Source organism: Pelophylax lessonae (assembly GCF_965119305.1).
Source record: "Pelophylax lessonae genome assembly, chromosome: 5".
Classification (NCBI taxonomy): Eukaryota; Metazoa; Chordata; class Amphibia; order Anura; family Ranidae; genus Pelophylax; species Pelophylax lessonae.
In genome coordinates this window covers 33,099,477-33,171,565 of record NC_138772.1, presented here as the reverse complement: position 1 = coordinate 33,171,565, position 72,089 = coordinate 33,099,477, and the positions used below count along the sequence as shown (strand labels likewise).

At 45.3% G+C, this 72,089-nt stretch overlaps 2 protein-coding genes across 2 annotated transcripts in view; both read left to right on the top strand.

The window, feature by feature from the left end:
* Positions 1-11,801: 11,801 nt before the first annotated feature.
* Positions 11,802-34,359, top strand: LOC309555564 (uncharacterized protein; the record flags this gene model as incomplete). The annotated part of the gene is made up of 3 exons (XM_082257627.1): positions 11,802-11,812; positions 19,190-19,731; positions 34,295-34,359. 3 exons carry the CDS (start codon positions 11,802-11,804, stop codon positions 34,357-34,359), a joined length of 618 nt encoding a protein of 205 aa, XP_082113753.1.
* Positions 34,360-59,563: 25,204 nt separating this feature from the next.
* Positions 59,564-72,089, top strand: part of DNAJC19 (DnaJ heat shock protein family (Hsp40) member C19) — a 23,521-nt gene continuing 10,995 nt past the window's right edge. Inside the window, exons 1-2 of the mRNA XM_082259079.1 lie at positions 59,564-59,678; positions 68,208-68,259. Of these exons, the coding sequence (XP_082115205.1) occupies positions 59,676-59,678; positions 68,208-68,259 (55 nt within the window). The 5' untranslated portion in view covers positions 59,564-59,675. The remainder of the gene's footprint in view (positions 59,679-68,207; positions 68,260-72,089) is intronic.

Genomic DNA, 72,089 nt, shown 5'->3' with positions numbered 1-72,089 from the left:
TTTTGAGTGGAATCTATCATGTTAAACCGCTGTATGGTCTTGGCCACCGTGCTGCAGCCCAGTTTCTGGGTCTTGCAAATCTTCTTATAGCCTAGGCCATCTTTATGTAGAGCAACAATTCATTATTTTTAGATCCTCAGAGAGTTCTTTGCCATGAGGTGTCATGTTGAACTTCCAGTGACCAGTATGAGAGAGTGAGAGCGATAACACCAAATTTAACACACCTGCTCCCCATTCACACCTGAGACCTTGTAACACTAATGAGTCACATAACACCAGGGTGGGAAAATGGCTAATTGGGCTTAATTTGGATATTTTCACTTTAGGGTGTACTCACTTTTGTTGCCAGTGGTTTAGACATTAATGGCTGTGTGTTGAGTTATTGTGAGGGGACATCAAATGTTACACTGTTATACAAGCTGTACACTCTCTACTTTACATTGTAGCAAAGTGTCATTTCTTTAGTGTTGTCACATGAAAAGATTTAATAAAATATTTACAAAAATATGTGGGGTGTACTCACTTTGTGAGATACTATATATATATATATATATATATATATATATATATATATATATATATAAATAATGAGCTTAAATCAAAGTTCCCTTGGCGGGGTGCCTATGTCTGGGAATGTTACAATACAACTTGCAGATACTTGCTGGATAAAAGATAACTGGGCTTTTAAACCATACTATCTTTGTTAAAGGAAACCCATTTTGAGAGAACAAAAGGACTGCTGCTGCTAAAGTCACTACTCTCTGAATCACTAACCCAGAGCTAGTATGAAGATTAGAAAGACAAGCTGAAGTTAGATTTCCAGGTATGCAGATTTTTTTTTTATTAAACAAAACTGTCAACATAAAACTGATATTTAGATTTTGCATAGTTAAACCACTTAATGGTTTCAAACATTTTTCTTGTGAGATCTTTGTGTTAAATTCCTGGGGTATGCAATCCTCCTGTGCCCAATATGAGGGGTTCCTACCATTACTGCACTGAGTTCCTGGATCTGAAAACCTACTGTACCCTTTATGAGGGGTTCCCACCATCCCTGTGGCAAGTTCCCTATCTGTGCCCCTTCTGTGTCCATAATGAAGAGTTTCCATCATTCCTGCTCTGAGTTCCCAGGTTCGTACACCTACTGTGCTTATTATGAAAGGCTCCCACCATCCCCCTGCTGAATTTTGTGGTCTGCACACCTGGTGTGCAGATTATGATCGGTTCCTACCATCCCTGAGCTGAGTTTCTGAGTCTGTACACCCGCTGTGCTTGTTACAATGGGTTAATTTTGTTTATTGAAAATTCTTACAAACAACAACTTATATACAATAAAACCATAATAAATTAATTAATAAATAACATATTTACAAAATAATTGACTATAACTATACAAAACAAAAACAAAAACAAACAAGAACATAATAAATAATCCAAATTGCGCACAGCATTAACCCTACGAGAGAGCCAGACTAAGGAACATCACCGTCACCATGCATGTAGCCTTTTATCAAAAATATATTTTACCTGAAAATCTAGGGGAGTGAAGCAAGGACAGAAAGAAAAGCCGCACACCCCGAGATCAACAGGCAGCAACTACAGAGTACAGATATTCCTCCACGCCTTTATCCAGGCCTCCTGCTGCCACCTGTCTTTTTCAAGACCCTGAATCTTCCCAACCTCACCGAGAATGTCCTGCACCCAGTGGCGTCACTAGGGTTGGTGTCACCTGGTGCGGTAAAACATGGTGTCACCCCCCCCCCTCCATATTCGGGCCAGGCAGCAGCTCAGCGTTGGAGTTTTTTGAAGCAGGTTGCGACGGTCAATAAGGCCTACAGGATAGCAGGTTAGGCACTTCCTAATGGCTCAGTCCCTAGGAGCAGTAACGGATAATGGCTGACAGGCCATCCTGCCAAACCCAGCAAAAATGCAGCAGTGATCCCTCCGGTTATACGTTCGCTCCCTCTGGGTTAACCAGGCTGACTTTGGTCAGTAGTGTAGCCCGTCTGTACCCTGGCAGTGACACAGTCTTTCTCTCTCTGGTGGTGCTGGGCAGCAGCATGACCCTCTCTCTGGTGGTGCTGGGCAGTGTGGCCCTCTCTCTGGTGGTGCTGGGCAGTGTGGCCCTCTCTCTGGTGGTGCTGAGCAGTGTGTCTCTCTCTGACTTCCCCCAGCACAGTCCTCTCTTTATGGTGTAGCACTCACTCCCTCAGCTTTTTCCCAGGTTCCCAGTCCTCAATCTTTTCCCCAAGCAGAGTGCATGATGGGGGCTGTGGTCTGCTCCCTGTGGACAACAAGTGGGGCCGCCAATCTTCTGGGACTACATGACCCATGATGCTCCCCTAGTCTCTTCTGATTGGCCCTCCGCAGTGGCCAGCGGGAAGGAAAACAGACCGGGCAGTAAGCTGGGCGGCAATCAGATGAGAGCCGCTCTCTCTTCTCCTGCATGCCCAGAAGCTGTGTATCAGGGAATGACGCGCCTGCCATGGAACTGACGAGCGGGATCAGTGCAGGCGCATTGATTCCTGGGAGCGATGACGTTCAGATCCCAGGAGTCAATGCAAGCATGAAGTGACAGCAGCGGTCGTGTCCGCAGAGGGAGGAAGAGGAAGTAAGGTAAGTATATTTTCTTCAAAATCAAGGTAAGTAAACTAAAAAAAATTGTGATTATCCAATTGTTTTTCAGGTTAAAGAAAGCAAGCGGATGGGCCAAAGTCGTTTTGGAGGGTGGAACTCCGCTTTAAATGCTCCGCTGCTTTCCTTCAGAGAGCTCACCAGCTCTTTCTGCTTCCTCAAAGCTTGCTCTAAGTCCTTCAATTCAGGCCTCAGAGCCGGTCTCTTCCTGCTATAGAGTTTGGCACAAAACAACTTTTTCTTTTTAAATTCAGCTTTCAACGCTGACAATTTCTCCTCCTCTTTCTCAATCTGAGTTAGTTTGTCCACAATCCTAAAGGCAGACAGAGATTCATCTCTCCTTGGGCCAGACCCAATGTCTTCCATAGACTGATGCCTAGTCACAGGCCTACCCAGGGGGCCCCCACCGGGGTCCTCCCCAGGATTCTGCATCCATCCTGGGGCAGAGAAGCAACTCTAGCCCCTGGCTTCTGGAAGCACACGAGCAAAGGAACCAGCAACCTCACTGTCAAGGAGTGGAATGGCAATTCCCCACCATCCCTGTGCTGAGTTCCTGGGTCTGTACACCTGCTGTGCCCTTTATGAGGGGTTCCCACCATCCCTGTGCTGAGTTCCTGGGTCTGTACACCTGCTGTGCCCCTTATGAGGAGTTCCCACCATCCCTGTACTGAGTTCCTGGGTCTGTACACTTGCTGTGCCCATTATGAGCAGTTCCCACCATCTCTGTTCTGAGTTCCTGGGTCTGTACACCTGCTGTGCCCAATATGAGGAGTTCCCACCATCCCTGCTGGATTTTGAATTTATTTTATAATATGGAGAATTAAACAAGTGAGCGGGAAAACCCAAACCTCCCAGGTGAGCCAAGCATTATGTCAGTGTGATCTCGCTGTTTGAATATTCCCAAAGTATAGGAATCCACGGGCTCCCCCTCCCTACCATGTGTTGCCTATAACTAAAGCAATACCTTTGGGTGGACTGACCCTTTAATCATCTATATAAATCAATCATCAATTCAATAGCGTTTTATACGACATCACACTGAAGACGGAGAAGTGATAAATGGGCACCGGAGCCCCGAAGGACCAGCGATGTTTACAAAGAAACTGCACATCTTAATCTAAAATCAACCTTGAATTATGTTGTTTGTTTTTCTCTCAAAGTTGTACAGACGCCAGAATTCTCCATATTGGCCGTGCCAGCCCTCGCAGCCGATAAACAAGAAAGAGATTCATCAAGGCTTATTACATTTAAATATCTGCTGTCATCATTTTCATCCATCACGTTGTTTAACAATGGCGTTGCGGAGTTGGTAAAGAACATTTTTATTCACCGCGGCCTTTGCTGTAATCAGCGCTGTAAGTCAATTTATGTGTAAGCAGAAAAAAAAAAGAAATCCTCCCCGTGTCTTGATGGAGCCCCAGAGAGGAGGGAAAATTGTTTCTCGAAACTCCGTGTTCAGCAAATTCCAAGATGGATCGTCTGGGCAGAATGTAGGTTCAGCATTTTGTATCTACATTAAATACATATATAATTTATAATACTTTATGGACGTAAAATAACATTATTGACATCAAACCCGGTGCTGAACTAGCACAGAAAGACGTGCAAAAATATTCAGATTCCCCTTTCCGTGGCGATGTGCTGGCGTCAGAGTCTTGTATCTCATGTCAGTTTATTTGTACTGTGGGGAGACTGGAGTTTAGGTGCTACTATTAACCAGATGCTGAGTGTAAAATACAGTCTACAAGGTGTAGGGCAGCTCAGTGATGCTGATATTAGTCCAACTCCAGGCAATTAGGAAAAAAATGGTACCCCAGAGGAATAAAACAAAAAACAGCTCTGGATGGAATACTTACTTTTTCTCGTGCTGTTCCCTGTAGTAATTCCTTTCCACCATTAGAGGGCCTCAGTCATGCACACAGAATCATTCAGCCAGGAAGACTGAGGACATCCAGTGAGTGCAGGTTGTCAGAGACCCATACCGTGGTGGGGGAATTCATCACGGCTCACGTCTAAAAAGAAAAGGATAGATGGAATACAAGAAGGATGGAAGGAAAAAAGACAGACAGGAAGGAAAGACAAAAAAAGGAAGGAAAAGGGAAAGTAATGGAGGTAGGGGAAGAAAGGAAGGAAGGAAGGAAAGAAAGAAGGAGGTATGGGCGAAAGAAGGAAGGGAATTAAGAAGGACAGAAGGGGGAAGGAGGAGAAAGGAAAAGGGGAAAAAAAAACTAAGGAGAGGTAGAGGATAAAAGGAAGGTGGGGGGGGGGAGAAAGAAAGAAAGAAAGAAAGAAAGAAAGAAAGAAAGAAAGAAAGAAAGAAAGAAAGAAAGAAAGAAAGAAAGAAAGAAAGAAAGAAAGAAAGAAGTAGATGGGGGGAAAGGGAAAGAAGGGGGAGGGAGGGAGGGAGGGAGGGAGGGAGGGAGGGAGGGAGGAAGGGAGGAAGGAAGGAAGGAAGGAAGGAAGGAAGGAAGGAAGGAAGGAAGACAAAAAGGAAGAAGCAGAAAGAAGGAAGGAAGGATGGGGTAAGGATGGTAGGGGTTGATGGAGAGAAGGGAAACAAGAGGAAGGAAGGAAAGAAGGATGGAGGGAAGGAAGGGGGATTTGGAAGGAAGGAGGAAAGATGGAAAAGAAAGAAGTAAGAAAAGAAGGAGGAAAGGAGGTAAGGAAGGAAAGAAAGAAGGTGAAAGGTGGGAGGAAGGTAGAAGAAAGGAAAGAAGAAAGGAAGGAAGACAGGAATAGAGGAAGGAAGCAGAAAGGTACAAGGAGAGAAGGAAGGACAGAAAGAAAGAAAGAAAGAAAGAAAGAAAGAAAGAAAGAAAGAAAGAAAGAAAGAAAGAAAGAAAGAAAGAAAGAAAGAAAGAAAGAAAGAGAAAGAAAGAGAGGGAGAGAGGGAAAGGTAAGAAAGAAAAAAGGAAGGAAAAGAGAGAGAAGGAAGAAGGGGGGGGGGCGGAAGGAGGGTAAGAAGGACAGAGAAAGGAAGGAGGGAAGGAAGAAAGGAAGATAGGAAAGAAGGAAGATGTAAACCCAGTCAAGATAAGCTTTAAAATGTTTATTTCATTTCAAAAGTCGTTTTCAATATTTTCAAATCTGCAGCTTTCATTTAAACAATACCTGGTGCTCTTTACATGAAGGCCACTTTCTGGTAGCACTGTCCCCATAGGGCTTTCTGTGTGTTGACTTCTTAGGCCTTCCTCTGATTACCTTCAGAAAGTTGCTGGATTTTTTTTCCACATATCCCTCCTTCCTCCAGTTTGCTCGTTACTCAATAAACAGTCCACGGCAGGACGGGACTGGCCATAGGGCAAACCGGGCATGTGTCCGGTGGGCTGGGGCTGTCGGGGGCCGCATGTCATTCTGGCTCCCGACTCCCTAGACAGCGGCTTGGGTCGGTGTAACTCTCCTATCCTCTCTGCAGCAGCCTCCGCAGAGAGGGCTGCATGTCCTTCTGGCAGTCTCACTCCCCACACCAGCTGGGCTGCTCCCTGGTCTGGCGCTACTCACCCGGCTTTACTGTGGCCGGCCTCCTATTCAGTTCAGGCCAGAGCTATCAGAGCCAGGGGGCGGGATATTAAGTGTCAGCAGGTGACCGTGAAGGGGGGAGGGGCTAGAAGAGACCCCTTCAGCCTCATGTCGGGAAAAGTTTCTCTGCACCTGCAGACACCAGGGCCTGGACTGCTGACAAAGTAAGTGCCACTATGCCAGCCTATTTTTCTACAGGATTCATGATAAAAGTATACTTTTACATAATGTGACTAAGGTGTCCTGCATTTAAAGTATATATGATTTTTTTTAACACTGCACTGCATTTACCCAGCCTTTACTACATATAACACAATTACAAACACAAAAAAAATTATATATATATATGTATATATATATATATATATATATATATATATATATATATATATATATACATACACATACAATGGCAGAACTACCAGGGTCACAGTAGCTGCACTTGCGACTGGGTCCTGGAGTTCCCCCACTATGGGGGGGCCCCCGCCTGCCTGTTCCATCACTGTAGGAAGCCGCATGTTCCACCACTGTGGCGGGGGTACCGGCCGTGAAAGGGTCACCCGCCAAAGGGGGAAGGGGGGGGTAGAGTGCCAGGGTGCTCGCCCGTCTGCTGCCTATTGCTGCAGAATCCATCCAGTGATGTCGGGAGGCAAAGCAGAAAGTCAGTTGCCCAGCTAACAGCTAGTAGAATGGCCATCCCTCTGCCTGATCCCACCCCTCCGCCGCCATTCCTCTGCTTGATCCCACCCCTCCACTGCAATTCCTCTGCCTGATCTCATCCCTCCCACCGCCATCCCTCTGCCTGATCTCATCCCCCCCACCGCCATCCCTCTGCCTAATCTCATCCCTCTCACTGCCATCCCTCTGCCTGATCCCATCCCTTCCACTGCAGTCCCTCTGCCTGATCCCATTCCTCTGCTTGATCCCATCCCTCCCACCACCTTCCCTCTGCCTGATCTTATCCCTCCCACCGCCATCCCTCTGCCTGATCCTATCCCTCCCACCGCCATCCCTCTGCCTGATCCCATCCCTCCCATGGCCATCCCTCAGCCTGATCCCATCCCTCCCACGGCCATCCCTCTGCCTGATCCCATCCCTCCCAAGGCCATCCCTCTGCCTGATCCCATCCCTCCCACGGCCATCCAGCTGCCTGATCCCATCCCTCCCACCGCCATCCCTCTGCCTGATCCCATCTCTCCCACGGCCATCCCTCTGATCCCATCCCTCCCACAGCCATCCCTCTGCCTGATCTCATCCCTCCCACGGCCATGCCTCTGCCTAATCCCATCCCTCCCACTGCCATGCCTCTGCCTGATCCTATCCCTCCCACCACCATGCCTCTGCCTGATCCCATCCCTCCCACCGCCATCCCTATGCCTGATCCCATCTCTCCCACGGCCATCCCTCTGATCCCATCCCTCCCACGGCCATCCCTCTGCCTGATACCATCCCTCCCACTGCCATGCCTCTGCCTGATCCTATCCCTCCCACCGCCATCCCTCTGCCTGATCCCATCTCTCCCATGGCCATCCCTCTGATCCCATCCCTCCCACGGCCATCCCTCTGCCTGATCCCATCCCTTCCACCGCCATCCATCTGCCTGATCCCATCCCTCCCACCGCCAGCCCTCTGCCTGATCCCATCTCTCCCACCGCCATCCCTCTGCCTCATCCCATCTCTCCCACCGCCATCCCTCTGTCTGATCCCATCCCTCCCACCGCCATTCCTCTGCCTGATCCCATCCCTCCCACGGCCATGCCTCTGCCTGATCCCATCTCTCCCACTGCCTTCCCTCTGCCTGATCCCATCCCTCCCACCGCCATCCCACCGCCATCCCTCTGCCTGATCCCATCCCTCCCATGGCCATCCCTTTGCCTGATCCCATCCCTCCCACCGCCATCCCTCTGCCTGATCCCATCTCTCCCACCTCCATCCCTCTGCCTGATCCTATCTCTCCCACCGCCATCCCTCTGCCTGATCCCATCCTTCTCACCACCATCCCTCTGCCTGATCCCATTCCTCCCACCGCCATCCCTCTGCCTGATCCCATCCCTCCCACCGCCATCCTTCTGCCTGATCCCATCCCTCCCACCGCCATCCCTCTGTCTGATCTCCACCCCTCCCATGAGGCAGTGGTGATGGGGGGGATAGGGATGACATCAGAAGCAGTGGTGGTGGATAGGTGGGGATAGGGATGACATCAGTTGCAGTGGTGGTGAGGATAGGGATGACATCGGTGGCAGTGAACATTGTCATTCCTATCCCCACCACCACTGCCACTGATGTCATCCTTATCCCCACCACCACTGCCACTGATGTTATCCCTATCCTTACCACTACTCCCACTGATGTCAACCCTATCCTCATCATTCCCGCTGATGTCATCCCTATCCTCAACACCGCCACTGATGTTATCGCTATCCCAACCCCCACTGATGTCATCGCTATCCCCACCACCACCGCCACTGATGTCATCCCTATCCCCACCACTGCCACTGATGCCATCCCAATCCCCACTACCACTGCCACTGATGTCATTCCTATTCCCACTGCCACTGATGTCATCCCTGTCCCCACCACCACTGCCACTGCTGTCACCCCTATCCCCACCACCACTGATGTCATCCCTATCCCCACCACCACTGCCACTGATGTCATCCCTATCCCACCACCACTACTGATGTCATCCCTATCCCCACTACCACCACTGCTACTGATGTCATCCCTATCCCACCACCACCATACGAAACTACATACAAATTTTGGGGGCGCCGCCGCGCCTGTGAACAAAAACCTTGATTTTACTACACGTGTAATATATCACCCTGCACACTGGAATGAGAGCAATAATTATAGGATCATTATTCATGGTTAACTCTGAACTGATGACCTCTATGATCTTTAATAGCTTTGCCTATCGAAAATATAGGGTACTGAAATGTGTTCCTATTTTCGGTCATGCATAGTCTTAAGGTTTGACATGTTGGGTATTTATTTACTTGACACAAACTCATCTTTTATATTTTACCCATAAATTGGGTAATAAATTATTAATGTACCCTAAAATTACCTGTTATCTCTTAGCCAGGGTTCACAATAAATTCGGACTGCATCTAAATAGCAACCTGTCTATGCAAACAGATTGCGGAGTGTATGTTAGGTTAACGACACCCCGCAATCGGTTTTCAAAACGCAGCGCGATTTGCAGAATCTGATCGCATGGGTGTGCAGGCTAAATACATAGAGAAACCCGTAGTGGTTCATCATTGGTCATTTTGTTTAAAAAAAAAAGGGCTGCTCAGCCTAAAATGCCGGGCCTATTTTTTGTCCAAGTCCGGGCCTGGTCCACGGTATTTGGTTTTTGGTATTTCTAGTGGAACTCAGATGGGAGAAGGGAATAGTGGCATATTCCAGATTGAACTATTCACAGTGGATAAGGACATCTCTCACTTGGCCTCATCCGATTATTTGTGGATGCAGACACACTGCATTTACCATACTGCCACTTGTATGGAAGAATTCAGTCTTCTTCTTTCTCTCTCTCTCAGCAGACTTGATGCAACTACTTTATCTTCAGGACACTCTCTAGCATCCCCTGGACTTACACCCATCCACTGACTCTTCTAGCTGAAGGGATGGCCCTCACAGGACAGGCCCCATGACACCGATCTGTACTCACTGTAGGCAGAATCAGATCCTTTCCAGTGTCTCCCTCCTAGTCAGCTCTGCAGGACCTCTGGGTTCAGCTTCTCTCTGACTTTTCAGCCCTCTGGTTGGCTACCCAAGGCCGCATGGCAACTTCTACAGAGGAGGGGCAGCCGCCCCCTCCCTTCGGGACCCTGCTCTCCAGCCGAAGACCCTGAGCACATGTGCCCCTTGCATTTTATACAGTCACCCAGCATAAAATGAGGCACTTTCCTCTGCCAATCGCCAGGGCTGTAACAATGCCTGTACCCTCACTTGTCAGGTTTCCTCCCACTGTCCAATATGCCTCCCTATTGGACTAGTGTGAAACATTCAGACATGCTGCGCTAGATCTGAGCACCATGAGCAGACCCTATCAACTGATCCTGCTCCCTGGTAGGCAGAGAGCACTATAAATTTACCTGGCAATCCTGCTGGTAAGCAGAAAGACCCCAAAACTATACTCTCTTCTAGCACCTACCTAGGAGGGTGATACATAGGTGACAACACTTTGGCCTGTCTTCCATATGACAGGGTTTACATCCACTAGGGAAGGAGAGAAGGACTCCCCCTCCCCGCATGTACCCAACAAAGAAGAGCCTGCGGATGAGCTGACAGCCTCTCCAGTAAAATCTCACATTCACCCTATTAGATAAACAGCTAATTTCTGTAATTACTGATCCGTTGTCACAGTTGGAAGATTTTCTTTTTCCGAGCAGAATTTCCCACCTTGCCGGTTGTGTGTCTCACTCTTGGCTGTCAGTCATAGGAAACATGTTCCTCCGCAATGTAACAAAAGGTCATTTCTGATGGAGGAAGGCGAACTTTCTGCTCATTGACGATGTTTGTGCCACGAAGAACGCCTGCCAATTTACTGGCAAGTTTTCCTAATTGTTGAACAAGTCCTCTCAGTCTAACATTTTATTTGAACACCGAACCAAACTTGAAGAAACTTTTTTAAAAATAGTAAAACTTTTCCCATTGTAAATTGAACAGCAGTAAAAGGTAAGGCAAGGTGGGAACATTGATGCAGAGATCTTGTAGAATCTTGGCCTTAAAGTGATATGATTAAAAAAAACACAAAAACAAACATGTTATACTTACCTGCTCTGTGCAGTTGGTTTTTGCACAGAGCAGCCCCGATCCTCCTCTTCTCAGGTCCACCGCTAGCCATGGGTGTCCGCAGAACATTTTTTTTGGGGGGGGCCTCATTTTAGGTCACCCATGCTCCCCCCATTTTTGCCCCCATAGATTCCCCTTTAGAGTAGGCCAGGGTCCCCATAGATCCATCTTTAGTCTTACCTTTTCCCCTAAATCCCCGTGCTACCCGGTTTTCCTGCACCACCAGGTACTCCAGGCTCTCCCTTCAAAGAAAATATATATATTTAGCCAATATATAAAGAAAATATATATATTTAGCCAATATGACCCCCTTTAGAGCAGGCAAGGATCCCCATAGATTCCCTTTAGAGCAGACCAGGGTCCCCATAGATCGCCCTTTTGAGCAGGCCAGGCCAGGGTCCCCCATAGATCCCCTTTAGAGCAGGGTTCCCATAGATCTCTCTTTTGAGCAGGCCAGGCCAGGGTCCCCCATAGATCCCCTTTAGAGCAGGGTTCCCATAGATCTCCCTTTAGAGTAGGCCAGGCCAGGGTCCCCCATAGATCCCCCTTTAGAGCAGGGTTCCCATAGAATCCCCTTTTAGAGCAGGCCAGGAAATTGTCGTCTCCTTGTGGACACCCATGCCGCCAGCGATCCTGGCTCCTCCCTCCTGTCAAGTGCCCCCAGAGCAAACAGCTTGCTATGGGGGCACCTGAGCCACTGCTCTGTGTGTCTATTTACAAGCAGATCTGTTTGCTGGCTCCGCCCCCTCTCTCTTATCATTGGCTCACTGGCTGCTGTCTCAGCCAATGAGGAGGGAGAGTCCCCGGAGAGCCAAGGCTCTCATGCATATCACTAGATCGCGATGGGGCCAAGGTAAGTATTAGGAGGGGGTTGGGGGGGCTGCTGCACACAAAAGGTTTCTTACCTTCATGCATAGAATGGATGAAGGTAAAAAACCTTGAGCCTTTAGAACTACTTTAACCACTTGCCCACTGGGGCAATTTTTAATTTTTTGCACACATGTTAAAATCTGCATTTTTTTGCTAAAAATTACTGTAACCTCCAAAAATGAGGGACACCAACTAGTAAAAGTATATAGGCATAGGACACACCGCCCTTCCACACCCACTTAAAGGAGAATTATACTAAAAAAATGATTGGTTAAACCCACAAGTGCTTTTTTACCACTACTATTCCTTTATATTGGCTTCTGAAATGTACAAATGCAGCAATTTAGAAATTGGATGAAAGGTTTAGCACTGGGAAACACTTTTTGAAAGATAAAAAGTCCATTTGATATATAACTATATAGATCAGACCAAAATGGGGGACAAATGAGGAGGGACAGAGGGACTTTGTTCAAAATCAGGGACAGTTTCTCGAAATCAGGAACAGTTGGGAGCTATGCTGATGCCCCCTAACAGGGCTCCTAAAAATTTGTAAAAAAAATTATTAAAAAATAAAATAGTAAAAAATAATACAAATAAAAACTACTGACACTATCCACAGCCCTACTGACACCAATCCCTGCCCCACTGACACTGTCAGTATAAATACATACTTGCACACACATATGTGTTTAAGCTTTGAGGTGCATACCCTAATGCAATAGGCTGTGCGCACCTATGATGGTGACAGAACTTGTTGGCAGCGACCCAAACTTAAAATATAATTTGGGAGGAAAGGTGGACTGACTTTTAGGCCTTATGCACACTTGATTTTCAGTAGGGTGACCATGTGTCCCGGATTGCCTGAACAGTCCCGCATTTTGCAGGTCTGTCCCGGGTCCCAGGCATCTTCATTCTGGGACAATGCAGTGTCCCGGAATGTCACTCATACTGCCGGTGCTGCATTGATGCAGAGACTGGCTGCATTGATTGCCGATGACGTCACCCTGTCGCGCCGCGCAGCACCCGGCCTCTCCTGGAGAAACACACCAAGAGGTGGATAAAGCCCCCTCCCCTATCTAGTTGGGCGCTTTCACAAAGGAGGAGCCGTGGGCGTTACCCAGCCCTGTTTTCCCACCTCCTACCCCCAGTGTTCAGCTGTGGGAGCCCCGAGTGTCCCTGTAGGAATACTGGATGCTGCCGTGCTCAGTGCTCCTCCGCAGTGTGTTACAGACATCAGGTACATTAAGTACTAAGAGTTTCGTATGGCTGAATGTAGTTTTGTGCATTCACTGCATTATGCATGGATTTGTACATATCAAGTAGGGGAAACTCATTTTGGATTGGCCTTTAGACTTCCTTTTTTTCCAATTTTTACTCCAGATCCATCATGTCATTTTTATTCCTTTTGTAGTCTAAAATATTATTTTTTTATATGCAACTTTAGTGCCTTAGATATCAAGTGTGTTTGTTTAAAGCGTAACAAGAAGGGGTGCGTAGGGTTAAAGGGGCACCTTGTATATGAAGGGATGTGTAGGGTTAAAGGGAGACAGTGTGTTTATGAAGGGGGGCAGTGTGTATATGAAGGGGGGTGTAGGGTTAAAGGGGGGCAGTGTGTATGTGAAGGGGGGTGTAGGGTTAAAGAGGGCAGTGTGTATATGAAGGGGAGTGTAGGGTTAAAGGGGGGCAGTGTGTATATGAAGGGGAGTGTAGGGTTAAAGGGGGGCAGTGTGTATATGAAGGGGAGTGTAGGGTTTAAGGGGGGCAGTGTGTATGTGAAGGGGATGTAGGGTTTAAGGGGGGCCGTGTGTATGTGAAGGGGGTATAGGGTTAAAAGGGGGCAGTGTGTATATGAAGGGGGGTGTAGGGTTTAAGGGGGGCTGTGTGTATGTGAAGGAGGGTGTAGGGTTAAAGGGGGGCAGTGTGTATATGAAGGGGAGTGTAGGGTTTAAGGGGGGCCATGTGTATATGAAGGGGAGTGTAGGGTTTAAGGGGGGCCGTGTGTATATGAAGGGGAGTGTAGGGTTTAAGGGGGGGCCGTGTGTATGTGAAGGGGATGTAGGGTTTAAGGGGGGCCGTGTGTATGTGAAGGGGGTATAGGGTTAAAAGGGGGTAGTGTGTATATGAAGGGGGGTGTAGGGTTTAAGGGGGGCTGTGTGTATGTGAAGGGGGGTGTAGGGTTAAAGGGGGGCAGTGTGTATATGAAGGGGAGTGTAGGGTTAAGGGGGGCAGTGTGTATATGAAGGGGAGTATAGGGTTTAAGGGGGGCAGTGTGTATATGAAGGTGAGTGTAGGGTTAAAGGGGGGCAGTGTGTGCAGGAAAGGGGGTGTTGCATTAAAGATGGGCAGTGTGTGCAGGAAGGGGGGGCAGTGTGTACAGGAAGGGGGGTGTAGGGTTAAAGGGGGGCGGAGTGATTGAGGGGAGTGTAGGGTTAAGTGGCGCAGTGTGTTTATAAGGGGGAGTGTAGGGTTAAGGGGGGCAGTGTGTATATGAAGAGGAGTTTAGGGTTAAATGGGGGCAGTGTGTATATGAAGGGGATTGTAGGGTTAAAGGGGGGCAGTGTGTGCAGGAAAGGGGGTGCAGCATTGAAGAAGGGCAGTGTGTACAGGAAGGGTGTTGTAGGATTAAAGGGAGCAGTGTATACAGGAAGGGGAGTGTAGGGTTAAAAGGGGGGGGGGGCATTATGTACAGGAGGGGGGGCAATGTGTATAGTTTTGAGGGGGGGGTGCAAGTAGCTAGTCCTGCCTAGGGTGCAAAATAGTCTAGCAAACATTATATATATATATTTTTTAGCAGAGTCTATACAATAAAATAGTGGGTGTTGCAATTTTTTATGTCACACGTTATTTGCACAGCAGTTTTTCAAACGCAATTTTTTTTGGAAAGAAAAAACACTTTCATGATAAAAAAAAAAACAGTATTTTTTTCTATAATGTGAAAGATGATGTTACACTGAGTAAATAGATACCCAACATGTCACACTTTAAAATTGCGTCTGCCCGTGCAATGGCAGCAAACTATGGTGCTTAAAATTCTCCATAGGCGACGCTTTACAGGTTACCAGTTAAGCGTTGCACAGGCGGTCTGGTGCTGGAATTATTGTTCTCGCTTTGACGTTCGCGACAATACCTCACATGTGTGGTGCGATCACCGTTTACATATGCGAGAGGGAGTAACGTATGCGTTCTCGTTTGCGCATAAGCACGGTGGGACGGGGGGCACTTTGAATTTTTTTTTTTTTATTTATTTTTTTTAAAAATTTATTTATTTTTTTTCTTTACACTTTTTTTTTGTACTTACTTTATTGCTTTAAACCAGTTCTGGACCGGAAGGATTTGCCCCCTTAATGACAAGGCCATTTTTTGTTATTTGACTCTGCGTTAATTTAATGGAAAATTGTGCGGTCATGCGACACTGTACCAAAATAAAATTGATGTCCTTTTTTCCCCACAAATAGAGCTTTCTTTTGCTGGGATTTGATCACCTGTGCGTTTTTCATTTTTTGCGCTATAAACAAAAGAAAAAGCGACAATTCCAAAAAAAAAAAAAAAAAAAACAATATTTTTCACATTCTGCTATATAACATTCCCCAAAAAAATGTAAAAACCAAAATTTTTCATCCTTTTAGGCCAATTTGTGTTCTGCTACATATTTTTGGTATCAAAAAAATTGAAAAAAGCATATTTTGATTGGTTTGTGCAAATGTTATCGCGTCTACAAACTAGGGGAAAAAATTAATGTCATTTTTGTTTATTTATTTATTTTTACTAGTAATGGCAACAATCTGAGATTTTTAGCAGGACTGTGATATTGCGGCGGACAGATCGGACCCCTAACTGACATTTTTGACACTTTTGGGGGGGACCAGTGACATTACTACAGTAATCAGTGTTAAATATATGCACTGTTACTGTAATAATGACACTGGCAGGGAAGGGATTAACCTTAGGGTGATCAAAGGGTTAAGTGTGAGCCTAGGGGTTGTTTTCTAACTGTTTGGGTCAGGGACTTGTGAAATGATCATAGAGACCTGTGTTCCTATATAGAAGGATCACAGGAGCTCTGTGATCATTTCAGAGAGAACAATGGTCTGCTGAGTTTACAACAGCAGCCCGTCCTTCTCTCTCAGCGGGGAGCGATCGTGGGTGCCCGGCGGCAATCACGGCCGCCGGTCCCGTGCATCGGCATCCCCGCTGCCTAGTGGGGGCGGGAGTGTGCCGGTGGCGGTGCACGCTCACCCCCAGCACCACACGCGCGATCGACGTAGGGCTACCTCGTTTTGCACAGCCGAGCCAGCCTACTGTAGAGTTTTCTTTTTCTCTTTGTGGTATTTGGTCACCTGTGCGATTTTTATTTTTTGCGTTATAAAAGTAAAAAGAGCGACAATTCTGAAAAAAAAAAAACAATGTTTTTCACATTCTGCTATATGACATTCCCAAAAAAAATGTAAAAATCTAAATTTTTTAACATTTTAGGCCAATTTGTTTTCTGCTACATATTTTTGGTATGTTATCGCGTCTACAAACTAGGGGAAAAAATTAATGTCATTTTTATTTTATTTTATTTTTTTTTTTTATAGTAATGGCGACAATCTGCGATTTTTTGCGGGACTGCGACATTGCGGCTGACAGATCGAACCCCTAACTGACATTTTTGACACTTTTGGGGGGGACCAGTGACATTACTACAGTAATCAGTGCTAGAAATATTCACTGTTACTGTAATAATGACACTGGCAGGGAAGGGGTTAACACTGTGGGTGATCAAGGGGTTAAATGTGACCCTAGGGGAGTGATTCTAACTGTGGGGGGGGGGGGGGCGTGGCTTTTGAAATGACCATAGAGACCTGTGTTCCTATATAGAAGGATCACAGGAGCTCTGTGATCATTCCAGGGAGAAGGACGGCCGGATGTGTTTACAACAGCTGATCGTTCTTCTCTCTCAGCGGGGAACGATCGCGGGTGTCAGGCTCGGTTCACATTTATGCGATGCGGGAAGGCTGCGAATTCGCAGCCTGTTTCCGCATCGCACACGCACCCCCGGCAGTTCACACTGCCATATGTGATACGCTGGGGGTGTCAATGTAATCTTAACGACACCCCCAGTTTGATCGCATATCGCAGTGCGATCGTGCAGTTCGCACAGGAACGGATCGCACAAGTGTGAACCGCTGTGCGATCCGATCCTGATGCGGCTGCAAAAATGCCTCCTGTGCGTGTTTGCTCCGGGTGCGATGCGAATTTAGCCATACAAACTGTATGGCTAAATTCGCACCGCACAGCTGATCGCATGTAATGTCAGAGCAGTGCGCTCCGACATTACATGCGAACCCGGCACTCGCAGAAGTGTGAACCGGGGCTCAGGCAGCAATCGCATCCGCCTGCCCGCTGCATCGGCTTCCCCGCTGACAAGTGGGGGCGGGAGCGCGCTGGCGGCGGTGCGCGCTCGCCCCCTAGACTACTGCGTGCAAACGACGTAAAGTTACGGCGGTTCGCGCAGGAGCGGCTGCCTGCTCCAGTATAACTGCAGGGGGTGGTCGTAAAGTGGTTAATGGCCGAAATTATTTTTTTTTTGAGGCAACATGTTATGATCAATAATTTTTGCAACATTTTATGTTGATGTTTTGTTGTTTTATTTTTTGTGTATGTGTATTATTATTTTTTTGGAAAATTACAATAACAGAGATATTGAAAGAGAAAAACTTTTTGCTGCTACTAAACTCCTGTGGGAGAAAAAATTGTCAAAAGAATACAATGTGCATGAAGCCTTATTCCATCAATTATTATGTTTTTTTTTTTTTTTTTTTTCATGTACTATAGTAATCTTTTTTATTAGATTTATACAGATTTATATTCAGAGTTCCTCAATCACTCCCATTCAAACTCTTTCCATCTTATTCAGCCCCGGCTTACCATTCTCTGTATCACTAACCACAGGAACACCAGGGAATCCAGCTGAAGACTATTTTGGAAATATTGCTCTTGAATTACTCCCATTTTTTTCAGTAATAGTTATTTTTTGTATGTTCATAAATCAAAGACTTTTCTCACATATTGCTTTGAGAAACTTTGAACATTTTGAATAATAGCGAGTCATCCTTTGTATTATTGTTGAGATATTTTGGACTGAAAAAAGAAACAAATTGTTCTAGTACACAGAATTTTTAACAGAAAAGCAAAAAGGTATTCACTTATTTTTTTATTGAGTATATATTTATTGAGCGCTGGAAGGTTTTAGCCCCCCCTTCATGACCAGGGCATGTTTTTGCTATTTAGCACTGCGCTATTTTAGGCTGGGTTTCCACTAGTGCGACTTCAAAGTCGCGCGTCTTCAATAGCGACTTTGTACTTTGATAAACGCGCGACTTGTGTACGAATTTACAACGACTTGTTGCGGCTACGACTTGTTGCGACTTTGATGTATGCGACTTGCACATAAAAGATTCCTTTTCCTGCTAGTGATGTAATTTCCTGTTTTGGAATAGTAGTGTATGTTGCAGGAAACATGTTGGCTATGCAGTATGTTGGAGCAGCAGTAATTATGGCTGCTGTAGCAGCTGTTATTGATGAGGAAGAAGAGGACCGGAGAAGGAGAAGGCATCGCTTCTGGATCCATCCTGTCATCTCCCAAAGGGAAGAGAGAGGCCAGTTCAGGATCCTTTATCATGACCTCCGTGCTCATGAAGACAAATTCTTTAATTACACACGGATGTCAATTAAAAGGTCAGAACATATGTTCATGTCAACTCTTTAACAAATATGTCTCTATGTATGTTATTTTTTACATGGATAATGTTGATAAATGCCATATATGTTTTTTTTTTACAGTTTTGATGAATTGTTGGCTCTGCTCTCCACACATCTAGAGAGACAAAACACTAGATTCAGAAGGAGTATTCCGCCCATAGAAAGACTGATTATCACATTGAGGTAAATTTTCCAACCTACTTACCATTTGGAGAGACACATTATCATGTAATTATCATGTAACATATATGTAGTAGTGGTTGTGATTATGTTTGCCATGTTTTTTTCAACAGTGTCTTTCTCCTGCCTATCTTCTTCCTTCATTTCCTCAGGTACCTTCGTCCAAGCCAGTTTATGCATCATTCTAACATTATTTTTTTATTTTTAGGTACCTGGCAACTGGACATACCTTTACAAGTTTACATTATGAGTTCTTGGTTGGCAAAACTACTGCCAGCTATATTATCCATGATACCTGCAGAGCCATCTGGAATGTTCTTAAGGATTTGGTCCTGAAGAAACCCACTACAGAAGACTGGTGCAAGATAGCAGAATATTTCTGGGACCACTGCAATTTTCCAAATTGTGTTGGTGCAATTGACGGAAAACACATTAGAATATTGAAGCCCATTGGCAGTGGAAGTAAATTCTTCAACTACAAAAAATACTTTTCTTTTGTCTTACTAGCAGTGGCTGATGCCAAATACTGTTTTAGCTATGTAGACATAGGTTCGTATGGAAGCAGCTCAGACTCGAGCATATTTGCGAGATCCACATTCGGAAGAATGTTGAGGGAAGATGGACTTCAGCTGCCACCGGACTGTCCACTACCAGGGACAAACGGACCACCACAGCCATTTGTTTTTGTTGGAGATGAGGCTTTCGCTCTCAGTCATCATCTCTTAAGGCCCTATTCAAATCGGTCTCTGACTGTGGAAAAAAGAGTTTTCAACTACCGCTTAACCAGGGCAAGACGAGTTGTTGAATGCGCCTTTGGAATTTTAGCTAACAAGTGGAGGTTCCTGCACACATCTATCAATTTAAAAATGGATAATGCAATATGTGCAGTCAAAGCAGCATGTGTTCTTCACAACTATGTTGCACTTCGTGATGGGTACAATCATGAAGATTGTGGCATGAATGACATGGAGGGTGCAAGTTTGAGTGCCAGTAGGGGCACAAGCAATGGTGCTACTGTGCGTGAGGGATTCACATCCTTTTTCATGTCTGCTGCTGGTTCTGTCCCCTGGCAGCTGGACGCTATTTCATAATGTATCACACGTTCCAACACAGTCCAATTTTGAATAAAATTCTGTTATGTTTTCCTTATATTTCTGTGCAATTATAACCAAAGTCTGCATATTGTTCCAGTTCTAGCTATAATAAAAATACATTGCTTAACCTTCTGTTTTGCTGTTTTCTACTGTAGATATAATTATATAGCATACACACATTATTGACAGTACTATAGAAGCAAAAATAATCCAAACAAAAACCACACAGAGTAGAGTAACAAGGTAATTTTTTTATTTTTTTTTTTTCAAAATTTAGAAAAAAATAAACTTTTTATAACAACATCACCAATGTTTTGGAGATACCAGCACCAAAACAATGAAAAAATAAATTAACAGGTAAAATGTTAACAACACCAAAAACAAAAAAAATTACAAATCCTGGTATATAATTGGAGATTCAGTGGACCCAGAATGAGAAATATTTGATGGGCCAGATGGGCTTGGGTAATCACTTGCAGATCCCTGACGGTATTGCCTTTCCGGGAAAGGCGTAACCTGCATGGGAGCAGGTTGGTAAGGTCTTGGTGTGCCAAGGGTGGAGGCAATAGGGGGCGGTATTGGGTGCAACATGCGGGGCCTGGAGATATTCGGCATGTTGCCATACTCATCGTAGTATGGGCGATTAACTTGGTGCCCATACTGTGAACTTGGTGGTGGTGGTGGTGGTGGGTACTGGTAATTGGGGGGATATGTGTGGTGGGGGGGGGGGGTTTCCATACATGCTGTAGAGCTTGCCTCCCCAACCACAAAAGATTGGGCGGTTGACATGAGAGCCATCCTTAGTGCATACTTTTTCTCAGGGGGGACCTGCTTGCACATACCCAACAGCACGGTCATGAAAGCAGTGTCATCACACATGCTTTCCTTCATGTGTGCGTTCATTTCCTTCACCACCTTCAGAACCTCCTCCATGGGTTTACCACCCCTAGGATTCGCCCTTGATGAAGACCTTGAGGAAGATCTTCGTGAAGGCCTTTGTTCTGTACTAGGCCCTGGTTCAGCCTCCACCGCAGCAGGAGAATCAATAATGGACAATGGTCTTGATATTACTCCCTCTGATTCCTCACCATCAGGGTCAGGGTCACCAGGGTCTTGGCATCCCTCCTCCTCCTCCTCCTCCTCTGCTGCCGCCTCCTGTGACCCCTCCTGCTGTTCAGAACCAAGTGAGGAGTCTTGCCAGCTTGCTTGGGTTCTGAAATATAATGAATACATTTCAAATTTTAGGAATATTAATATATTTTATATGTCAACTACAGTATCTAAAAAAATGCTGACAACTTACTCTCGCATCTCCAACACCGGCCTTAAAAATTCCAGCTCCTGGGCATGCGCATAAGGGACAATTCTGGAGGACCCAGAACCACTCCTTGCTTCTCGTAATTTTCTGAGATAGCGGTTATAGCAGTCCTTTATGCTTCTCCATCTGGTTTGTAAGGAGTGCACTGAAAAAAAGAAAATAACGGTACTGTACTGTACATATGGGGGCAAGCAGCAATGTGATAAATTGCATATATGAAACACTTACATTTTTCAGTCCGTTCTGTACTTGTAAGACAGTCCCAATTTTCAAAATAGATCCTTGCAATCTCCAGCCATGCTCTCTCCTTCCTCACATGGTCCTTATATAAGGGGTCTCGGGTGTCGTATATTGAGGGGCGAGCTCTGACCAGACGAATGATCTCCTCATTATCATGAGAAGTTCTTTTATTCTTCCTGGATCTTGGCATGCTTGCTGTATATACACTCTCCTCTCCTCTGCTAACTATGGGAAGTGATGTTCTTGGGAGGTGCAGAGATCATGTGATTTGGGGCGGAACATAACAATAAAAAAAATTTACTGTAAACTTCCGTGCAAATCGCAACGAAGTTGAGACGAAGTCGCGTTCAAAACCGTGTACTGCGACTTCGTTGCGACTTACATTACCTTCTATGAGGGACATATCGCACTAAAGTCGGCCCAAAGTAGTGCAAGAAGCAATTTTGAAGACGCTGCGTCTTGAGTCGCAGCAGTGGAAACGGTCCATATTGAAAACAATGGGTTTTGACTTGTCATGCGACTTGACATGTGTCAAGTCGCACCGCAAGTCGCACTAGTGGAAACCGAGCCTTAACTGGTATTTGCGTGGTCATGCAACACTGTACCCAAATTAAATTTATATAATTTATTTTCACACAAATAGAGCTTTCTTTTGGTGATATTTGATCACCGCTTGTTTTTTTTGTTTTTTTATTATATAAATGAAAAGAGACCAAGAATTTTGAAAAGAATGCCCCCATATTCGTCTCCCGGACTTTTCCAGAGCCTCTCCAATCCCATGAAACTCCTTACCCCAATCTGTCCAATTATCTTCTACTCTATTAGCTTTTAGATGATCCCTGAAAGCTCTCCTCTTCAGAGAAGCCTATCCTACCCACACCTAACAACTAAAATTCTATTTTCTCCATCAGCCCATCCCCCACAGTTATTGCCTTTTGTTTCACTTGACCCTCCCTTCTAGATTGTAAGCTCTAATGAGCGGGGCCGTCCAATTCCTCCTGTATTGAATTGTATTGTAACTGTATTGTCTTCCCTCATATTGTAAAGTGCGGCGCAAACTGTCGGCGCTATATAAACCCTGTATAATTATACTAATAGTAAAAAGAAAACACAATATTTTTTACTTTCTGCTATAAAACATATCCAATAAAAAATCTCCATAAATTTAGCTTAAAATATATTCTGCTACATTTCTTTGGTTAATTGGTTTTATTAATTGGTTTGGGTGAAAGTTATAGTGTCTATAAACTATGGGATATGTACTGGAGTTTTTATGTATTTTTTTTTTTTAATATTAGCAATGGCGCCGATCAGCGACTTGTGAGTGTGGCGGCCAATGTGACATTAACTGACACTTTGGGGTTAATTTAATGAAGGCAAATAGGCTGTGCATTTTGCAAAGCGCAGTTGCTCCAGAGCTTAGTAAATGAGGTAAACCTTCACTTTGCAAAGAATAGCCAATCAAATATAAGGACAATTTAAAAATAAACAGCATTTTTGCTTGCCCGTGATTGGATGATGGAAGTCAGCAGAGCTCTCCCTCATTTCCTAAGCTCTGGAACAATTGCGCTTTGCACAGTGCACTGTCTATTTGCCTTTACTAAACCAATCACTTTGCATGATTTGACTAACTGCCCTTGACATTACCAGTGACATTAATACAGTGATCAGTGATAATTCTATACACTGTCACTGTACTAATGTAGAGGTTTCACCAATAGAGAGTCAGGTGTCAGTCTGCCAACATCCCAATGTTAAATAGATAATCGCGTCTGCAAACTACGGGAAAGATTTATGTCATTTTTATTGGTTTTTTTTTAGTTTTTTTTACTAGTAATGGCGGCGATCTGCGATTTTTAGTGGGACTGAGACATTGCGGCGGACAGATCGGACCCCTAACTGACATTTTTGACACTTTTGGGGGGACCAGTGACATTACCACAGTAATCAGTGCTATAAATATGCACTGTAACTGTAATAATGACACTGGCAGGGAAGCGGTTAACACTGTTGGTGATCAAGGGGTAAATGTGTGCCTCATGCTTACTGACGTGTGGGGGGTTCTGTGACAGAGACAGAGATCGCAGTTTCAGCTATGCTGAATCCTGTGATCTCTCACTGTCTGTCACTGAGAAGATCCGCCTGCTTTGTTTACATAAGCAGGCGGGTGTTCTTACCGTTTCCCCGGGGGGAGGGTAGCGGCAATCAGAGCTGCTCCTCCCCCGGCCCGACTCCCGCTATGTCTAAACACAGCAGTCCAGTGATGTAGGTCTATGTCGCTGGAACCAGGGGTGCCACACTGCAGCAGTAATATTACTGTTGGCGGTCGGCAAGCGGTTAAATAGAAGACTTTATAAAAGAGCCGAAGTGTTTTGGGGGGCTAGAATAGCACCCTCTTCATTAGGGCTGCAAATACAAAAAAACAAGAGATAAATCACAAAATCTAGTAGGAATTTCCCGATACAAATTAATTTCAATGTAAAATTTAATTGAAGACTTTGTAAAAGAACCAATGCGTTTCAGAGGCTAAAACCCTCTCCCATCATCAGGGCTACAAATACAGCAAAAGAGATGAATAGACAAATCTAGTAGGACAGTCCAGATACAAATTTATTCCAATGCAGGATTAAATAGAAATCTTTAAAAAATAGCCGATGGGTTTAGAGGCTAGAACTCCGCCCCCTTCATCAGGGCTACTAATACAACATAAAGAGGTAAATTGATGAATCTAGTAGGATAGTTCAGATACAAATTAATTTCAATGTAAAATAAATTGAAGACTTTAAGATTAAATAGAAGTCTTTATAAAAGAGCCAACGTGTCAGGGCTACAAATACAACAAAAAGAGATAAACCTCAAAATCGTGTAGGATTGTCCCGATACAGATTTATTTCAATGAAAAAAATTCAGTTGAAGACTTTATAAAAGAACCAATGCGTTTCAGAGACTAGAACCCGCTCCTATCAGCAGGGCTAAAATTACAACAATAAGAGTTACACTGATAAATCTAGTACAATAGTCCATGTACAAATTCATTCCAATGTAACAGTGTTAATTTTGGCAGCAAATTTCAATTTAATTTTAGTCTTAGTCTTAGGACTAAAATGGCATTTTAGTTTTAGTCCTATTTTAGTCTTCTGCAAGTGTTTTAGTTTTAGTCGTATTTAGTCGACTAAAACTCCAGTATATTTTAGTCGACTAAAACGCCCTACATTTTAGTCGACTAAAACTCATTTTAGTCATCTATAATCAAATGGGTGTAGTTCAATTGTAATTTGTAATGCATTATTTCAGCATTTCTCTACAATTTCTAAACTCATTATATACTACTGCTGGTCCTGGAGTGAAAAATCTAATATGTTATTATTTATGCTTTGAGCATGCACCAGTGTTAATTTTTGGCAGCAAATTTCGATTTAGTTTTAGTTATAGTCTTTTGACTAAAATGCCATTTTAGTTTTAGTCGTATTTTAGTCTTAAGACTAAAATGCCATTTTAGTTTTAGTCGTATTTTAGTCATCTGAATTGTGTTAGTCGACGAAAACGTTTTAGTCGGTTTTAGTCGACGAAATTAACACTGCAATGTAAGAATAATTAGAAGACGTTATTAACCACTCTACAACCGCTCACAGTAATACTACTGCGGCAGAGTGGTTCGTTATCGTCCAGCCACGTAGTATTAACGTGATTGGACACTCCCCCTTCTGGGCGGCGCTTGCGCGCCGCCGGAGGCTCGCTCCCGCTGTTTTCATTCACAGCGGGAGTCGGGCCAGGGGAGGAGCAGCGGCGATCGCCGCTGCTCTTACCCGATCGTCGGGGATCGAGTCTGGAGATCCGCCCGCTGTGTTCTCCATAGTGACAGGGAGTGACAGATCAGACTGTTCAGCATAGCTGGACATCCGATCTGTCCATGACTCACACAGTCACCTCCCCCGCTACACGTCAGTAAGCACCAGGCATACATTAACCCCTCCCTCTCCAATAAAATTAACCCCTTCCCTGCCAGTGTCATTTTTACAGTAACAGTGCATATTTATAGCACTGATTACTGCAGTAATGTCACTGGTACCCCCAAAAGTGTCAAAAATGTCAGTCAGGGGTCCGGTCTGTCCGCCGCAATGTCGCAGTCCCGCAAAAAAAAATCGCAGATCGCCGCCATTACGCGTTAAAAAAAAAACACCAAAAATAACAGAAATCTTTCCCTTTGTTAGTAAACGCAATAACTTTTGCGCAAACCAATCAAAATACGCTTATTGCGATTTTTTTTACCAAACATATGTAGCATAAAACAAATTGGCCAAAATTTTTTAAAAAAATTGGTTTTTACATCTTTTTTGGGGGGAATTTCATATAAAAAAATGTTAAAAATATTGTTATTTTTTCAAAATAAACGCTCTTTTTTTGTTTATAGCGCAAAAAGTAAAAATCGCACAGGTGATCAAATACCACCAAAAGAAAGCTCTGTATGTGGGAAAAAAAGGACGTAAATTTAGTTTGGGTACGGCATCGCACGTCCGCGCAATTGTCAGTTGAAGTCGCACAGCGCCGAATCGCAAAAAGTGGCCTGGACGGAAGACAGCAAAATCCTCCGGTGGTAAAGTGGTTAAAACATGTTTCAGGGGCCAGAGCTCCCCCCCTTTATCAGAGCTGGAAATACAACAAAAATAGTTAAATAGATACAATTAAAAAGAGTTAAATAGATACATCTAGTAGATGGTTTCAAATTGGATACGTGTAAATTCAATCAATCAATCATATAAATGCAATTATACAAGAAAATCAATGTATAAAAGAACTAATATTACTAAGTTTGAAAGTTTAATACAAATAATGAAAAGTCCTACTTGAAAAGAATAAAAAATGGTTAAAAAATAAATAATAACAGAAATATATCTTCAAAATGACAGCAATAATACATATATAATACAAATATAATTTCTGTTATTATTTGCCAATATAATTAGCTATTCCCTTTTTACTATCATTATACTCATCCCACGTGAATGAGAAATAAAAAATTACTGAGGGCTGAGAATTCAGTTATTCCATTTAGAAATAAAAGGAAGGCGCCTGCTGGCGAATTTCATTATGACTCAGTGCCGAGCGGGCCCAGGACGCACCGCAGGACACCTCTAGAGGGACACAATTAAAAATAGAAAACACTCAATAAAAGAGGGGAAATAATTGAAATTTTTCCAAAGCAAACAGCGAAAGGCTTTGTATTCAAAGACAGCTCAGAGGAGACCAAAGTACATGCCGTCAACTTCAAAATTACCTTTTTTTTTTTTTTTTTTTTTTACTTAAAATTATATATTTTGTCAGTTTAAACATTTGATATGTTTTCTATTTTCTATTGTGAACAAAATATGTGTTTATGAGATTTGCAAATCATTGCATTCTGTTTTCATGTAGATTTTACACTGCATCCCAACTTCTGTGGACTGGGGATTGTACACACAGTCACCTTTTATACAGATTACTGATCCAGCACTTTTGTCTGAGAAGGTACACATCTTCCCCTTGTGTAGCCAGTGCCTCTAGCTATGTTTCGCTTACCCCTCACTTCTTTGCTCTGTGAGCAGAGCAGGCTGTTTTCCTCCCATCCCTCACTTCCTTGTTGTGTGAGCAGAGCAGGCTGTGTTCCTCTCTCCCCTCACTTCCCTGCTGTGAGAGCAGAGGGGGGCTGTGTTCCTCTTACCCCTCATTTCCCTGATGTGTGAGCAGAGCAGGCTGTGTTCCTTTTACCCTTCACTTCCCTGTTGTGTGAGCAGAGCAGGCTGTATTCTTCTTACCCCTCACTTCCTTGATGTGTGAGCAGAGCAGGCTGTGTTCCTCTTACCCCTCACTTCCTTTCTGTGTGAGCAGAGCAGGCTGTATTCCTCTCATCCCTCAATTCCTTGCTCTGCGTGCAGAGCAGGCTGTGTTCCTCTCACCCCTTGCTTCTGTGCTGTGTGAGCAGAGTATGCTTTGTTCCTCCCCCCCTTGTTTTTCTGCTACATGAGCAGAGTAGGCTGTGTTCTTCTCATTAATTGCTTCCTTGCTGTGTGAGCATAGCAATCTGTGTTCCTTTGCCCCCCTTGCTTCCCTGCTGTGTGAGCAGAGCAGTTTGTGTTCCTCTCCCCTCTTGTCTCTCTGCTATGTGAGCAGAGCAGGTTGTGTTCCTCCTCCCCCCTCGCTTCTCTGCTACGTGAGCAAAGCAGGCTGTGTTCTTCTCCCCGCTTGCTTCCCTGCTGAGTGAGCAGAGCAAGATTTATTCCTCTCCCCCCTCACTTCCCTGCTGTGAGAGCAGAGGGGGCTACGTTCCTCTCACTCCTCACTTCCTTGATGTGTGAGCTGAGCAGGCTATGTTCCTCTCTCCCCTCGCTTCCCTGCTATGTGAGAAAAGCGGGTTGTGTTCCTCTCAACCCTCACTTCCCTGCTGTGTGAGCAGAGCAGGCTGTGTTCCTTTTACCCCTCACTTCGTTGCGGTGTGAGCAGAGCAGGCTGTGTTCCTTTTACCCCTCACTTCCCTACGGTGTGAGCGGAGCAGGATGTGTTCCTCTTACCCCTCACTTCCTTGCTGTGTGAGCAGAGCAGGCTGTGTTCCTCTTACCCCTCACTTCCTTGCTGCGTGAGCAGAGCAGGCTGTATTCCTCTCATCCAGTGGCAGCCCGTGCATAGGGGGCGCCAGGGCGCCGCCCCCCTACCCCTAAAAAAAGAACAAAAAAAAAGAAAAAAAAAATGACAAAGCGAACAAATAAAGTTTTACAAAAAAAAAATTGGGTTTGCCGGCCTTTGTAATGGAAGTGGTGGCTAGGGGGGGGGGTGGGGTTACGTCCCAGAAGAGGCGCCGATCTGCAGCCTTCTGGGGGCGTAACCCGATCGCAAGTCCTTGCGATTGGACACCCCCACTTTCGGATATCCTGGCTGTGATTGGTCCAGTCTCCAGCCTGGACCAATCATCATCCAGGACATCCGATCCCTGACGTCACAATGGGGGCGGTGCCGGTGCGTGAGTCAGTCACTCACCGTCACCGCCGCTCGGAGGACGAGGGAGAAGCCGCTCTCCTTCCCGCCGCCGCCGCCGCAGAGAGGACGGACTGGATCGAGGAGGGAAGAACCCGCCGCCGCTGCCGCCGCCAGGTAAGTGCATTAAATTGAAGGGAGCACGCACGCTGCACTCTGCATTGATTGGGGGACAATGCTGTGGGCACTCTGCATTTATTGGGGTACATTGCTTTGGCACTCTGCATTTATTGGGCTACATTGCTGTGGCACTCTGCATTTATTGGGGTACAATGCTGTGGGCACTCTGCATTTATTAGGGTACAATGCTGTGGGCACTCTGCATTGATTGGGGGACAATGCTGTGGGCACTCTGCATTTATTGGGGGACAATGCTGTGGACACTCTGCATTTATTGGGGTACAATGCTGTGGGCACTCTGCATTGATTGGGGGACAATGCTGTGGGCACTCTGCATTTATTGGGGGACAATGCTGTGGGCACTCTGAATTTTTTGGGGGACAATGCTGTGGGCACTCTGCATTTATTGGGGTACAATGCTGTGGGCACTCTGCATTTATTGGGGTACAATGCTGTGGCGCTCTGCATTTATTGGGATACAATGCTGTGGTACTCTGCAATCATTGGGGTACAATGCTGTGGGCACTCTGCATTTATTGGGGTACAATGCTGTGGGCACTCTGCATTTATTGGGGTACAATGCTGTGGCGCTCTGCAATCATTGGGGTACAATGCTGTGGCACTCTGCAATCATTGGGGTACAATTCTGTGGCACTCAGAATTGAGCAGGCTGTATTCCTCTCATCCAGTGGCAGCCCGTGCATAGGGGGCGCCAGGGCGCCGCCCCCCTACCCCTAAAAAAAAGAACAAAAAAAAAGAAAAAAAAATGACAAAGCGAACAAATAAAGTTTTACAAAAAAAAATTGGGTTTGCCGGCCTTTGTAATGGAAGTGGTGGCTAGGGGGGGGGGGGTGGGGTTACGTCCCAGAAGAGGCGCCGATCTGCAGCCTTCTGGGGGCGTAACCCGATCGCAAGTCCTTGCGATTGGACACCCCCACTTTCGGATATCCTGGCTGTGATTGGTCCAGTCTCCAGCCTGGACCAATCATCATCCAGGACATCCGATCCCTGACGTCACAATGGGGGCGGTGCCGGTGCGTGAGTCAGTCACTCACCGTCACCGCCGCTCGGAGGACGAGGGAGAAGCCGCTCTCCTTGGGGGACAATGCTGTGGGCACTCTGAATTTTTTGGGGGACAATGCTGTGGGCACTCTGCATTTATTGGGGTACAATGCTGTGGGCACTCTGCATTTATTGGGGTACAATGCTGTGGCGCTCTGCATTTATTGGGATACAATGCTGTGGCACTCTGCAATCATTGGGGTACAATGCTGTGGGCACTCTGCATTTATTGGGGTACAATGCTGTGGGCACTCTGCAATCATTGGGGTACAATGCTGTGGCACTCTGCAATCATTGGGGTACAATTCTGTGGCACTCTGTAATCATTGGGGTACAATTCTGTGGCACTCTGCAATCATTGGGGCACAATGCTGTGGGCACTCTGCAATCATTGGGGTACAAGGCTGTGGGCACTCTGCATTTATTGGGGTACAATGCTGTGGGCACTCTGCAATCATTGGGATACAATTCTGTGGCACTCTGCAATCATTGGGGTACAATGCTGTGGCACTCTGCAATCATTGGGGGACAATGCTGTGGCGCTCTGCAATCATTGGGGACAATGCTGTGGCGCTCTGCAGTGATTGGGGACAATGCTGTGGCGCTCTGAATTGAAAGGGGCATGCATGCTGAACTCTGCATTGTGGGGGCACAGCGCAGTGTTCATTGCATTGAAGGGGGCACAGCACAATGTTCATTGCATTGAAGGGGGCACAGCACAGTGTTCATTGCATTGAAGGGGGCACAGCACAGTGTTCATTGCACAGCTTCAAAGTCACGCAATTTTTTTACTGCGTTTTTTGGCGCGAAGCAATACCTATTACATTTTTCTTTTTGCGCCCCCCCCCAAAAAATTTTGAGCACCAGCCGCCACTGCTCTCATCCCTCACTTCCTTGCTCTGCATGCAGAGCAGGCTGTGTTCCTCTCACCCCTTGCTTCCGTGCTGTGTGAGCAGAGTATGCTTTGTTCCTTTCCCCCTTGTTTTTCTGCTACATAAGCAGAGTAGGCTGTGTTGTTCTCATCAATCGCTTCCCTGCTGTGTGAGCAGAGCAAGCTGTGTTCCTTTGCCCCCCCCTCGCATCCCTGCTGCGTGAGCACAGCAGACTGTGTTCCTCTCCCCCTTGCCTCTCTGCTACGTGAGCAGAGCAGGCTGTGTCCCCCCCCCCCCCTCTCTCTTCTCTGCTACCTGAGCAGAGCAAGCTGTTTTCCTCTCTACCCTTGCTTTCCTACTGCATGAGCAGAGCAGGCTTTGTTCCTCTCTCCCTTTGCTTCCCTGCTGCGTGAGCAGAGCAGGCTTTGTTCCTCTCTCCCCTTGCTTCCCTGGTGCGTGAGCAGAGCAGGCTTTGTTCCTTTTGCTGAGTAGGCTGTGTTCCTCTCACTCCTCGCATCCCTGCTGTCTGAGCCCCAACTCCCTCCTGCTCCCCACTCTCCCAGCACTGCTTCCTCCTTTACTATCTGACAAGCTACACATGGTCCCATTTTATACAGCTTACTGATACATCACTGTCCCTCCTCCACTGTCTGAGAAGACACAAACTGTCATTCTTTTCTTTTGTTTCTATCACTACCTCTAAACTTCACAGTATTTTTTAGTATTAACAGTTTTGTCTTCATAGAAAATAATTTGTGAACATGGAACACTGCATAGCACAAACGATCGTGGTGCATTTTTTACAGAATACTCTATTCTTCACCCTTTCCTTCCATGCACCCCTTCTACCCAGAATCGTGAGGCTGGAAGAGCCTAATCCTTCGTAAAGATCCTCCACACATTCTGCCTCTGAATATCCTTCTTCTGCCTTATTACAAATCAGATATATGCAGTGTGCCCGGCACAAACACGGGGCGTAATTCCACACGTCAGAACATTCCGTATAGTACAGAAGACAGCTGGAAATAATGCATTGATTGCACGTGGCCGCCCTCACTAAGCCGCTTGTATTTCCCATAAGACAGTGACATTTCAACACATTTTAATCCTCCCAGCTTACAAATATTGGACTGGTAGTCAGACAAAAATTAAACTGAGATCAATCAATGACAGTGGAATTTATCCACCAACAAAGAGCATAATGACATTTCAGATGGCTATATGCTATATATATATAGAGAGAGAGTAGCTGCACTGGGGAGGAGAGTGATAGGACAGAAATCTCTTCTCAAAAGAAAATCTATCCATCTTTTATCTTTCTTTTTTCATTCTTTCCTTTTTTCTTTCTTTCTTTCTATTTTGTCGTAGCAGGCAGGGCCATCTTACCGAATGGGCACGCTGGGCAGTTGCCCGGGGGGCCCCACCTGCCCAGCGACCCAGCCAAGCACTAGTCCCAATTCCTGTGTGCATCCCGCCGCCTAACTTAGGAGGTGGCAAGCGCCTGTCGGCCCTGCGCTGCTGTCAGGCCACTTGAGCCATGGAGAGCACAACTGCAGGAATGCCCGTCTGCCTCCACGAGAACAGGCACACATAGGACAGTAGAGTCTGACTCCCGTCCGTGTGTGTGTTCACCGGACCCAGCCGCTGAACTTGGAAGCTGTCATTAGCCTGGCACTGCTGTACCAATAAATATCGCCTTATCGATAATTAGCATTTTTATTCTCGTGGGTGATTGTGTAGGTGGGGCCCCAGTGCACTGCATTGCCTGGGGCCCTTTAATGCTCTTAAGATGGCACTGGTAGCAGGGTATTCCCAGGGATTTCATGGGGTCTCACAAGCATTCGCCTGGCCCCAACAAATTCTATATTATGATTGCTTCTTACTTATGATCATCAGCTCCATCTAGTGGCCATATTATGTTTTTTTTTTTTTTTTTTTAAACTCAATCTGGAAAATACTGCATTATTGCCACTAGATGGAGCTAATGATCATAGGGAATAATCATACTAGACATGATGCTGTTAAAATTCATTATAGCTGGGTGAATGCATGCAACATTCATCCAGCAAATGTTTTATAATTGGACCCCCGAGTGTTCCAGTGGGAGTATCATGACATCACAATGCAGAAGGCCACAAATCTATCTATCTATCTATCTATCTATCTATCTATCTATCTATCTATCTATCTATCTATCTATCTATCTATCTATCTATCTATCTATCTATCTATCTATCTATCTCTGTGTTTCTCTATCTATCTATCTATCTATCTATCTATCTATCTATCTATCTTTAATATTTTTATCTATGTATCCATCATTACTTTAAAGCACATGTGTCAAACACAAGGCCTGTGGGCCAAATCCGGCCCTCCAGGCCATTTCATGAGGCCCTTGCAGCTGCAGGAGATGCTCCAACCCTCTGGTCCTCCTCCAGACCCGGAACTTTTTGCTTTCCAGCAATGTCTACAGCTTCTTCCCATCAGCAGCACAAGATAAGGGGGGTGCACTGTGATGCAAGGAAGGGTGGGGGACTCAATATCTGATGGTGGGGAGGCTCTTGACGTCTAATGTAAGGGTAGGGGATGCTCTGGACATCTAGTCTTATAGATACAACTGGCCCTTTTGAGGGCAATCATAATGCTGATGCGGCCCAAGATTAAATTGAGTTTGACACCCCTGCAAAAGCATCATTTCCCTCAAAAGTGATATTCTAGTTTAAGGTGGACCCTGCTTAGTCAACCCCTGGCTTCTTACATGTGTAGAGAGTAAAGTTATGGGCTCTGTCTGCCTATCAGAGGAGCAGCAGGCAAATCTATATTGTTTTCTGCCTACCAGAGAGCAGGATATGTGAGTTAGGTCTGCTCAGTGTGCTCAGTGTGTTAGTCATTGGGTTTAGATAGTGTTTCACACTGGTCCAATAGGGAGGCATGTTGGACAGTGGGACAGTGGGAGGAAACCTGACCAATGGGTACACAGGCTTTGATACAGTCTCGGTGCATTATGGGACACTGTATAAAAGCCAGGATCTCATGTGCTGCGGGGTCTTTGACTGGAGAGCAGAGTCCCGGAAGGAGGGTGGAGGCTGCCTCCTCCTCTGTAGCAGTGGCATGTGGTCACAGGCATAAAATACAAAAGGTCGGCCTGGGGACCAGAGGAACGGAGCTGAACCCAGAAGTCCAGGAAAGCTGACTGAGTGGGGAGACACTGGAGACCCTAGAAAAACAGTATCGTGAGTACAGGGGATCGTGTCAAGGGGCCTGACCTGAGCGGGGTCACCCCAAAAGTAGAATAGTCAGTGGATGGTTGTCAGCAGTCCAGAAAGGGTATACTGAGGAGAGTGTCCCAAAGATAAATGTACTTCACCAAATCTTCTGCCAAGAGACTTAAACCCAAATCTACCTAAGTGGCAAGGTGAATCAGAAACCTGGCTGCATCATCAGACAGGAGTCCTAGCAACTTGTGAATAGTTAATTTGGAGTATCCCACTATTCACTTCTCCCATCCCTAATTTAAATAAAACACTAAAAACAACTACATACCACTGGACTGATCATTGACTGAGCCAAGGAGTAAAGTGTTAATCTGTGAATGCCAGCATTGCTAACGGTAACCCAGGGGGATCCGAAAGTGTAATATCCAGCAGTCCTCAAGGGGGCAGTGCTACACGTCTTGGATATTTCAACAGTGAGATCTGCCTGATGTAATTTCAGGCTTTATTCTTCCCCTCTGGGAAGTTGTGAGTGTGCCCACCCAAATTTGTGTGCCCTCAGATTCTCTATAATATAAAAAATATGTAAATGTTTGTAAATAATATTGTCTTTTCTAGATGAGTGCTGTGTGGTTTTCATAAGCCCTGAAGAAGCAAATTTGGTGAAATGCGTTGGCGCATGAAGAACTACTGCATCAGCATTCAATCTTTGGTGTTTGACTATATACATTGAACTCTATCAGCACTACTATTGTTTTAACTTACCTAGATACATACATATTGTATAATCTTTTTAACAATTATTACTCAATAATTTTTATGTTTTTACAAATAATAGTGTTTGCTCCTTGTCTGGCCTGTACAGGTCGAAATCCGTTTGCCCTCTTTTCCCTATATACACTTTAATACCAAAAGTATTGGTACACCTGCCTTTACACGCACATTCACTTTAATGGCATCCCAGTCTTAGTCCGTAGGGTTCAATATTGAGTTGGCCCACCCTTTGCAGCTATAACAGCTTCAACTCTTCTGGGAAGGCTGTCCACAAGGTTTAGGAGTGTGTCTATAGGAATGTTTGACCATTCTTCCAGAAGCACATTTGTGAGGTCAGGCACGATTTTGGAGGAGAAGGCCTGGCTCGGAGTCTCCACTCTAATTTTTCTATCGGGTTGAGGTCAGGACTCTGTGCAGACCAGTTAACTTCCTCCACCCCGAACTCGCTCATCCATGTCTTTATGGACCTTGCTTTGTGCACTGGTGTGCAGTCATGTTGGAACAGGAAGGGGCCATCCCCAAACTGTTCTCACAAAGTTGGGAGCATGAAATTGTCCAAAATGTCTTGGTATGCTGACTCCTTAAGAGTTCCCTTCACTGAAGCTCATATGTGAGGTCAGGCATTGATGCTTAACCACTTAAGCCCCGGAGGATTTGGCTGCTCAAAGACCAGGGCCTATTTTGCGATACGGCACTGCGTGACTTTAACAGACAACTGCGCAGTCGTGCGACACTTTACCCAAATGAAATTGATGTCCTTTTTTTCCCACAAACAGAGCTTTCTTTTGGTGGCATTTGATCACCTGTGCGATTTTTACTTTTTGCGCTATAAAAAAAAAAAGAGCGACAAATTTGAAAAAAATAACATTATTTTTCACATTTTTTTATATGAAATTCCCCCAAAAAAATTTAAAAATCAAAATTTTTTTAACATTTTAGGCCAAATTTGTTTTCTGCTACATATGTTTGGTAAACAAAAAATCGCAATAAGCGTATTTTGATTGGTTTACGCAAAAGTTATCGCAGCTATTAACTATTGGAAAGATTTGTCATTTTTATTAACTAGTAATGGCGGCGATCTGCGTTTTTTTTTTGCGGGACTGCGACATTGCAACGGACAGATCAGATCCCTAACTGACATTTTTGACACTTTTGGGGGTACCAGTGACATTACTACAGTAATCAGTGCTATACATATGCACTGTTACTGTAAAAATGACACTGGCAGGGAAGGGGTTAACAGTATGGGTGATCAAGGGGTTAAGTGTGACCCTAGGGGCGTGATTCTAACTGTAAAGGGGCGTGGATAGTGATGTAACCACAGAGACATACGATCCTACATAGCAGGATCGTATGATCTCTGCAATTAGATCAGGGAGAATGACAGGCGGCTTTGTTTACATCCGCCGCCTGCCTTTCTCCCTCTCCACCGGGAGATCGCGAGTGACCGGCGGACATCGGATCCACTGGTCACTCGCGCGGACATGTCAGTCAATGAGCGGAGGCGCGCGCTCGCCCCCTAGAGGCTCGTAGGCAAGCGACGTAGCCCTACGTTGTTTTGCCTGTACGGGGCTGACTGCCGCAGTCGGCAAGCGGATAAAAGAAGGCCTGGCTCACAGTCTCCACTCTAATTCATCCCAAAGGTGTTCCTTGGAGTTGAGGTCAGGACTCTGTGCAGGCCAGTCAAGTTCCTCCACCCCAAACTCACTCATCCATGTCTTTATGGACCTTGCTTTGTGCATCATTTGAAATAATTTTTTGGAGGGGGGATTATGGTGTGGGATTGTTTTTCAGGGGTTAGGCTTGGCCCCTTAGTTCCAGTGAAGAGAACTATTAAGACGTCAGCATACCAAGACATTTTGGACAATTTCATGCTCCCAACTTTGTGGGAACAGTTTGGGGATGGCCCCTTCCTGTTCCAACATGACTGTGCTCCAATGCACAAAGCAAGGTCCATAAAGATATGGATGAGTGAGTTTGGGGTGGAGGAAGTTCCCTGGTTTGCACAGAGTCCTGACCTCAACCAGCTAGAAGAATTAGAGCAGAGACTGCGAGCCAGACCTTCTCTCCAATATCAGTGCCTGACCTCACAATGCTCTTCTGGAAGAATGGTCAAACATTGCCATAGATGCACTCCTAAACCTTGTGGACAGCCTTCCCAGAATAGTTGAAGCTGTTATAGCTGCAAAGGGTGGGCCAACTCAATATTGAACCCTATGGACTAAGACTGGGATGCCATTAAAGTTCATGTGTGTGTAAAGGCAGCCGTCCCAATACTTTTGGTAATATAGTGCATATACAACAACACAGATGATGGCCATGAGGGTAACAACATTTTCTAAAATATAAAAAAAAATGGAAACCCCTTTTAATGGGCAAAGCAGGTGACCCACTAAGTTCTGGGCAGCCTGATCCTTTAATAATTTCAGTATGTGTCTGTCTGTCTATCTATCTATCTATCTATCTATCTATCTATCTATCTATCTATCTATCTATCTATCTATCTATCTATCTATCTATCTATCTATCTATCTATCTATCTATCTATCTATCTATCTATCTATCTATCTATCTATCTGTCTATCTATCGGTCTATCTTTTATCTGTCTATCATGGAAAATACTCAGAATCGGATTGGAAGGTAGAGCGCTGGTCCTGCGGACGTATTCAATAATAGGGGCCCTGGGACAGCCGCAGTCAATGGTAGGTAAATGAAGCCACATTGTTACTGTCCTACATCTTATTTTTTCTTCTCTCCTCAGTGAATTGTGAGACTCATCCGTCAGTCTGTGTTGAACATTTAGCAGGCAGGGTTCAGCCAGAATTGATGCATGTCACAGATTTCAGGCAGTCAGCCTTCCTCGCCCCTCCATCAATCTCCCTGTATGCAAAATCATTCAGAATTGATACATTGTAGCGGAGAGGGGCTTCCACTGACACCACACTGCCATCTACTGGCACAGTCTGCAATGCCACCACCTTCCGCAACTACCCTGCATTCTGCTTATTTCAAATGATTTATATAGAGCCTGCATTTCCCCCCACTGTATAAAAAGCTGGCCAGACAATAGTAAAAGCAACATTTGTTTTTGAAGAAATTTTGAAGAAGCAGGATGGAAAATTTTTCTTGAACAAACAAAATTCTAACAGTGATTTTAGATTTTATTTGGTTACTTTATTTAAAGTGGAATCCACTCCTTTAATCAACATAGACTATGTTTAATCCTTATGCTGCTAGCATTGGTGAATAGATAGGAAAGTATATAATATTCCTGTGTTATAAACTTTTTTTTTTTACATTTCTTTAGTTACTTCCTGCTTTCTTGCCTAGGCAAATGATGCCATACATCCCAGGAGTCTTCAGGAGGAGAGGAGAGGAGGAGAGGGGTTTTCTCGGCTAAGCACACTGTCCTGCATGCATGCTTGAGCTAAGGGGAGGGCAAGAAGGAAGCGCCACCTAAGTGTAGTATATTAGAAATTTTTATTTTCACACATGGGTTAAAAAGACTCACAGGATGCAGGAGTAGACAAGCTCATAAAAATGCTGTATAGTGAGGAGCCGTCCAGGATTGTCCCAAGATCAGAGCGATCCACTGAGCTGTGTGGTGTAGTAAGCCAGGAGTTCAGTTGTCCCGTGGCCACCGGGAAACAACCAGCGTGGACCGACGTCACTGGAACCAAGAGGCTTGTAGAAGGAGCTGCTCCTCCGAGTGCGTAGCCTACTTGTTTGTTGAGCCTGGTCCGATGGTTGTCCCGTGGCCACCGGGAGACAACCAGCGTGGACCGCAAGGAAATGACGTCACCGGAACCGAGAGAAGGAGCTGCTCCTCCGAGCGCGTAGCCTACTTGTTTGTTGAGCCTGGTCCGATGTTTGTCCCGTGGCCACCGGGAGACAACCAGCGTGGACCGCAAGGAAATGACGTCGCCGGAACCGGAAACCGGCGGACCAGGCTCAACAAACAAGTAGGCTGCTGCTCCTTCTACAGGCCTCTCGGTTCCAGTGACGTAAATTTGCTTGCGGTCCACGCTGGTTGTCTCCCGGTGGCCACGGGACAACTAAACTCCTGGCTTACTACACCATACAGCTCAATGGATCGCTCTGATCTTGGGACAATCCGGGACGGCTCCTCACTATACAGCACTATTATGAGCTTGTCTACTCCTGAGTCTTTTTAACCCATGTGTGAAAATAAACATTTCTAATATACTACAATTAGGTGGCACTTCCATCTTGCCCTCCCCTTTTCTTCTTTCAGATATAGAGCCTGCTAGACTCTGAGGATAGCGGCTGCCATCCATAGACTGTATGTACTATGCCTGTCAATGGACAATTTTATATGGACTTGATTTTTCACCGAATTGTTTTACCTTAGCAAATCACCCCTGCACCAGATTTATTGTTTTATTGCACCTGAGCTAAGGGCAGATGGATTCCAGAAAGTAAATGCTACATAATAATTTGCCCTTACCCAAGATGACCATGGCCAGAAATGCTAGGAGGTGTTTTTCTCAACAAAATAAATCATGGAGAAATGATGGATGGTTGGGGGAGTTTACTTTGAGCATTAACCACTTGGCGACCAGTCACTGGGACTGTACTGCGGCAAAGTGGCTCGATTCCGTCCAGCGATGTCCCGGGTGTCGCTGAGTCTTCAGCTGAGCTGTCAGAATGGAGCCAATGTTTCCATTATAGTTCCGGCTCTGTCCTGACAGTCTGAGTGAGTCACAGGAGGAGTGATATCAAATGCACTCCGCCTGTGAGGAGACTGATCAATACAGGAAGCATCATCCTCCAGCGCGGCGCCGCTCCTTAGTCCAGCATTTCCTGCCAGCAGTACCCACAGCAGTACCAGCCAGCACTACCAGCCTGAGCGAGCAATACCAGCCAGCAGTACCCACAGCAGTACCAACCAGCACTACCTGCCTGAGCGAGCAATACCAGCCAGCAGTACCCACAGCAGTACCAGCCAGCACTATCTGCCTGATCCAGCAGTACCCACAGCAGTACCAACCAGCAGTACCCACAGTAGTATCAGCCAGCAGTACCCACCAGCAGTATCAGCCAGCATTTCCCACCAGCAGTATTAGCCAGCTGTACCCACCAGCAGTATCAGCCAGCAGTACCCACCAACAGTAACCGCCAGCAGTACCAGCCAGCATTACCAGCCGGCATTTCCCACCAGCAGTACCAGCCAGCAGTATCAGCCAGCTGTACCCACCAGCAGTACAAGCCAGCAGTACCCACCAACAGTAACCGCCAGCAGTACCAGCCAGCATTACCAGCCGGCATTTCCCACCAGCAGTACCAGCCAGCAGTAACCACAAGGAGTACCAGCCAGCTGTACCCACCAGCTGTACCAACCAGCAGTACCACCTAAAATGAGGCTGCCACCTCCCTGAAATGAATTTTTACGGGTTGGGATGTCTGGAGGAGTCTTAGTGCAGTTGGGGTATGGGGAGCCGGATACCCTACCTTGTGAAGATGTAGTCACCTGCTGCAGGGGCCCTGGACAGGGCTGGAGGACAGGGTGAGATAGTTCTGCACCCAGAAGAGCCAGCTGTAGTCATCCTGTCTCTTGTAGTGGTGGAGGTTAGAGAGGGTTGCAAAAGACCGTTCAGGCTGGGCCAAGTGTTGTTTGAAGTGAGTTTATCCCCCTGGAGGACCTGGGAGAAGGGTACTGGAGCTAGAGGTGACCTACAGTGATCCTGTCTCTGGAACAACTAGCAGGGTTTCTAAGGCCAGCCAGAGCCCTTACTAAGGACCCTGGGAAGGATAATGTTTAAGGGATGATGGATGAAGAGTGAAGTGTTGTGTGCTGCTTTCACATGTGATTGAACTGTGGCCATCAGGAGTAGAAAATCGAAATTCGAGCTAATTGCTCATTATTCGGAAATTCGGATGTATTTGAATTTCTGGACTTCGAAAAATAATGAATTTTAACGAATCCGAAAAAAAAGGAAACAAAATTTGGGACAAAATTCAAATCAGATGCAATCCATTTATGAATTTGATTTAAATAGTTTTCAAATTTGATTCAAAATTCAAATTTCTGAATAGAATAGAATAGTGACATAAAAGAATAGCGTAAAATAGAACAAAATGGAATTGAAAATAAAAAGAACAGAATAAAAAAAAACAGAAAATCAAGGAACAGAATAGACTAAAATAGAATATAAAATAATATAATCCTCTCCTGAAAGTCAAGTTACAAATATAATAAATTTGAGTTGGAATAGAATAAAAAAGAATAGATTAGAATAGTATAGAAAATAAAAAGCATGGATTCAAATAGAAAATAATAGAATAGAAAAGAAAAAAAAACAATAAATACCACTACTACTAATACTGTACAAAAGCATCTGTACCACTAGTGTCCCATCAACATCTGTCTCAGTGTACACCATTGCACAAAACCTCTGTAATACCAGTGTCCCATCAACATCTGTCCCAGTGTACCAGCGCACACCAAAACATCTGTCACACACAAATCCGGCTGAAATGTTTTCAAATGCGATCAAATTCAGAAATTCGAATTTGAATACCAATAAATGAAACAAAACAAATTGCACGAATTTAAGGAATTTAACTAAACAAAATTAGTTAAATATCGAATCGAAATAACTTTTTTCCGTTTTGCACATGTCTACCCAGAATCATTTCCAATAAACAATGCCCCATCTGTGGTGTCAGTGAGCGAAATTGTGCCCCATCATTTGTTTCATTGGAAGCAGTTGTGTCCCATTGTTGGTGTCATTGGTCATTGTGCCCCATCATTGATGTCATTATGCCCCATTGTTGGTATCATTGGTAGGAATTGTGCCCTGTCATTGATGTCATTATGCCCCATTGTTGGTATCATTGGTAGGAATTGTGTTCCATCATTGGTGTCATTGGGCCCCATTGTTGGTATCATTGGTAGGAATTGTGCCCCGTCATTGGTGTCATTGGGCCCTATTGTTGGTGTCATTGGTAGGAATTGTGTCCCGACATTGATGTCATTGGGCCCCATTGTTGATGTCATTGGTAGAAATTGTGCCCCGTCATTGGTGTCATTGGGCCCATTGTTGGTGTCATTTTTAGGAATTGTGCCCCTTCATTGGAGTCATTGGGCCCCATTGTTAATGTCATTGGTAGGAATTGTGCCCCATCATTGGTGTCATTGGGCCCCATTGTTGGTGTCATTGGTAGGAATTGTGCCCCGTCATTGGTGTCATTGGGCCCCATTGTTGGTGTCATTGGTAGGAATTGTGCCCCGTCATTGGTGTCATTGGGCCCCATTGTTGATGTCATTGGTAGAAATTGTGCTCCATCATTGGTGTCATTGGGCCCCATTGTTGGTGTCATTGGTAGGAATTGTGCCCCATCATTGGTGTCATTGGGCCCCATTGTTGGTGTCATTGGTAGGAATTGTGTCCCGACATTTATGTCATTGGGCCCCATTGTTGATGTCATTGGTAGAAATTGTGCCCCGTCATTGGTGTCATTGGGCCCCATTGTTGGTGTCATTGGTAGAAATTGTGCCCCATCATTGGAGTCATTGGGCCCCATTGTTAATGTCATTGGTAGGAATTGTGCCCCGTCATTGGTGTCATTGGGCCCCATTGTTGGTGTCATTGGTAGGAATTGTGCCCCGTCATTGGTGTCATTGGGCCCCGCTGTTGATGTCATTGGTAGGAATTTTGCCCTGTCATTGGTGTCATTGGGCCCAATTGTTGGTATCATTGGTAGGAATTGTGCCCTGTCATTAGTGTCATTGGGCCCCATTGTTGGTGTCATTGGTAGGAATTGTGCTCCATCATTGGTGTCATTGGGCCGCATTGTTGGTGTCATTGGTAGGAATTGTGTCCCGACATTGATGTCATTGGGCCCCATTGTTGGTGTCATTGATAGGAATTGTGCCCCGTCATTGGTGTCATTGGGCCCCATTGTTGGTATCATTGGTAGGAATTGTGCCCCATCATTGGTGTCATTGGGCCCCATTGTCGGTGTCATTGGTAGGAATTGTGCCCCGTCATTGGTGTCATTGGGCCCCGTTGTTGATGTCATTGGTAGGAATTTTTCCCTCTCATTGGTGTCATTGGGCCCCATTGTTGGTATCATAGGTAGGAATTGTGCCCCATCATTGGTGTCATTGGGCCCCATTGTTGGTGTTATTGGTAGGAATTGTGCCCCATCATTGGTGTCATTGGGCCCTGTCATTGGGCCCCGTTGTTGATGTCATTGGTAGGAATTGTGCCCCATCATTGGTGTCATTGGGCCCCATTGTTGTGTCATTGGTAAAAATTGTGCCCCATTGTGCCGCTTGCTATGGGGGCAGTGGTGCATGCTCGCTCCCGAGCCCTGCTCTATGGCTCCATAAGACACATAGAGCCGTGGCTCGGCCCCGCTCCCTGCTTTCTCCTCATTGGCTCACTGCCTGTGGTTGACAGCAGTAGCTCCCGCTGCTGTCTCACTGGATCGAGAGGGAGCTCAGGTTAGTATTGGGGGGGGGGGGGAGCAGCACACAGAAGGTTTTTCACCTTCATGCATGGAATACATGAAGGTGAAAAATCTTGAGCCTTTAAAACTACTTTAATAATGGGGGTCACAAAGAGCCTTCATCGCTGGGCAACACCCTTATTTTGGAGAACCCGTCTCAAAACCTCTCCCTACAATGATTATAGAAAGGAAAGGTATGAATGTGGAAGCGGGATGCATTGGAGATACCAGGCCACATGCTTGTTATGTCTGACTGATGGGGCGCCTTTTTTTAGCTAAAAAAAATACAAAAAAACATTTAAAAAACATAATAAAAATCAAATAAAAAATACATTTACCCGGCTGCCAAATCTAGGAGAGTTTCAGCACTATGGAGAGCTCACTTTTTCTTTTCAACTTACTGCAAGATTGATGCCAGGCTGGTGACACATCGTAGGCAAGGAAAGCGCTTACCCTAATGGAAGCGATCGTCCGAAACACAACAGACTCTGCACCTGAGAGGAAAATACAGCTCACAGATCTGGACAGCAAGAGAGCGGCTCTATAATGACAGGTAAGAGGTCATCGCTCATCTGATATCATCTGCCAAACTAGAGCTGGGAGCAGATACTTTGTATCAGTACAAAGCTTCCTTTCAGGATTACATAATGAAGGTTCTTGGTGCAAAGCCTGCAGCTCTTTGGTACTTTTTGTGAGGTTCCCGGGGCGAGGTTCCCCTGAAGACACTAATTTGTGTTTCCCTATTGCCATGTGATTGTAGTTCTAACAGTCTCATCTAATATGTCTCCATATGTCCCCAGTCTCCAACAACTCCCATTGTGTGCTCACATTCTAAGCAGATGTCTGCAGTCTCTGACCATCTCTTGTATCATGTCTGTAGTCTTTGACCATCTCTTGTATCATTTTGCAGTCTCTGACCATCTCTTGTATCATTTCTGCAGTCTCTGACCATCTCTTGTATCATTTTGCAGTCTCTGACCATCTCCTGTATCATTTCTGCAGTCTCTGACCATCTCTTGTATCATTTTGCAGTCTCTGACCATCTCCTGTATCATGTCTTCAGTCTCTGACCATCTCTTGTATCATGTCTGTAGTCTCTGACCATCTCTTGTATCATGTCTGCAGTCTGAGACATTCTCTTGTATCATGTCTGTAGTCTATGACCATCTCCTGTATCATGTCTGCAGTCTCTGACCATCTCCTGTATCATGTCTGCAGTCTCTGACCATCTTTTGTATCATGTCTGCAGTCTCTGACCATCTCTTGTATAATGTCTGCAAACTCTGACCATCTCCTGTAGTATGTCTGCAGTCTCTCACCATCTCTTGTATCGTGTCTGCAGTCTCTGACCATCTCTTGTATCATGTCTGCAGTCTCTGGCCATCTTTTGTATCATGTCTGCAGTCTCTGACCATCTCCTTTATCATGTCTGCAGTCTCTGACCATCTCCTGTAGTATGTCTGCAGTCTCTGACCATCTTTTGTATCATGTCTGCAGTCTCTGACCATCTCCTGTAGTATGTCTGCAGTCTCTGACCATCTCCTATATCATGTCTGCAGTCTCTGACTATCTCCTGTATCATTTCTGCAGTCTCTGACCATCTTCTGTATCATGTCCACAGTCTCTGACCATCTTCTGTATCATGTCCGCAGTCTCTGGCCATCTTCTGTATCATGTATGCAGTCTCTGACCATCTCCTGTATCATTCTGCAGTCCCTGACCATCTCTTGCATCATGTCTGCAGTCTCTGACCATCTCCTGTACCATGTCTGCAGTCTCTGACCATCTCCTGTTTAATGTCTGTAGTCTTTGGCCATCTTCTGTTTCTATGCAAAAAAAAGGTTAAAAATCTGATGTTGAGCTGATTTGATTGGTCTCCCAGTCACATAATTCTGGGACATTTTTCTAATAGTTTTCAAGCGAACATCTGGACATTCAGATACAATCTGCCGCAGCTCCATATGTGAGACATTCCAACAATTAGTTTAATGGCTACAATTAAAATACTAATTCCTCCAAATGGAAAACCATCATCATCAGAAATATGTAACTTCAACTCCAAGCAAACAGCTAAATAAGATAACATGTCTCATAGGGCTGTGTGAGTTGCTATTTGCCTTTCTGTCCATCCAGTACTGAGATTTACACAGCTCTGCCACACAGCACAGCCCTGCCTAGCAAGGGAAGAGACCTGAGTTTTCTCTGCTACAGTTAAAACTCAACTTCAGGCAATTAAAAACTATCCCTTGCAGTGGGGCTGAAAGGGTTAACTTCTCACTTAATTAAAGGATATCTATGTTTTTGGGGGGTTTTTTTATTCACACTGCAGACATATCAGAAAGTTAGAAGAAGTTACTCCAAAGTGCCTCCTAGACAATTGGCAGCAGAACAAGCGTTTCCATTGGACGGTTTCACCTCTTTTTTTTTTTTTTTTTACACTTTTATATCTGCTTTAGCTTTTTTTTCCATTTATTTTCCACCACTCATCAGTCATGTGTCTCTACTGCCCCCTTGTGTTTATTTGTATTTACTGCATGCTTTGTACAATGCCAATGGCATTGATTTACTAATGGCAAACAGACTGTTCACTTTGCAAGGAATTTGCCCCAGAGCTTAGTAAATGTGGGGACATTTCATTTTGAAAAGGATACTTAATCATGTGCAAGGTAAATGAAACTAAAAACCGCATTTTTGCTTGCACATTAATGGATAATGGAAGTCGGCAGGGCTTTGCAAAGGAAATTCCCCCAGAGTTTAGTGAAGAAGGCAAAGCCCTGCCAACTTCCATTATCCATTAATGTGCAAGCAAAAATGTGTTTTTCTTTAATTTTCCTTGCATGTAATTGGGTATGCTTTGCAAAGTGAAATTTCGCGACATTCACTAAGCTCCGGGGCAAATTTCCTTGCAAAGTGTATCTTCACTTGCAAATAAACAGCTTATTGTTTTAATAAATAAACACTAATTTGGTTGATTTACTAAAGGCAAATAGGCTGCTCACCTTGCAAGGAATGCTGCACTTTGCAAAGGAAATGACCCCAGAGTTTAGTGAAGAAGGCAAAGTGCAATATTCCTTTGCCTTTAGTTTGTCGATTCGTGGTGCCTCAAGTCAGTTATGGGATTTTATTCCTTGGTTGCTAAGCAGCAATAGCACCAAACCTACTAGCTCCAGACAAACATAGCTTGCACTGTGGAATCTACCACAGTTTAAGTCAGAGGCGTAACTAGAACCTTCAGGGCCCCGATGCAAGAAACCATGAAGGGGCCCCCAGACCCCTGGCCAGGGCCCTTCCCTTCAAGCCCGGGGCTCTTCCCACTAATCCTGGGGCTCTTTACTCTCGTTGCAGGGCCTTTTATTACAGTCCCGCAGCAGGATCCCTTCACAAGTTCTGCAGTGGGCCCCCTTCCTGCAATCTTGGGGCCTCCCCACAGTGGTGCAATGCCAGGGCCCGGTCGCAAGTGTGACCTTTGCAATCCTGGAAGTTCACCCACTGGTGTCAGTAGTTTTTATTTTTTGGTATTTTAATTGTATTATTTTTTATCATTTTATTTTATTTTTTTACAATGTCACTGACTATGACTCTGTCCATTTAGAGAAGCAAGGAGCTGGTAAATTACATATTTAACGACCCCTTCCTGGTTCTCTATTGTTACACATCCCCTGCAGCAGCCGGCAGGAAAGGGGAGGCATCACAGTGGGGGGGGGGACCAGGGGAGCACACAGGGGCCCAGAGACAGCAGAAGACAAGTGAACTGGATAGGAGGAGTGGCGGGGGCAGCATACAGAGGATCCAATCTCCTCCATTTTCTTTCTGCAGCTACAGGAGGAAAAAGGAGGACAGTGATTTCTCTACATGCTGCTCCCGCCTCCCCTCCTATCCAATGCTGGGCCCCCTGGAGCATTGGGCCCGGTTGCAATCGCAACCCCTGCAACCCCTGTAGTTACGCCCCTGGTTTAAGTAAAGCCTTGTTGATTGTCTGTCCTTAAAATAACATCCTTCTCCTAGCAAGTAAGGATGACTGAAGAAGAAGGAGAAAAAGATGTGGGAGACCTGGTTGGTGATGAATGGGAGACTCTTATGTCAGGCATCCATACCAGTTTTAAGGTCAAAGAACAAACTGAATCGGACATTTTGGCGCTAATCAGAACACTCCAAAAACATCTGGAGAGGAAGTCGGCACTACACTGGCACATCAAGACATTCGAACGCTATATCAGCGAGAGAATTAACCCTGTTGGACTAAGAATCCAAATTTTTCCCACAATGGAAAATGTTACGACCCAACTCAAAAAAGAATGGGAAAACCAACTTAATGAATGTTCACGGAATCTAATGATCCTTTTACAAGAAGAATACCTGAGACAAATAAAAACCTTAGACCTTGACATCAAAAAGACCTATGAACAACTAGCTCCTCTCAAAAAAGCCCAACTATACAGTGAACAAGAAAACAGACTTAAATCGCACCTAGAAGAATATGGAAAAGACATCCTACGAAAAAAAGAAAGAAAATACTGGCGCGACAAGAATGCCTTTGCTCAAGGCAGAGCCTATAGATGGGCCAATCAACGGACCAACCGCAGAACTCAATATGGTAGATCCTCAGACAAAACAGGACAACCCTATTACTCATCGGACTCATCCTCATATAACTCTGGCCCGGAACAATACAAAAATAGAAGAGGAGCACCTCCAAAACAACATGAACCCCGACGCAGAACAGACGATGAAAACACCCAAGAAACTGAACTTCAAGGAACCAATATGGCAGATGAACAAGCAACACAACCGGGAAACATGGACCAACCCCCTAAACCTTACAACATGTTCACAAGATCAAAGGTTGATCCAAAACAACAGGGTGTCTTTTTAGGGAAAACAAACCCCCCAGAAAACGCCAATCGGAGAAGAAACAGGAGGAAGAAAAACGGTCATAAACCTATCACCCTATACATTAACGGATGACCAAAAAGAAGTGCTATCTTTAGGACTTTCCTTTTGTCCCAACACGTGCCTTGACAGATTTGAAACTATCAAGGACGTCAACTTATTTGCTAGAAATTTGTTACTCAAAACTCTCTACCAAAAACAACCCCAACCACCACAAGCCACACCTACACTTACAGCGGCTGAGTTCAGAGCCATCCAGGAAAGCAACCTAGATGATTGGGACGATCCAAGCGAACCAGACCAAGACTCTGATAATGATGAGCCAGAAACAACTTCAGACAAACCAACCTTCAAAAAGAAATCTAATAAATTTCCCTCCTTGAACACCAATCCGGCAATCGCACTGTTCGTGCGACAAACCACCAAGGATATAGAAGCAATCAAAGAGAAAAAACATTTGTCAAATTTGACAAACAAACAAAAACGAGCGCTTCAAGAACTCAGAAACAATGATATGATCATTATTAAGCCTTCAGACAAAGGAGGAAATGTAGTAGTTATGAGCAAAGAAAAATATAAAAATATGTGCCATACAATACTCTCCAACACCAAGTGCTATAAGCAGATCACCCCAATAATGACCAAATCATACGATCAAATCTTCTACACTAAAGTCGACAACGCATTCAAGGAAGGCACCATCTCTCAAACCTTGTGGGAATATATAAGGACACCACATCCCAAAACACCCACACTGTATGCACTACCTAAACTGCATAAAAATATTGATGACCCACCCGGAAGACCAATTATATCGGGGAACGGAAGCATCTCAGAGTCCATGAGTAAGGTTATAGATAGATACCTACGCCCTCACATTAAAGAATTGCCCTCCTATACTCAAGACACCCTTCATCTTCTCAGAATACTCAATGACATCTCCATACCCGAAGAAACCTATCTAATTACGATCGATGTGGAATCTTTATACAATAACATACCCCATATTAAAGGGATACAGACAGTTGAAAAAACACTTCGCTGTCATAGTGAACGTGACCAAAACTTTAATCATTTCATTATTGACATGCTACAATATATACTCAACTACAATGTCTTCACATTTGGTGGCAACTACTATATCCAAACATGTGGGGTTGCGATGGGAACCAGCTGCGCCCCCTCTTACGCCAATATCTACTTAGGCTCATGGGAACAAGAGTTCCTATCAAACGAAGAAAATACCATCTACACTGACAGGATTCTTATATGGCAAAGATATATCGATGACATATTGATTATATGGAACGGGCCTGAAGACATGATACCAGAACTACTAACCAGGATGAACCAAAACGAACACAATATGTTTTTCACAATGACCTATAACAAACAACAAGTATCCTTCCTTGATACCCTAATATATAAAGACTCCACAGGAAAAATCTCCACCACTCTCTACAGAAAGGATACAGCAGGCAACTCCATTCTTCATGCCTCCAGCTTTCACCCTCAATCCCTCATCCATTCAATACCCTACAGCCAATACCTCAGATTAAAGAGAAACTGTACTGACCCTGCCAACTTTCAACTGGAAGCTGATGCACTAACTTCCCGATTCCTACAGAGAGGTTACACCAAAACATCACTACGCAAAGCATTTAATCGTGCCAACAACAAAGACAGAGAAACACTTCTCTTCAAGAACAAGGAACCAACCAAAACTGGACTTGATACCCGCATTATCATTAGATTCACCAATGAACACCAGGAAATCAGAAATATCTTTACAAAAAATTGGCCGATCCTTATGGAAGAACCGAACACCTCCAAGCTCCTACCACAACATCCACCCATCACCTTTAGAAAGGCAGGTTCCTTACAACAACAACTAGTACGCAGCGAATTTCAGGAAGGATCCAAAAGAGACCCATGTAAGAACAAAGGCACCTTCCCCTGCGGGTGCTGTGCCCAATGTTATGTTATTCGTCAAACAACAAACACTATTTTGCCGAATGGAGACCCATTCCAACCAAAACATTTTTGCAACTGTAAAACCAGGGGAATAGTGTACATGATGACCTGCGAATGTGGGTCTTTCTACATAGGGAAGACCCGACAGGAATTCGGGAAACGGGTCAACCAACATCTCCAGACCATGCACGTTGGCAAATTCTATGTGCCGCTAGGCAGACACGTGAGAGATGACCACAACTATAAAATGACAAAAATCAACTTTATGGCCCTGGACAGGATCCATATCCCGCTACGTGGCGGTGACTGGAATAAAACCTTGCTACAATTAGAAATGCGCTGTATCACACGTCTCAAGGCCACTACCCCACCTGGGCTAAACGAAGCACAAAGCTTCCGTCCATTTCTCCCAGGCTTTTCCTCCGGGAAAAAAGACTAAAACCCTCAAAAATCAAACAACAAACCCCCCCCCCCCCCACAATCTCTCCATATATTCCAAACACAGGAATATACCGACCTTTCCAACAATCATATACTTCACTTGACCCCAATTAGTTGCACAGACCGTCTAAATACAATACCAATTCGTCATCCAATTTCCAATGCATTGCTACACATGAAGTGGTGATGCCTGACTATATTCATCCCTTGACCCAATCCAGACTCTCTCACATTTTTTCTCTTCTTATCATTATATTGCTGCATCGCTTGATATATATAATTGACAACTTATGCTTTGTTTATTCTCTTTCTGTAATTACACAATAGGTGACTACACTTTTTACGTAGTGTACCACCTTAAATATGCCTTTATGATACTGTTCGTCCACTTTTCCTTTTTGCCTCATCCCTGGACTCCAGGAACTCCCGGCACGGAAAGCCCCGAATCCTCTCTGGATCGGGGCACTCTGAAGCCGATCGGTTGGTCCTGTACCTTCCACTATCCCTGCTGGGGATTTCGGTTTTCATTCCGTGTCGGCGGCCGTATGGGCACGTCCGCACGGCTACAAGGGATGCAGCTTCTGCCTCGCGCAGGCGCATCTCTTGCTACACCACGGACCCCGCCCACTGGCGTCACGCAGCGCATCACTGCGCATGCGCGACAGCCTTTAAAAGACTGGGGAACACCTCCAAGTCTTCAGTCTCTCCCGGATCGAGGGAGGACAGGACCTGGAGGCAACATGCTGTAATACCTCACTAAAACTCTCTTTACCAAGCGTAAGTACAGACTTGGAGAAGATTGCGATATATCTCCCCACCAAGTCTAAATCCCTTACTTCCATTTCGTATTATTATATTCCCTACTACTATGTACCTCACCTTTCATGGTGCACTACCTTACAACAGCCCCCTCTTTAATATATACTATATATAATATATTTTATATACTCCAATACCACAGATGATCTCTATCAATGTGGAAATCTACAAACCACAGCCACATTGAACCCTTGGACCAGAAAAGCGTGGCCCAAGAAGTAATTAATATTATAATTTTTTATTATCAATGAGAACCCCTATGTTACTTTGTTTTCAAACTACAGCCAAATCACACCTTTTTCACCCAATACAGCATTGTTCCTGCAGCTCCCGGAGAAACTCTGGGGAAGCAATATTCCAGGAAGTGGACAAAAAATATGTATGTTATACCACAATTTGTGTATATTCAAATCTGAATCATATATATTGCTACTACTGACGATCCATTTTACTTATTCCTAGAGTCGGTAACATATCCTTGATAAAGGCCGCTACAGGCCGAAACATGTCGGAAAACCGATCAGGCCCCTTCTCTGCAATCATCCCCATTCTTTGATATGAGGAACAGCAGAGCAGGACCATCTACTATTTTGTTCAAAGTCACTTATTCCACGTGTAAACACACCTTACTATTTCCTCTTCACTATCACAATGGGACTTTACCCATTAGCTCACTCGAATCCTTGTATATAACTATACATGTAAATAAAATTTTACCTATAATTTGCACTACTATTGCGTATCTGTCTCACTCTTGCCCTTAAAATCCAATAACTGACTTGAGGCACCACAAATCGACAAACTATACTCCTGGGATGGTGGCAGAAACTACTTTTTCTTCCAGCTAAGATCCAAAAAACCTATCTTTTCAACCTTTGCCTTTAGCAAATTAACCAAATTAGTGTTTATCTATTAAAACAATAAGCTGTTTATTTGCAAGTGAAGATACACTTTGCAAGGAAATTTGCCCCGGAGCTTAGTGAATGTCGTGAAATTTCACTTTGCAAAGCATACCCAAGTACAGGCAAGGAAAATTAAAGAAAACAGCATTTTTTTCTTGCACATGATTGGATGATAGAAGTCAGCAGAACTTCACCCCATTCGCTTAGCTCTGTGAAAAAAATGTATTTGCAAAGTGCAACTTCCTTTACAAAGTGAAAAGCCTTTAGTAAATAAAACCCAGTGACAGGCAGCCAATCGGCGTCTCTTCTGGGTCGTAAACCCCACCCCCCCCCCCCCATAACCACCACATAGGCCGGCGAACGCAATTTTTTTTTTTTTTTTTGGGGGGGGGGGGGGGGGCGGCGCCCTGGTGCCCCCTATGCACAGGCCGTCACTTAGTTAGACTGGTCACTTTGCAAAGAATTTGCTCCAGAGCTAAGTGAATAAGGTGAGGTTTCACTTTGTAAAGAATATCAAATCACCTATAAGGAAATTAAAAAAAAAAAAACACATGATTGGATGATGGAGGTCAGCAGAGTTTTCCTAAATTCACTAAGCTCTGGGGAAAATGTTTTCGCAAAGCGCAACTTCCCTTGCAAAGTTAACAGCCTTTAGTAAATAAAACCCAGTGACAATGGTGTCATCCAAAAAATTAAAAAAAAAAAAATATGTGTGCACACAGTCTGCACTTCTACATACAAATGCTCTCGTTTCAGAACAATACACAGGGATCTTTAATCAACGTTTTCACCCAAGATTCACACAATGTTCCCCAAAAATCATACTTGTTTACAATGTGAGTGTGCATTTTGAATGAAAATATTGATACATTGGGGATTGATTTACTAAAGGCAAATAGACTGATTACCTATTCCATTTCTTTTCCAACCACTAATCAGTCATGTGTCTCCACTGCCCTCTTGTGTTTATTTGTATTTACTGCATGCTTTGTACAAGACCATTGGGATTGATTTGCTAAAGGCAATTAGACTGGTCACTTTGCAAAGAATTTGCCCCAGAGCTAAGTGAATAAGGTGAGGTTTCACTTTGCAAAGAATATCCAATCACCTATAAGGAAATAAAAAAAATAAAATAAAAAAACAGCATTTTTGCTTGCACATGATTGGATGATGGACGTCAGCAGAGCTTTCCCAAATTCACTAAGCTCTGAGGAAAATGTTTTCGCAAAGTGCAACTTCACTTGCAAAGTAAACAGCCTTTAGTAAATAAAACCAAGTGACAATGGTGTCATCCATAAAAATAAATTATGTGAGCACACAGTCTGCACTTCTACATACAAATGCTCTCGTTCCAGGAACAATACACAGGGATCTAAAATAAACGTTTTCACCCAAGATTCACACAACGTTCTCCAAAAATCATACATTTTTACAATGTGAATATGCATTTTGAATGAAAATATTAATACATTGGGGATTGATTTACTAAAGGCAAATAGACTGATTACCTATTCCATTTATTTTCCACCACTAAACGGTCATGTATCTCCACTGCCCTCTTGTGTTTATTTGTATTTACTGCAAGCCTTGTTCAAGGCTATTTGGGATTCATTTGCTAAAGACAGTTAGACTGGTCACTTTGCAAAGAATTTGCCTCCGAGCTAAGTGAATAAGTCGAGGTTTCACTTTGCAAAGAATATCCAATCACCTATAAGGAAAAGAAAAAGAAAACAGCATTTTTCCTTGCACATGATTGGATGATAGAAGTCAGCAGAGCTTCGCCCCATTCACTTAGCTCTGTGAAAAAATGTATTTGCAAAGTGCAACTTCCCTTACAAAATGAACAGCCTTTAGTAAATAAAACCCAGAGACAATGGTGTCATCCATAAAAATATGTGTGCACACAGTCTGCACTCCTACATACAAATGCTCTCGTTCCAGGATCAATACACAGGGATCTTTAACAAATGTTTTCACCCAAGATTCACACAATGTTCCCCAAAAATCATAAATTTTTACAATGTGAGGGTGCATTTTGAATGAAAATATTGATACATTGGGGTTGACTTATTAACCACTTGCCGACCAGTCACGTTGACTGTACTGCGGCAAAGTGGTTCGTTATCGTCTGGCGACATAGACCTACGTCACCAGACAATCCCCTCTCTCGGCGGCGGAGGCTCGCTCCCGCTGTATTCAGTTACAGCGGGAGTCGGGCCAGGGGAGGTCACTCGATCATCGGGGATCGAGTGTGGAAATCCGCCCGCTTGTGTAAACAGAGCGGGAGGATCTCCTAAGTGACAGGCAGGGACAGATCACAGGATTCAGCATAGCTGAACCTGCGATCTGTCCCTGTGTCACTCAGTCACCTCCCCCCACACACGTTAGTAAGCACCAGGCATACATTAACCCCTCCCTCTCCAATAAAAATAACCCCTTCCCTGCCAGTGTCATTTTTACAGTAACAGTGCATATTTATAGCACTAATTACTTTAGTAATGTCACTGGTACCCCCAAAAGTGTCAAAAATTTCAGTCAAGGGTCCGATCTGTCCGCCGCAATGTCGCAGTCCCACAAATAAATCGCAGATCGCCGCCATTACTCGTTACAAAAAAAAACACCAAAAATGACAGAAATCTTTCCCGTAGTTAGTAAACGCAATAACTTTTGCGCAAACCAATCAAAATACGCTTATTGTGATTTTATTTTTTTACCAAAATATATTTTGATTTTTACATTTTTTTGGGGGGGAATTTCATATAAAAAAATGTGAAAAATATTGTTATTTTTTCAAAATTGTCGCTCTTTTTTTGTTTATAGCGCAAAAAGTAAGTAATTTGGGTACAGCGTTGCACGACCGCGCAATTGTCCGTTAAAGTAACGCAGTGCCGAATCGCAAAATATGGCCTGGTCAGGAATGGGGTAAAACCTTCCGGTCATAAAGCGGTTAAAAAAAGCTCATTGAGAATTTTTTTGTCAAACACATGTAGCTAAATACATTTTGGCCTAAATATATGACAAAAATTGAATATATTGGATATAACTGTCAAAGTAGAAAAATATTGTTATTTTTTCAAAATTGTCGTTTTTTTTTATTAATATCGCAAAAAATGAAAATCGCACAGGTGATCAAATACCACCAAAAGAAAGCTCTGTTTGTGGGAAAAAAGGGACGTAAATTTAGTTTGGGCACGGCGTTGCATGACCGCGCAATTGTCAGTTAAAGTCGCACAGTGCCGAATCGCAAAAAGTGGCCTGGACGTAAGACAGCAAAATCCTCCGGTGGTAAAGTGGTTAAAGGCAAATAGACTGCCTATTCCATTTATTTTCCACCACTCTTTAGTCATGTGTCTCTACTGCCCTCTTGTGTTTATTTGTATTTACTGCATGCTTTGTACAAGACCATTGGGATTGATTTGCTAAAGGCAATTAGACTGGTCAATTTTATTTATTATTATTATTATTATACAGGACTTATATAGCGCAAACAGTTTGCGCAGCGCTTTACAATTGAAGACAATACAGTTACAGTACAAGGAATCAGAGGGCCCTGCTCGTTAGAGCTTACAATCTAAAATTTGCAAAGGTTGCCCCAGAGCTAAGTGAATAAGGTGAGGTTTCACTTTGTAAAGAATATCCAATCACCAATAAGGAAATAAAAACAAAAAAAAAACAGCATTTTTGCTTGCACATGATTGGATGATGGACGTCAGCAGAGTTTTCCCAAATTCACTAAGCGCTGGGGAAAATGTTTTCGCAAAGTGCAACTTCACTTGCAAAGTAAACAGCCTTTAGTAAATAAAACCCAGTGACAATGGTGTCATCCAAAAAAATTTAAAAAAAAATATGTGTGCACACAGTCTGCACTCCTACATACAAATGCTCTCGTTCCAGAACAATACACAGGGATCTTTAATCAGCGTTTTCACCCAAGATTCACACAATGTTCCCCAAAAATCATACTTGTTTACAATGTGAGTGTGCATTTTGAATGAAAATATTGATACATTGGTGGATTGATTTACTAAAGGCAAATAGACTGATTACCCATTTCATTTATTTTCCAACCACTAATCAGTCATGTGTCTCCACTGCCCTCTTGTGTTTATTTGTATTTACTGCATGCTTTGTACAAGACCATTGGGATTGATTTGCTAAAGGCAATTAGACTGGTCACTTTGCAAAGAATTTGCCCCAGAGCTAAGTGAATAAGGTGAGGTTTCACTTTGCAAAGAATATCCAATCACCTACAAGGAAATAAAAAAAAAAAACAGCATTGTTGATTGCACATGATTGGATGATGGAGGTCAGCAGAGTTTTCCTAAATTCACTAAGCTCTGGGGAAAATTCCCTTGCAAAGTGCAACTTCCCCTGCAAAGTTAACAGTGAACCCTGTTTTTTTTTTTTTTTTTTTTTTTTTTAAATAACAAGCATGTTACACTTACCTCCTCTGTGCAGTTGGTTTTGAACAGAGCACCCTATATCCTTCTCTTCTTCTCGGGTCCCTCACCAGCGTTCCTGTCAGGGATTTGTGCTGGGAGGGGGGGGGATTTGGAGTGGGAGGGAGAGGATACGTGGTAGGAGGGGAACGTTTTTTATGGGGGGGGGGATTTGTTCTGGGGGAATATGGGGAGAGAGACGATTTGAGCTGGGAGGGGATGGGGGAAAAGATTTTAGCATGGGGCTGGATTTGTACTGGGAGGAAGAGGGGATTTATGCTTAGGGGTAAGCATGCAGTTTAGTGCTCGATTTTATTTTTTTTATTTTTTTTTGGGGGGGGTGGAGGATTTTTGCTGACTCATAATCAAAAATGTTACACTTACCTGCTCTGTGTAATTGTTTTGCACAGAGCAGCCTGGACCCTCCTCTTCTCTGGTCCCCCACCGGGGCTCCTGGCTCCACCCTCCTGCCAAGTGCCCCCATAGCAAACATGTGTCCATTCAGACATGGAGCTGTGGCTCGGCCCCACCCTCTCTCTCTTCTCATTGGTTCACTGGCTGTTTCCCAGCCATTGTGGAGGGAGAGTCCTCGGAGAGCTGAGACTCTCGTACACATCGCTGGATCATGATGGGGTTCAGGCACAGCCGGGACAAGGGGTGGGGAGGAGGGGGGCGGCTACCCTGGGTGCTGCTGTATCATGTGAGATGGGGGCGGGGGGGGGGGAGACACCACAAAGAGATTGGGGGAGGGAATCTTTGTTTTGGGAGGGGCAATTTGGGGAGAAGCAGGAGGTAAGAATTTTTCTAGGAGGGGAAATTTGGGGAGGTGTGCTAGGAGTGGTGATTTGGGGTGTACTTGTGTAGAGAAGGGGGATGGGGGAAGAGGGTCTTTGCTAGAAGGGGGGATTTGTGCTAGAAAAAATAATGCAGTAGGGGGATATCTGCTAAGAGGGGAAACTTTTTTTGGGTAGGGAATTTATGCTAGCAGAGATTATTGGGGGTATTAGTACTAGGAGGAGCAAACTGGGGGTGGGGGTGTCAGGAATTTGTGCTGGGAAGCAGGATTTGGAGTGGGGGGGGGAGGGTTTATGCTCAGAGGGGAAATTTGAGGGGTTGAGGATTTGTGCTAGGAGGGGAAAGTTTTTTTCTTGGGGGGGATTTGTACTGGGGGCATATAGGGAGAGAGAGGATTTTAGCTGGGGGGGGGGCAAAGATTTGTGCCGGGGGGGATTTTAGCAGAGGGGCGGATTTTTACTGAGAGGAAGGGGGGATTTATGCTTAGGGGGCAAGCATGCAGTTTAGTGCTCCATTTTTTTTTTGCTGACATAATCATACATCTTTGGGGGGTAAAATACCTTGAGCCTTTAGAACCACTTTTGCACCAGCCACCGCAGTTGTACAGCGATAGGCTGGCGCTCCCAGGCAAAGAGTTGTACAAGTACGGCGCTCACCTGGGTGGAGCTAGGGGTCGATCTCATGCCGCCGGAGGCACGCTCCCGCCTCCGCTCGTTACCTGGGGAGCCAGTGCGTGTGCCCGACGGCTCCAATGGCCGCCTCCCACTCCCAATCTCCCGCAGCTGAGGGAGAAAGACAGACAGCTGATGTAAACACAACCGTCTGTCATTCTCCCTGCAGTGATCAGAGGCTATGCGATCCTGCTATATAGGATTGCATGTCTCTGTGATGACTTCACAAGCCACGCCCCCTGACAGTTAGAATCACGCCCCTAGGAACACATTTAACCCACTGATCACCAGTAATGTTAACCTCTTCCCTGCCAGTGTCATTTTTACAGTAACAGTGCAACATATTTTTAGCACTGATTACTGTAGTAATGTCACTGGTCCCCCCAAAAGTGTCAAAAATGTCAGTTAGGGGTCCGATCTGTCCGCCGCAATGTCGCAGTCCCGCAAAAAAAAAAAAAAAAAATCGCAGATCGCCGCCATTACTAGTTAAAAAAAAAACAATAAAAATGACATAAATCTTTCCCGTAGTTAGTAAACGCAAACCAATCAAAATACGCTTATTGCGATTTTTTTTTACCAAAAATATGTAGCAGAAAACAAATTGGCCTAAAATGTTAAAAAAAATTTGATTTTTACTTTTTTTTTTTTTTTTTTGAGAATTTCATATAAGAGAATGTGAAAAATATTGTAATTTTTTCAAAATGGTCGCTCTTTTATTGTTTATAGCACAAAAAGTAAAAATCGCACGGAGGATCGAATACCACTAAAAGAAAGCTCTGTTTGTGGGGAAAAAAGGACGTCAATTTCATTTGGGTACAGCGTCGCACGACCGCGCAATTGTCAGTTAAAGTCACGCAGTGCCGAATCGCAAAATAGGGCGATTTGAAAGGGGGAGGGGTGGGGTCCAGGCAGTGTTAGCAAACCTTGAATTTTACTGCAAAGTCTACTTTACTATCACTAATTATAATTAAATTGCTTCCAGGTCTTCCTATTATTGTGCTCTGCTGCCATCTTGTGGCTAAGTCACCATATAACATGATAAATAATAAAAGTCTAAGGACACCTTATTTGTCTTACTGCCAGAGTCACTTTAAAAGTTGTTCTCTGTAGTTCTGTATATTTGTCAGTTTCTTAGTCAAATAAAGTTAGAACGAAAGAATCTAAAAAAAAAAAAAAGCCAGCGCTTGACACGCCCCGCTGAACTTCACGTGTAGAAGGCGAGCTGTGTAGTGGGCGGAGTTTACGTCGCTGAAGGGGAAGAAATTACATGATTGGCCAGAACGGAACGAGGCACGCAGCTCGGCCTCGTGTGAGGTGTACTGGGCGGGGTTACGCCGCAGAAGGGGAAGAAACTACGTGATTGGTCAGGACAGAACGTCATGCGCAGATTTGCCTTATGTGAGGTGTACTGGGCGGGGTTTACGCCGCTAAAGGGGAAGAAACTACGTGATTGGCTAGGACAGAACGTCGTGCGCAGGTGTGCCTTATGTGAGGTGTACTGGGCGGGGTTTACGCTGCTGAAGGGGATGATCTACATGATTGGCCCAGATAGAGCGGCGCGCGCAGCTTCGCCTCAGATATGAAGTGTAGTGGGCGGGGTTTACGCCACTAAAGGGGAAGAAGTGACATGAATGGAATCGCGCGTGCGCGCACACCGAAAAGTAAACCCTAATTGGGTGTAGAAGGCGGGGTTAGGGAGGGGCGGAAGTGACATCAGCTGTGGGCGGAACGGTTTCAGATTCCAGGCTGGGGGGTACAGGTGGAGAGTCGTTCATGAGGGTCACACTGTAGAGCTCCCCTCACAGAGCCGACATTATGGTGAGTGCGGGGGTCACGTGTTCTATGACAATAAAGGGCACTTGTCACCTGAACATTGGAGGCTGCTCCTTTTATTGTGGGCGGGGCCAACAGTTTACTGAGCTGACAACAGAGGCCCCTGTGTGCCTCATACCTCAGTCCTGTCCTTGTCATCTCATCCTTTGTTTTGTTTGGATAAAGTAGTGAAGGATTACATCTGTCTGTCCTAGAGGACAGGAAATGGCCAAGTGACACCGGTGTCCCCATTTGAAGATTTACCCCCACTTCCTGTTCTGGTGACAACCATACATTTTTTTAATCCCCCCTCACTTCCTGTCTCCGTGATAATAGTTTCCCGGTGTTCGAGTTTCTGCTGAGCTTGGTCAGGAGCTGTCTGTGCCTGGCCAATCGGCTGCAGCCAAGCCATTCCCCGCCCCTTTGCCTTCACCTATATATGGGGGGGGAATCACGTTGGTGACATCATTGTCCTAAAAAGTGACAGAAAATCAGATTTTGAGTTGTCCTCAGAACAGGAATAGCGGGGAAATCTTCCAATGAGGACATTAGTTCTGGATTCCCTCCCTTTGGGGGGGGGGGGGGGGGGATTTCATCTCGCTTCCTGTTTTGGATATGGGACAGGAAGTGACGGGAAAATCTCAGCGGGGGACACAGATGGCAAAAAAAAAAAGCCTTCCCCTACGTACGCTATTGAAAATGAAAAAACAAGTGTTTTTTTTTTTTTTTTTTGCATTTTTATATTTTTAAAAATATGGGGAGGATTTGGGGTACCTCTCCTCCTAGAATTGGTCTGCAGGTGTTGCAGGAGCCCTGGGGTCAGGGGGGATTGGCTTTACCTGATCTTTATAAATATTTCCTGGCTGGGCAGGGAGTGGTGGCGCGACGCTGGCTTGCAGGGGACGATGGGGACTCCGCCACGGTGCTGGAGGCGGCTGTTTTGGGCTCCTACGAGAGTCTCCGCCTTTTACTGCATCGAGGGTCCAGGGCTACATTTCAGCTGACAGGAACGATGCGTTCTACCATCAAAGCCTGGGAACAGATGCAGGTGCTGGTGGAGCCAGGAGCCACTGGTGTTTCCCCGGCCTCCCCATTGTGGTGGAACCCCAAGTTTCCGCATTTTGCCTCGATCCCTGATCCTACCATCTGGGCCGTTAAGGGGTTGAAGTTGCTGGGGGATATTGTCTCTGGTGGGGAGCTGTGCTCCTTTGATGCCCTGAAGGCGCGTTATGATCTTCCAAATGGGTATTTTTTTCGCTATCTCCAACTTCGCCATGCGTTTGTGGCACAATTCGGTTCCTCTCGGGTTGTGATTAAAACTTCAGCTCTTGAAACAGCGATACAAGCGGCGGGTATGCGGAAGCCTCTCTCAGAATTGTACAGGGAATTGTTCACTGTCACTCCGCCTGCTGTACGTAGATGTCGGGAACGCTGGGTGGAGGAGGTGCCTGACCTGGATGGTGATGACTGGGATGATATGTGGAGTTCACCCTTCGCCTACCTGGTCTCTGCGAGGGACCGTCTGATTCACTTTAAATTTCTGCATCGGATTTATTACACGCCGGCGAGGCTGGCACGTATTTATCAGACAGCCTCGGCGGAGTGCTGGCGTTGTTCCCATTCACCGGCAGACTTCGGTCACATCAAGGACTATTGGGCATCCGTCTTAGCTTGTATTGTGGAGGTGGTTAAGATTCCGGTCCCCAGCTCCGTGGAGGTTTGCCTCTTGGGGTTGGTGGATGGCTTGGCCCCTGCGAGGGCCGTTCGTACTCTGGTCAGCTTGCTGCTTTTCTATGCGCGCAAGGCTTTGCTCTTACACTGGAAGAGTCCCTTGGCTCCCTCGATCCTTTTCTGGAAGGGCTTGGTTAATAAAGTGACTCCGCTCTATAAGGCCACGTATCTCAGTAGGGGATGCCCCCGCAAGTTTGATAAAGTATGGAAAACATGGATTGACTCTCCGGCCTCGACCTCCGTAGATCAGCTTTAGTGTTCTATGTGCTACTGTTCGGGACTGTCTGGGGGGGGGGGGGGGGGATGGCCATGCCGGTCGGTGATATATTCCTGTTCATTGTGCTCTTACTGCATGTATAGAAGTCTCTCTAGTTTTTTCTTTTTTTTTTTATTGACTAAGCCATGGGGTTGCTGCTAATGGGCTCTGTGCTGGACTAATCTAGAATGTTCTATGACCTTGCTACTGGATAATTGGAGCAGTCTTGAGGGGTATCTCTATTACTGATGGATATTTTGTTTTTCCACTGGACGTGCTGGATGGAGCCTGGGGTGGGGGGGGGGGGTGGGTGGGGGGTGGTGTGGAAGGGGTTTGACCTGTTGTCACTGTTTATGGTTGTTGCCCTGCGTGGCATTGTCTTGTCTGTTTTTTTGTGCAAAAATTTAATAAAAACAAATTTTCAAAAAAAAAATATGGGGAGGAACATTTGTGTTGGTATTTATTATCCTCTTCCGGGCCCGCATTGTACCGGTGCGTCACTAGACTTCAAGTGGTTGTAGCGGGATGTGATTCAGCTGCGGGCGTCACCCCCGGTACCGTTCCAACAGTTGGCTTTCTTGTATGGCAATCCTAGCAACTAACTAGCAGCTGGATTGCTATCAGGACCAGCAGGAGAGGATGCCCCTCCCCCTCCCCTCTCTTCCCCTCCTCCCTCTGCCTTCTGTGGCTTTCTAAGGCTCTAGGGGGCGGGGACACAGCGGGAGCCAGTCCGCTTCTCCGGCGGCCGCTATCGCCACCGGCCTTCCGCCATTGTCATAGAGACTGACGGAACGGCCGTCTGCCTATGTAAAGAAGGCAGACGGCCGTTCTGTCAGACAGGAAGAAAGAGATTGTGTGTTCCTACTATTCAGAAACACGGATCTCTCTCCTTCCTGCAGTCAGTCCATCCCCCACACAGAAAGCACTCCCTAGGAGCGCACTTAACCCCTTTGATCGCCCCCCTGATGTTATCCCCTTCCCTGCCAGTGTCATTTATACAGTGACAGTTCTCTTCCTCTTCCCTTCCTCTTACCTTCCCTTCCTCTTACCTTCCCTTCCTCTTACCTTCCCTTCCTCTTACCTTCCCTTCCTCTTACCTTCCCTTCCTCTTACCTTCCCTTCCTCTTACCTTCCCTCCCTCTTACCTTCCCTCCCTCTTACCTTCCTCTTACCTTCCCTTCCTCTTACCTTCCCTTCCTCTTACCTTCCCTTCCTCTTACCTTCCCTCCCTCTTACCTTCCCTCCCTCTTACCTTCCTCTTACCTTCCCTCCCTCTTACCTTACCTTCCTCTTACCTTACCTTCCTCTTACCTTACCTTCCTCTTACCTTACCTTCCTCTTACCTTACCTTCCTCTTACCTTCCCTTCCTCTTACCTTCCCTTCCTCTTACCTTCCCTTCCTCTTACCTTCCCTTCCTCTTACCTTCCCTTCCTCTTACCTTCCCTTCCTCTTACCTTCCCTTCCTCTTACCTTCCCTTCCTCTTACCTTCCCTCCCTCTTACCTTCCTCTTACCTTCCCTCCCTCTTACCTTCCCTCCCTCTTACCTTCCTCTTACCTTCCCTCCCTCTTACCTTCCTCTTACCTTCCCTCCCTCTTACCTTCCTCTTACCTTCCCTCCCTCTTACCTTCCCTCCCTCTTACCTTCCTCTTACCTTCCCTCCCTCTTACCTTCCTCTTACCTTCCCTCCCTCTTACCTTCCCTCCCTCTTACCTCCCTCTTACCTTTCTCTTACCTTCCCTTCCTCTTACCTTCCCTTCCTCTTACCTTCCCTTCCTCTTACCTTCCCTTCCTCTTACCTTCCCTTCCTCTTACCTTCCTCTTACCTTCCCTTCCTCTTACCTTCCTCTTACCTTCCCTTCCTCTTCCCTTCCCTTCCCCTCCCCTCCCTGTGCTCAGTCATAAAGGTGATTGCATGTGTTGGTTCCCCCTTGCACACAAACAGCGATCGCCCCACACATGTGAGGTATCGCCACAAACATGAGGTCGTGGGCAGTAATTCTATCATCAGCCCTCCTCTCTACATCTAAAGTGGTGACCAGTAAAGGCTTACAAAGCCTAACCTTAGGATAGCAAATATTAGAGCTGCACAAATAAACCTTAACCACTTCTGGACAGGAAGGATTTTCCCCCTTAATGACCAGGCCATTTTTTTGCGATTCGGCACTGCGTTATTTTAACTGACAATTGCACGGTTATGCGACGCTGTACCCAAATAAAATTGATGTATTATTTTCCCACAAATAGAGATTTCTTTTGGTGGTATTCGATCACCTGTGCCACTTTTATTTTTTGCGCTATAAACAAAATAAGAGCAACAATTCGGAAAAAAAAAAAACCAATATTTTTTACTATACTGTATAACAATAATAAAATTAAAAACAAAAAAAAATCTAAATTTCTTTATCAGTTTGACCAATTTGTATTCTGCTACATATTTTTGGTATTTGATTTTTTTTTTTTTTTTTTGCGCTATAAACAAAAGGGCGACAATTCTGAAATAAAAACAATATTTTTCACTTTCTGCTATATAGCATTCCTAAAAAAAATTTCAAAAATCTAAATTTTTTTACATCATTTTAGGCCAATTTTTTTCTGCTACATATTTTTGGTAAAAAAAAATCCCAATAAGCGTATTTTGATTTGCGCAAAAGTTATCGTGTCTACAAACTATGGGAAAGATTATTTATTTATTTTTTTACTAGTAATGGCGGCCATGTGATTTTTTAGCGGGACTGCGACATTGCGGCGGACAGATCGGACCCCTAACTGACATTTTTGACACATTTGGGGGATCAGTGACATTACTACAGTAATCAGTGCTAAAAATATGCACTGTTACTGTAATAATGACACTGGCAGGGAAGGGGGGTTAACACTGTGGGTGAACAAGGGGTTAAATGTGTACCTACGGGAGTGATTCTAACTGTATGTGGGTGGGGCTTGTGAAATGACCATAGAGACCTGTGATCCTATATAGAAGCATCACAGGCGCTCTGTAATCATTCCAGGGAGAAGAACGTTCGGCTGTGTTTACAACGACTGACCGTCCTTCTCTCTCAGCGGGGAGCGATTGCAGGTGTCAGGCGGCAATCAGAGCCGTCTGCCCCGTGTATCAGAGTCCCCGCTGCCCAGGCCCCCTAGCTGCAGGCGCGCGACCAACGTAGGTCTACGTCGGTTTGCGCAGGAGGGCCGCACTGCCACAGTAAAAAGGCGGCGGGCAGTCGGCAACCGGTTAAGTAGCTGTCCATCATTTTCTTGGTCACCCTGTGCCCCTAATAGACACAGGGTGACTTACACATAAGAGGGGCCGGGGGAGCTGGAAAATGGGATTCAAGAGCTCTCAAAGGTAATATGGGTTCCACGGGCCCCTCAACCAAAGTGACCCCCGTCACATCAGCATTTTGCCAATAAGAGAAAAGGGTGCCGATAATGGCGCCGAAAACCCACGCAAATTTGCCACTATTTTGCCTCAATTTTAATGTGCTTATGGTGTGTTTATCATAGGTCATGTGACTCAAAAACTGCGTCAAAAAACAACACAGGTGCGTTATTGATGGGGGGGGGGGGGGGGGGGGGAGCTGAGGCAAGCTTACCATTGGTATTAGTAATATGCAGCATGAGGGGGTTAATGTGTTGTCACTGCTGCATTAGTGACCGACCAGTGGCAGTTAATTAACCTCTTTGTGCTGCATTAGTGCAACCAGTATCAGTGCAACCAGTGTTAATTAACACTGATACTCTGGTTGGACTAATGCAGCACAAAGGGGTTAATTAACTGCCACTGGTTGGTCACTAATGCAGCAGTGATCAGCAGTGGCAATACATTAACCCCCTCATGCTGCATAATACAAATACCATTGGTAATTAAATTAACCTCTTGCCAACCCGTCACAGTACATATACTGCAACAGGGTGGCAGCGACAGGTGTACGTCGCTGCCTGTTTTTGGTGTATGCCCCTCTTCTATCTAATTTAAAATTATTTGGGGGGAAAAAAGTCATTTTCGGTTTCGGTTTTCGGCCAAGGGCATCCTGCATTTTCGGTTTCGGCCCAAAATTTTCATTTCGGTGCATCCCTATAAAAAAAAAAAAAAAAAAAAAATATATATATATATATTAGGGCTGCCACGACTCGTCGACGTAGTCGACTACAAAAAATCGTCGACGTGCGGAAAATGCGTCAACGTGTGACGTCACACGCCTCCGGCCGCCGCGCCGCTTGAAGCATTGCCGGCCTGGTGAAATTCCCCTGCCAGGCTCCGTCGGAGACGAGAGGTGAGCGCTGACCGTCTCCAGCACCCCTGTACTCCCTGTACTGCCACAGCTTCTGCCGCAACTCACATTCGCCATCCTTTCCCGATCACCCAGCTACTTAGACATGTCACATTTGCGGCGCTACACCGGCTTGTAATGGTCTGTACTAGGTGGGAGGGCTTACTGGGGGGTCTGCACTGGAAGGGGGGCTTACTAAGTGGTCTGTACAGTACAGACCACTTAGTAAGCCCCCCTCCCAGTACAGACCCCCCAGTAAGCCCTCCCACCCAGTACAGACCCCTTAGTAAGCCCCCCTCCCAGTACAGACCCCCCAGTAAGCCCTCCCACCCAGTACAGACCCCTTAGTAAGCCCCCCTCCCAGTGCAGACCCCTCAGTAAGCCCTCCCACCTAGTACGGTCTGTACTAGGTGGGAGGGCTTACTGAGGGGTCTGTACTAGTGTACTGGGAGGGGGGCTTACTAAGTGGTCTGTACAGTACAGACCACTTAGTAAGCCCCCCTTCCAGTGCAGACCCCCTCAGTAAGCCCTCCCACCCAGTACAGACCACTTAGTAAGCCCCCCCCCTCCCAGTGCAGACCACTCAGTAAGCCCCCCCCCTCCCAGTGCAGACCACTCAGTAAGCCCCCCCCTCCCAGTACAGACCACTTAGTAAGCCCCCCTCCCAGTGCAGACCCCTCAGTAAGCCCTGTACTAGGTGGGAGGGCTTACTGAGGGGTCTGTACTGGGAGGGGGGCTTACTAAGGGGTCTGTACTGGGTGGGAGGGCTTTCTGGGGTGTCTTTACTGGGAGGGGGGGCTTACTAAGGGGTCTGTACTGGGAGGGGGGGCTTACTAAGGGGTCTGTACTGGGAGGGGGGGGCTTACTAAGGGGTCTGTACTAGGTTGGAGGGCTTACTGAGGGGTCTGTACTAGTGTACTGGGAGGGGGGCTTACTAAGTGGTCTGTACAGTACAGACCACTTAGTAAGCCCCCCTTCCAGTACAGACCCCTCAGTAAGCCCTCCCACCTAGTACAGACCCCTTAGTAAGCCCCCCCTCCCAGTGCAGACCCCTCAGTAAGCCCTCCCGCCCAGTACATACTGTACTAGGTGGGAGGGCTTACTGAGGGGTCTGCACTGGGAGGGGGGCTTACTAAGTGGTCTGTACTGGGTGGGAGGGCTTACTGAGGGGTCTGTACTGGGAGGGGGGTTTAGTAAGTGGTCTGTACTAGGTGGGAGGGCTTACTGAGGGGTCTGTACTGGGGGGGGGGGCTTAGTAAGTGGTATGTACTAGGTGGGAGGGCTTACTGAGGGGTCTGTACTGGGGGGGGGGCTTAGTAAGTGGTATGTACTAGGTGGGAGGGCTTACTGAGGGGTCTGTATTAATTACAGGATTAATTAGCTAATCAAAAAAACACGAAATTAAGCAAAAAAACTAAAAATTTAAATAATCGTTAGATTAGTCGACTAATCGTAAAAATAATCGATAGATTAGTCGACAGACAAATTAATCGTTAGTTGCAGCCCTAATATATATATATATTTTTTTTTAAAAACTGTCATTTTCGGTTTCGGCTATAAAATTTTCATTCGGTGCACCTCTATTGGATAGTAACATTTATGTCGTTTGTCACCGTTGCAGGGGAGTGCGCAGTTTTAAAGCGTGACATGTCAGGCGTAACATCATCTTTTACATTTTACAAAGAAACAGAACAAAAACAAATTGGGTATTGTTTGTTTGTTTGTTTTTTTTTTTGTTTTTTTGCTTTAAATTTCAGCAAAGTGTATTTTTTCCCCCAAAAATTGTGTTTTGAAAAATGAAACGGCTTTGCAAGTACTGTGTCACATAGAAAACAACCGCCATTTTATTCTCTGGGGCCTCTGCTAAAAAAAATATATATATATTCTATTTATTTATTTATATATATATATATATATATATATATATATATATATATATATATATAGTGTTTGGGGGTTCTAAGTAACTTTTTAGTAAAAAAAATACAGGTATTTTTATATATATATATATATATATATATATATATATATATATATATATATATATATATATATATATATATATATATATATATATATATATATATATATATATATATATATATATATATATATATATATATATATATATATATAAACAAAAATTGGCAGATTTTGCCTGGCCTTCAAGCGGTTAAAAAAAATAGGAAAAATGTTTTTTGTCTTTGGACATATTATAAATTGTGGGAAGTATTCTTGCAGTGACAGATTGCTGATTGTTAATTCTCTTTTCAGGCGAGTACGATGATAGCAGCTGGGCTGACTCTTGCCGTCGCGGGGTTTGCTGGTAAGTATCCGGTTAAAGTCGCTGTGTGTTTTTGTTGGACCTCCCTCTGTTTTCCATCCCCCCCCCCTCCTCTGTTCAGGGGGGATGATGTCACACAGAGATCACATGACAGGTAAAGTCACATTAGAAGTCACAGGTTGCCGGTCATGAGAGCAAAGCGGAGGCTGTGCATTCTGATCCCTTCTGAAAATGCCTGCTGCCTGGCAGTTCCGCTGCACCCCTGGCTTCTGTAATTAAAAATGGCCCTTCCTTACTTGATCAATATAGACCAGACTGGCTTTATGCCAGGCAAATCTACTGATATTAACATACGTAGAGTGTTTACACCTTTGCAGGTCCCAGCGGAAGCACAGGGTACACGCGTGATGGTGGCGCTTGATTTGGAAAAGGCATTTGATTCGGTTGACTGGTCCTACATGACGATGGTGCTGGAGGCGTTTGGATTTGGCCCAATTTTTCGCAAATGGGTTGCCATGCTTTATGACCACCCTAGCGCACAGATTAAGTTGGGGGGTAGGCTGTCTGGTCCCTTTTCAATCGCTCGGGGCACCCGTCAGGGGTGCCCACTCTCGCTGGCCTTGTTTTCCCTGGCGGCGGCTGTTCGCGCTTCTGGGGCGATCGGGGGGATCCGGGTGGGATCCTTTGAGGAAAAGTTGGCGTTGTATGCCGATGACATTGTTCTCTTCCTCCGGGACCCCGGCCGGTCGCTCCGGTCGGCCCTGGACCTGCTGGCAGCTTTCTCTGATCTCTCTGGCCTACGAGTGAACTGGGGCAAGTCGCTTATTCTTTGGGTGGACGCGGGGGCCCAGGCTCACACGGACTCTTCTTTACCCTTATGCTGGACTGACAGGATTACATATCTGGGTATTGTTATTTCCCCTGACATGTGTAGCGTGTTCCAATTTCTTTCGGTATTATGTGGCGGGACTCTTGACACATGCCCACAACTGGCTGATCTCAGACACTTCCAATACTGACGTGGCTCTGGAGGCGGCCCTTGTTGGCTCCTATGAAGCACTGCGTAACCTGCTGTTTCGTGGAGTGAGAGCCCCGTACCCACTCACTGTCTCGATGGTGACGGTGATCAAGGCATGGAAGCTACAGTCTCCATATGTTCGGACGGGATCTGGCCGTCGTTCCCCCCGAACTCCCCACTATGGATGAATCCGGAGTTGCCAGAGTTTTTCTCCATTCCGGATCCTACTGTGTGGGCCACCAAGGGAATCCTCTATTTATCCCACATTTGCCGGGGAGAGACGCTTATGACATTTGATCAATTGAAGGCCGCTTTCTCTCTGCCCAACTCCCATTTCTTTCGTTACCTACAGCTCCAGCATGCTTTCTACAAACAGTTCGGTGACTCTCCCTGCGATTTTACCCTGGCTGACTTGGAGGCTATTCTCCGGAATAGAGACGTTGAAAAAACCTCTCTCTATCATCTACAGTACCCTGCTCCCTAGTGTACATTCTGGGTTGAAGGCCCTGCAGGCCTCTTGGGTGGCGGAGGCCCCCGACCTGGATGCGGAGGATTGGGAGGATGTTTGGGACTATCCTTTCCATCACTTGGTGGCCACCAGAGACCGCCTGGTGCAGTTCAAAATCCTCCATAGATTTCATCTGACTCCGACTAGACTGCATAGTGCCTTCCCTGACACACCCGCGACCTGCTGGCGCTGCGGTGCTGTTGACCCCGCCTATACGCACATGCTCTGGCATTGTCCGCCCTTGGTTGTATACTGGACCAGAGTTTTGGACTTTGTGACTCGAGTGACCACCATCCACGTGCCTCTAAAGCTTGAATACTGTATCCTGGGACTTGTAAATGATCTGGCCCATTCTGTGGCGACTCGCAATTTTCTGGGCCTTTTGCTGTTTTACGCGAGGAAATTGGTGGTTCTCAGATGGCGGAGGCCTGATGCGCCCACCCTTTCCTCATGGAAATCCTTGGTGAATTCGGTGATTCCACTGTATAAGGCGACATATGCCAACAGAGGCTGCCCACAGAAGTTTGCAAAGGTATGGGATATCTGGTTGGAGTCTAGCGAAACTGCTAATGATGCTGAGGGCTCTGATGGGGTGACCCCGGGACCCTGATATGTGCCGACTCCTTTCCCCCTGTACGCGGTGGAGTCGGGACTCTTGCCACCCTCATAGGCTCCTGGGATGTCCCACGGTGAATGGACTGTCAACGTTTGCACGATCCTTAACCACTTAAGCCCCGGAAGATTTTACCCCCTTCCTGACCAGGGCCTATTTTGCGATTCGGCACTGCGTGACTTTAACGGACAATTGCGCGGTTGTGCGACGCTGTACCTAAACGAATTTGACGTCCTTTTTTTCCCACAAACAGAGCTTTCTTTGTGCGATTTGTGCATCACCTGTGCGATTTTTTTTTTTTTTTTTTTTTGATCATGCGCTATAATCAAAAAAAGAGCGACAATTTTGCAAAAATAACAATATTCTTCACATTTTTTTATATGAAATTCCCCAAAAAAATGTAAAAATCAAAATTTTTTTTAACATTTTCAGCCAATTTGTTTTATGCTACCTATGTTTGGTAAAAAAAATCACAAAAAGCGTATTTTGATTGGTTTGCGCAAAAGTTATCGCGTTTACAAACAAAGGGAAAGATTTTTGTCTTTTTTTTTTTTTTTTGCGGTATTGCGGCGGACAGATCGGAACCTTGACTGACATTTTTGACACTTTTGGGGTTACCAGTGACATTTCTACAGTAATCAGTGCTATACATATGCACTGTTACTGTAAAATTACACTGGCAGTGAAGGGGTTAACTTTTTTTGAGAGGGAGGGGCTATGTGTGTCCCTAGGGGCGTGATTCTAACTGTGATTGGCTGTGGCTTGAGATGTATGAACAGTGATCAATGGTTGTACATAGTAGAACCGTATGATCACCATTCATACACAGGGAAGAATGACAGGCGGCTTGTTTACATTAGCCGCCTGCCTTTCTCCCTCTCCACCGACGATCGTGAGTGACCGGGTCCGCCGGTCACACGCGCGGGGGGATCCGTGACCACTCGGGAGCGCACCTCCGGGGGCGCGCGCTCACTCCCTAGACCCTCACAGGCTATAGCGACGTAGTACTACGTCGCTCTGCCTGTGAGGGGCTGACCGCCGCAGTAAATAGTCGTGCGGCGGTCGGCAAGTGGTTAATGGTGAAGCACGACTTTCTGTAGTAGTTGGGTGCAGCCTTGTTTGGGGATGGTTTTTTATACCTTATTGTTTTGTTATGCTTTTGTGATGTTGAGCCAGGGAATGCCCAACTGCTCTGTTTTGTATGTTGATCTCTTTTCTAAAAAACGAATAAAAAGAATTTTCAAAAAAAAAAAAGGAATGGTAGGGACTGCTGCTGAATGGCATTTCAATGGAATATTATTCTGAATGACACCCCAAAACCTTCTCAACGCACTTGTGTTGCTGTGCGTGGGGTAGACACTTGCTGCCAAAAATGTTGCAGGCGCCTGTTTTTGTGCAGTAGGCAGCCCATTCAAAGACCTAAGGTGGGCCCTTTTCAGCCCCATATGTTGCATGGAATGGCCTGCCACTAGAGCACCACAGCAGACTGAAGCATTTCACCATTTTCGGTAATGCAACACACAGCTGGGATGGGTGGTACCTTGGGATGCCATTGAAAATAAATGGCACCGCAACGCACTAATTTGTGCTGTTCCTTGCTGTGCTTTGTGGTAACACATGCATTACTGCAGTGTATAGTTTTATCCGGGCCTGTATGATCTTTATCCATCATAATATTTATTCTTAAAACACAGAAGGTGAGAGTCTCTAGTAGTCAGCGATGTCGGCCCATT